The 53,845-nt window shown below is 43.0% G+C and overlaps 2 protein-coding genes across 3 annotated transcripts; both read left to right on the top strand.

Annotated features, from left to right (window-relative positions):
- The first annotated feature begins 13,094 nt into the window (after positions 1–13,094).
- On the top strand, positions 13,095–31,401 carry mrps9 (mitochondrial ribosomal protein S9). Its single transcript, XM_080457810.1, has 11 exons — positions 13,095–13,204; positions 17,794–17,976; positions 22,442–22,504; positions 22,588–22,618; positions 23,261–23,340; positions 26,969–27,054; positions 28,077–28,152; positions 28,397–28,565; positions 29,158–29,266; positions 30,589–30,758; positions 31,135–31,401. Exons 1-11 carry the CDS (start codon positions 13,106–13,108, stop codon positions 31,224–31,226), a joined length of 1,158 nt encoding a protein of 385 aa, XP_080313936.1. The 5' UTR covers positions 13,095–13,105; the 3' UTR covers positions 31,227–31,401.
- A 2,480-nt stretch (positions 31,402–33,881) lies between these two features.
- On the top strand, positions 33,882–53,527 carry LOC308081442 (SLAIN motif-containing protein 1-like). 2 transcript variants are annotated; one of them, XM_080457809.1, is made up of 9 exons: positions 33,882–34,326; positions 35,397–35,536; positions 44,087–44,218; positions 44,854–44,910; positions 45,570–45,722; positions 46,979–47,365; positions 49,609–49,758; positions 50,699–51,068; positions 52,116–53,527. In XM_080457809.1, the coding sequence occupies exons 1-9, from the start codon at positions 33,914–33,916 to the stop codon at positions 52,189–52,191; spliced, it is 1,878 nt and encodes a 625-aa protein (XP_080313935.1). In that variant the 5' UTR covers positions 33,882–33,913; the 3' UTR covers positions 52,192–53,527. The 2 variants fall into 2 exon arrangements, with proteins under 2 accessions (XP_080313935.1, XP_080313934.1); XM_080457808.1 differs by having other exon boundaries at positions 44,854–44,973.
- The last annotated feature ends 318 nt before the right edge of the window (positions 53,528–53,845 follow it).

Here is a 53,845-nt window from a genome sequence, read left to right as displayed (position 1 = left end):
CACTCATGCGCACAGTTATGCTCTCTTTCACGCACGCACGCACGCACGCACGCACGCACGCACGCACGCACGCACGCACGCACGCACGCACGCACGCACGCACGCACGCACGCACGCACGCACGCACGCACGCAATTTTTTTCACAAGGTGGGAGGGGGGCTTCTCCCTACCTCTACTCTCCTTGACCTTCCTGAGGTGTTTCATGCCTTGATGTTGGAAGAAAGTCATTCCAGGACCATTTCACGACAACAACAACCACAACAACAACAGAAAGCACACAGATACGTATTAACACGGGGGCTCCTATTCAAACCACATGAACCCTATAGCATCGATATTCTGGATGGAACATTTGCAGGAAATAGTCGACCGACAAGCTCACAACTCGTCGGTGTAGAGGGAAAGAAGAGCGTACCAAGTACAGAGCCAACCCAGGTCAAGGTTACTAGAGGCTTTAAGTGGCTTATCTGGTAGCACCACAGTCTCCATTTTAAAATAAAGAATGCTTCGGGAGCTAAATGTGCTCCCCTCCCTGTGCCTCGAGGGGCTGTGGTGGGTGGAGGGAACGGGGGGAAACGGTGGGCACGCTGGGGCCCTTGAACATGAGAGTAGAGGGGGTTTAATAAATAAACAGGGGAGGCAGAAAACAGTGGGTCTGTGCAGTGGGCTTATTTGCCCAGTCGAACCCCTCCACTCCACCCCCCCCCACCCCCCCTCCTTACGGTACGCGCTACTAGCTGATTAGCCCTGCCGATTGTACCTTGTAATTGCGATGCTCTGACCCCCTCTAGGCAAATATTAGATTTTTAGTGGTTTAACCTTTCCAGGCTACAGTGCCGGGATAAATTGCCTAAGCAGATGTTAAGGAGCCCAGCGGTGGTCTCACAGTCCTTCTTTCGTGATCAGCGGGGGGAGAAGAAGAAGAAGAAGGAGTAAAGAAAAAAAGACCAGATTGGACGTTTTCTTTATAATACTGTCTCAATTTCCTCCCCCTGGTCTTTCAGGGGCTGATTTTTCACAGCAATTGCTTGCCCGAGAAGCGTTTATGCTTCGATCTTTATCCCCTTTCTCCGATTTCAGATTACATGCGAGACGTATTATTTGAAATCAGTCTGGTCACAGTCATTATGTGGGGGGGGGGGGGGGGGCACAAATTATCTACCATAAGATCAATGGGAGACATTAACCTAGCAATCAGTCACTCATTTCCCTCACTCTGCTGCATGAGGACCCGAGGCCCAACACAACTGACCCAACACTATTTAGACTGTTTTCCTCTAATCTGTTACAGTTCAACCAAGATCTCATCTCACATCGATCACATCCATGTTGAGTGTTTTTGTCTGAGTTGACTTCTTACAACAGGTTTGTATATATACTGGATGGTAACAGGGTAGGTGGGCACTAGGGACATCTGGGCACCTCAATGTAAAATTGGCTATTCTGTCTGTACTGCATAGCCTACAATTTTTTTCATGTGGGTCAACTTTACAGGCCTATGGTGCAAAGAACAGACTACTCTGTAATATCATTTTGAAAATGTGTTATGATGTAGTGAACAATTTTCAAATATTTACAAACGTTTTCAAAAACTTTAAAAAAAATGCATTGCTTTGTGGTGCAACGTGTTGTGAGCTTGTAGATCTGCTTTGTCACAGAGAGTATATTTACATGTGGCACTGTTATACCACTAAGTGGTTAATAAAGAATAAATACAGAGGAGTGCTGGCTGAGGATGCGTTAAGACTGGAAACATATGCCTGCTAGCCTACTTGTGTTTGAAAGTCTATAAAAGCTATAAGCTTGAATAAAAAATACTTGTTTGTCTTGTTTTGTTTTGTTTTTGCACTATAGAGTGATTTCCCTCTTAATTCCCTTTTACATTATACGTCCTCAAATCACCCAGGATTCCTCTGCTAAGCAGAAAGAATGTGAGGCCAAGTGGGCAATGATTGTAAATTCCCATCACTTTGGATGAAAGCGTTATTCTCTCTGAAATAAAAACCATGATTGTTCTCTTGAGACGTCCCATCCAAATGAAATGCAAACAATATGAAGCTGGTTTCTAGAGCCCACAGGATCAATGTCTGGAATTTCCCCTCTCTTCACGAAATTCCGTCTTCGATACTCCAAAAAAAAAATCACCCAGTTATGTAAATCCTCCTTCCAAATCCGACCGCAGGCCGATCAGCCTCGCCTGGTTTTGATCGTTGTCTGAGAACCTGTAGGTGTTGGGGCAGCCAAAACAGAAACATGAGCAGTTCAGATACGTTGTAACCAGGGAAAATCTACATCAACTCCGTCCCCTCCGTCGTTGTGTAACCTTATAATATGTCTATGAATGGGGCTCTGTGTGTGTGTGTGTGTGTGTGTGTGTGTGTGTGTGTGTGTGTGTGTGTGTGTGTGTGTGTGTGCGCGCGCGCGTGCACGTGTGCTGGTGTGTATGTTTGAACGATTGACTGTGTTTTGGTACTCATGCATGCAACGGCATGTGTCTGCATGTGAGTATGTATTTGCACATTAATGAATGTGTAATGAGTGTATATTTATATAATATACTGGATAAACATTGGAAGTGATGAATCAAAACAAATGAGAAAATAAATAAATACATAAATAAATAAATCACTTACACCGCACTTAATCTTAACATAACCAAAAAAAGAAAGTTGTAAATTACCTGAAAATAAACACAACACACAGAAGAGAGAGGTCAATTCCACCCCACTTCACATTCTGAAAATTGTTGAAATTTGTAGAATTTCTGACATTTTTGGAAAATTTCTCCTATAATTACTTAAGGACTTTAGATTGAAAGTTAGAACACAGATTGGAGTATACAGGTATAGAATAAAGTACCGGTATTTAGGTCCGTGATTGGGCGAGATCCTATACTTCTCTCTCTCTCTCACACGCACGCACGCACGCACGCACGCACGCACGCACGCACGCACGCACGCACGCACGCACGCACACATACACACACACACACACACACATACACACACATACCACACACACGCACAGACTGAGGCTATTATGGCAGACCTTGACGGGACGGGGAGAGACGGAAGTTTTTAGGTCCGTGATTGGGCGAGATCCTATACTTCTCTCTCTCTCTCACACGCACGCACGCACGCACGCACGCACGCACGCACGCACGCACGCACGCACGCACGCACGCACACACACATACACACACACACACACACACATACACACACATACCACACACACGCACAGACTGAGGCTATTATGGCAGACCTTGACGGGACGGGGAGAGACGGAAGTTTTTCTTGGGTGATTCTCAGCCATTTCCAGGGATCTCAGGTTTCGTCCCGTCCCGTCTCGGACCCCCCCCCCCCCCCCCCACACCCACACACACACACACACACACACACACACACCCTTTCCTCCCAAACGACCCCGGCTGGCAGCTGTGTCCCCAGGGGCCCTCTGTTCCGCGCACTCCTCTACTCTGCTCCCCTCCTCTTCTCGCAGTGCCGTAATAGTTTCCTTCCTCCTTCCACTACTGGGACTCCCTCACTTCACCTGAAAAAAAAAGAGAAGAAAAAAAGGGGTCGGATGCGGGGAGGAAGAGAGTCATCTTTTCATCCCAGGGATGGACTGAAGCAACCCCTTGAGCTGCGGAGGGGAAACCCAATACTGCCGCTAGCTTGATGTTTGAGACCAGAGAAGAAAGAGTGTGAGGAAGAGAGGGGGGGGGACCAGGGGTGTGGTGTGGTGTTCTTCAAAAGTGCTTCCATGTGAGGAACGGAGGTACGGCCTGCATGGGAGAGGCAGGGACGACCTTCCTCTTCTTCCTCGAGCGCCCACAACCACCTGACCTCTTCTGGACATTTTAATAGTTTCTATTCTATTCAATTCTATTCTATTTCGTTGTATAATGCCTTATCATATAGGCTACTGCATGCATCATAAAACTCTTTAGTTCTTAGTTTTTGTTTTATAGGCTCTGTGCATGATTGTAGTTCCCTTTGCCAGATGGTGGCATTCCCGTTTTCCTGTTCCGGGTCCGTTTCTCATAGCTTCATTTGATTGGCTCAGCAGCAGATTTGAACTGCATGGAAACACATATGAAGGTGTCATGTGTTTCCAGTTTAAATCTGCTGCTGAGCCAGTAGTTTTCTTTTTTTCTACCCTACTTCATTATATAATACCTTATCATCATCTACGCATTATAAAATGTCTTTCTTTGTTTCTATTCTATTCTATTATTTTCTATTCTATTCTATAATACCTTATATGACCTTCTGTGTCATAATAATATCATATGCTATGGGTCATATATGCATCATAAAACGTCTTTGTTTTTGTTCTATTGTATTGTTTCTATTCTACTTAAATACAAAATACCATAGGCTATCATATGTATGCATTATAACTACTTAGTGTTTTGGTCTATTGTTCTATTTTAATTCATTAATAAATACCTTATCATAACTACCATCATAAATATCATAAATACCTATGTATCATAATAGTACACAATTAACATTTCAACATGACACTACAAGTAAAAAGTTATAGTATTTTCTTCTTTACATTATCATATCATTCAACTACTTTCTTTATTTCTATTCTATTCACACAGCTTATGCGCGTGAGACAAAAACGAAATCTTCATTGTGACTGTTAAGAACTCTTTATTTTTGGGTTGGGTGGGCGGGACGGACATTCCTGTCCTGTAGTGTCCTTCCTAGGTGGTCTAATATCTGCAGACATTTATGTCCACAGCCCAATCTGTTGTGTGGTCCGTTCATTTCACGCGCTGCCAGAAGTGCTTTGTAATTAGGCTGATATTGATGAAGGCTGATTCCAGCAGGTAATCGCTGGCGCTTTGGCTTTTTTTTTACACGTCTCAGCGGAATGTCTCTATCCATTACTGGGCCGACTTAATTTTCACTCCTGCGCCGTGTTTCGTTGATAATCTGCCAGTTGAATGGAAGTGCAGCGGAGGTTTTTTTGTGGCTGTCAGTGATGACAGCGCATCTGGTTAAAACAAGTCCTCGCGGAGCATTGACCCATGGTATTGCTGAAGTATTTGTTATCCCATGCAAGGTTCACAGTTGGGAACAGCTGGGTATTAAAGCTGCTATATAATCCCTCCCTGGAGTGGTGACAGTCTACACCTCATTTGGCCAAATGGAAATAGTGATTTTTATAAATGCTTCACCAGTAACACCAAAATTGCTTCACACAAGAACAATGTTGGTGTGTAACTGAGGCCCTGATACACCAAGACGACATGGGACGAAAAGCTGTCCTTTGGGCCACCATGTTTTTAGTGTGCCACTGCCCCACCATGCCCTTAGCGGTAGTTGGCCATTAGCGGTGGCCGTTCACCTGACTGAGCATGTTGGTTCAGCAGCGGAGGTCGTCAGTTATAGGACAGAGCCCTCTGTATGGCTGTTTAGCCTGAGCAAATCAGAGCATGAGAAGAGAAACAGAATTGAGAACCAAGAATGAAATGCTGGTGATGCAGGCCGGGATTAGGGCTGACGGTTACGGGAGGGGTCACTGAGCTGGAGTGGAGGTCGTCACATCATCTCTGGGAATGATCTATCTTTCTGTCTGTCTGGGACAGACAGATAGATAGACAGAGAGACACAGGGAGACAGAGGAAAATGGGTTTCTCTGCCTCGCATAATCTGAATCGCTAGACCAGTGCCCAACAGGTAGCTGTGTCCCTTTATATGCCCATATACAGAGATCCCTGATGTCATCAGTATCGGTTGGAACTGGATCTCCATAATCCATAATATGTCTATATATGGCAATATCTGCCGTTCAGCGGTCCAAACCGCCTAACCGGACGACTTGATGCCAGGCACCGCTAGCCTGGGACCAGACGAATCTGCATACATACATACATGCTGTACATACATACATCTGTACATACATACATACATACATACATACATACATACATACATACATACATACATACATACATACATACATACATACATACATACATACATACATACATACATACATACATACATACATACATACATACATACATACATACATACGTATACATACATACATACATACATACATACATACATACAGTACACACAAACATAAAGACCCTGTTCTAGACAGAGTTAATATTGTTAGTAGTAACAGTATGTGCATGCTGGCAGGTTTTTCTTTGGGTCTGGGTTACAGCGCCCCTGGTCCACCCCCCCCCCCCCCCCACCCCCACCACTGCTCTCCTGCTGGGGTTGGGACGCCACGCGGCCCACTCATATCCCCCGGCTGCCTTTTCCAATCACCGACTCCATTCCCCAAAGATAAGAAGCCAATCAGACTTGTTGGCTTGGGTACATATGCTTGTCCCCTGAATAAAAAAGAAGAATTGGAGTGATGCGTGCGTGTGTGTGTGTGTGTGTGTGTGTGTGTGTGTGTGTGTGTGTGTGTGTGTGTGTGTGTGTGTGTGTGTGTGTGTGTGTGTGTGTGTGTGTGTGTGTGTGTGTGTGTGTGTGTGTGTGTGTGTGTGTGTGTGAGAGAGAGAGAGAGAGAGAGAGGGGGGGGGGGTGTTGATGCCTAGGGGTGTGTAGCTATGGTATGCTATTACCCATAACAAAAAAGCCCTGGGTTTGTATCCACACAAGGGTGGGGTAGTCTTACGGTGGTTGTTGTCCCTCATATTCATGCATGGTTTGTGTTTTGATTGTTCGTTGTTGGTGTTTATTTTTATTTGGACACTCAAGACACTTAAAACATAGCAGGAGTACAGGTTGCCTAACAATATTACACACATCTTGAGATAAGTGTTTGGAATTGTGATTTCGCAAGATTGATTCCACAGTGAATCAAAGAGGTCCATTTAAGACCTAGAAGCACCAGAAGGAGGTGTGAGAAGGGTCCAAGATGCGTTCACATTTTTCGGAGAGAAATTGCCTTACAAGGCCAGCACAGAAACATTCAATATTATGTACTGTACACTACAGTACATAGAAGGCCTTGATGCAAGCCAATACCGCCTTGAATCTGCAATCAGTGTAAATACTGTTGAATAAGCCTTGAGTCTTACGTTACTTTGCGTTCCTGCTTCACAGGCAGTGTTATGGCAGATGAACAGAAAACCAATATTATTACAGAAAAAAGAGAAAAAATTAAAACAGGGTCATTCTAGAGTATGCTAATACAATATAACTATCACATCTGCAGTGGTTGAAGGTGGTCTCCTCTCCCTACTCTTCCATGGACACGACTCACTAACAAGAGTTATTTGATCAGACGGAGCATCAGATTGGACACTAGATGTGCCACCTTCTTTATGTATGTATTTGGGAGAGTGAAACAACAGGAAGCATAATATGTCAATATGCAAAGTAAAATGATCCAAAGGGCGAAAGGAATAATGATGCCTCCCTCTACAGGTTGGGTTCATCCTGCAGAGGCAAGCTGATCTGGTCTTATTATTTCCACTTGGTAATTTGGTTTTCCGCAATCAGTGCTTTGTTTTGGGACAAGATTGTGTTTTAATTAAATCCATTTCTTACCACCAAATATTTTGTTTTTCACTTTGGCACACTCTGACGATAGCTGTTGTTAATTGAAACATCTCACCGCATCCATTACTGCCTACTAAAACACGAGAGACATTATACGCACGGTTAGCCTCACTGTACTGAGAGCCTTCATGATATAATGCGCCCACGATGATTCAAGGGATACATAACCAGCTCTACATGAATATGGCATTTCTCTAAACCCAGCTGTGTGCTGTATTGTGACACATAGGAGATCCCGTCCCACGTGGAGCTAAGGGTAAATAAATAAGCCTTAACAGAGCAAATGAGCTTGAGCAAACCGGCCCTTTGAGCCCCATGTTTTGCTGAGAAGCCATAATGGATTCTTTTCGAGCCGTGAACGGTTTGTGGGCATGACAGCCGGGTTTCGGCACGACAGGCTTATCCCTCGCGCTCGGTGCTAAGGATATTAGGGAATCGGCGTAAAGCACCATGGAAATGATGACTGGAGCGAAGCCTCAGTCAGCTCGCTGGTATTATATAAGCCCCCCAATTCAACGCCACTCCATCCCCTGGAAAGAGGAGAAAGAAGCCTGTTTGGCAAGGCTCCATGGCGAAATACCCCCCCTTCCCCCCCCGTTATTTGTTGCTTCATCTGTGTTGTATCCATACAATTAAGAGATGTCAGTCAATGTGGATCAAATGGACTAGAGGTCAATGTCGCCTATTGTGGTGTTCCTTTTTTCTCCCAAGATGAATGTTTGCTGGAATGCCTAGTGGCCATATGGAGCTCTGGATGAGTGCCAACTCTTTAATGACTGGCAACAAGGTATAGTCCACTGGTTCGCAACGTTGGGTCTGGGGACCACCAGGGTCCGAAATGGACCCTTATGGGTCTGTAACTCCTACGGTTCTCATTATGCGAGGGTTTCTCAACCTGTGGGATGGGGACTCCAAAGCGAGTCATGAGATGCAGGGTTGCGGGGACAAATAGAGGGACATTGTGTTGATTTAATCAAAGGGCTGTTGCAGAACTCCCGATCCCAAAACAGAAAAATAAGAATAGCTGTCATCATTCACAGAAAAAGTCGATCATCTCCTCTTTAAAACCACTTAAACCCTATATATACTTAATTGACTGGGCTCCCCCAGGATTCTATACCTGACCCATTCCTTTTTTTCCCTCTACACCAAATCTCTTTGCTGAAAATAGCCAATACACAAGCTAACAATGCATTGACAGCGTGTTAATGTGAGCTTGTAGATCTGCTATTTTGGCTGAAGGTTTGCCCCAGAATAGGGACGCTATGGGTTAAAGTTTTAAAGGAATGTGTACCCGGGTGGTGCGGCGCGACATTAGAAACAAACTAACATGTATCCTATGTTCTCTGCAGCCATCCCGATGTAGCCTACTGTCACGGTGTTGCATAGCGCATATCGATGTCCACACAGAGCTCACCGAAGGAATATCTCCACCCCACTCCACCTATGGTGGTGGCTCATGGCTGTCAGAGACGGACTATGCCAGAACGATGATTAATGTCCTACCGCTCACCCCCCACTATGAATTAGAGACCGCGGGTCGAAACTATTTTTCTTGGTGAGCCGGAGCACGCTCGTGGCTAAAACACGGGGCAAACACTGTTTATCATCTGCTCGACGACGGTGCTCCTCAGGGCAAATTAACCACATGGCTGTATCGACTGGCACGCGCCCGGAGTCTGTGCCCCTTCACTTTGATTAATTTCCCTCCGTTCCTGCACCAACTCTATCAAAGTAATATAAGTGAAGACACACCGCATTGATCTGTAAGCACAGTTCAATGCTGTACGCCACTGTTTCCCAAACATAGGGATGTGACCCACTTTGGGGCCCGGGCCTGTTTTTATGGGTTTTTGTGTGTTAATTATTTACCTTTCCTACCAAAAAAATTTCCACATTTTTAAATCAACATATTCTCTTTTTTTATTAAGAAAAAAAAAAGTCAATCATTTTCACTAATTAAAAAACTGGAAAAAAAAAAAAAAAAAAGTAAGGTCACAACGCGTTGTATCGCGACATGTTCTGAGCTTGTAGATTGGCTATTTTCACTGACTAAAAACAAGATTGACATAATTAATTATATCTATACTGGGATATAGGCTGTGAATTATTTAATGCATGAACCCTTTGCGATGCTTAACTGGGTTGTTGAGAGTGAGACCTTACCTTACATTCCATGAGATGTAGTTGATTGATTTGATTTGGCCTTGCTAGTCATAACCAAAATCCTCTTTTTTGTACTCGAGGGCGGGAGCAACCGGAACCGGTTAGCCGCTTAGCTTAGCTTTATTTGCTTGCCCAAATAAACGCAGAGCATCTCATTGGCTGTCCTTTGGACCATCGGAGCCAATGATCGAAAAATCTCTGGAAACGCCCACTACCTCTGTCTGTAGACTGGGGACCCCAGGTCCCAGTAAAAAAGAGGGCCACCCCCAAACTTGTGCAGATGGTGGCCTGTGAAATTGTTTGAGAGGACTGTGTTAAAAGAGGTTAGGCAGCTAAATCCTAGCATCAAAGGATAAATATGGACCCAAAACCCCTGGAGTGTAATCATGAAGCCATACCCCTCAGTTAGAGTTAAATTGATATTGATGATTTTGCTGTGTATCATCACATTTTCTGAGGCACAATAAAAAATACATTTGAAGCTATTTTTCTTTTAACAAGATACAATATTCCAAGATTGTTTCAGAACCAGCAGGCTGCAGTACTCTCCAAATGTGCCTTCTGTTGCAGTTTTACACACTTTTCCCAGCTTATTTCCTGTTTTGTTTCTTTCTTTTTCCCCTGTTTTGTTTGTTTTTGTTTTGTTTTGCCAAGAGCAGATGCTGAGGTTTGGACATATTATATGGCATTAGATGGAAGAATGGAGTAAGATTGAATATGACAAGACCTTAGTAGAGAGACTGAATGAACATTTTGCTGACTAACTTTGTTGTTAACAGATCTAACACCGGACAAGAACATCTGGAGAATGTGGTCCTATCAACGCTTGCAACACCCATCACGATACATTTGATTTTGTTCTCCCCCAGAACACCAGAATGGTTTGATCCATTGCCCAACCAAGCAAATATGTTTCATGACAACACGATGAAGAATGTTCAAAAGATCCGCAAACAGTCAAAGGGAGCCACGCTGGGCCCCGGCGTCGGTGTCATTAGAAGCCTTGATGAGGGCCAACACAGATGCTGTCAACAAGACTTCCTGCGTAGTGGGCAAAAGGGACATTTCACAATACACCAGAACTTGCATTTTCTCTGTTCTCTGTTTAATTGACTGTCAAAAGCTGATTTTGACAGTAGTCTGTCATTGATTAAATGCTTGGTTGCAATGCTTTTTGATTTAAATTCTTAAAAACTCAAGCCACAGTAATAAGTAAATAAAACAACTTACTCGTTTGAAATGCAATGAGATAAAGCAATCTTGTGAATTGAAATGTAGAGATTTTAAGCCATTGTAAAAGTGAAGTGTAAAATCATGTACAGAATTATTATCTTATTTTGTGGAATGATGCTCTGAGTCAGCAAGCATCTAACGCTACGTTTCCACATGCCAGTTCCTGCACCGCACCACACCGCCTGCTTGTGCCATCGTTTCCATAATATGTATATTATACAAGGACCCGGGCCAAAGTGGGCTCAGTGGGGCCGAAGAGGTGCCAAAAAGGGTGCCAATTCTGGCCCCACACCAGAGTGGTCTGAGGAAGGCCAAACAGGGCCAAACCGGTGATGCGCAATGCTGCTTGCTACTGCTTGGCCGTGGTCATGATGTTTCGGTAGACTAAAGGGAGGACTGTATTTGTCTCCCCCAGGACTTCAGAACGTATAGTTTGCTGTGATTTTAAAAAAAAAATGTATATACATTTTGCACTGGCTTTGCTGTGATTTGCACTCAGTGTGCTGTGATTTGCACATGTTTTACTGTGCTTTGTTTACATTTGTTGTTAATCCTCATCATCTGTCCAGGACAGGCTTCAGACACGCCTCCTGCAGGAGACTTGGCTCAGATCTGATTCTGAACCCATTTGATTTGGCGTTTGAAACCCATTGCGCAGGCCCTGGCTGACGTCGACCCGAGGCAGGGTTCGCACCCACGACCTTCTGCTTGAAAGGCGTATGCAGTTTTATTAACAACATCCATTTGGTTCCATTTTTATTCTGAGTTTACAGACCTGTAAGGGTCCATTTGGTTATTTTCTTACCGATAGCTGGAGTAGTCGTGCTGTGATTTGCATTGGTGTACAGGACAATTGTCCACTTGTCTATTACATTGTTAGGCAATCGGCAATGATCTCCACCTATACTTACAAAGTAGTGGCAATGACCGTAGTCTGCTTCGCATACCTGTGGATTTGAGAGGGGTATATTGTGCTATATGGAAACAGGAGATATTTTGGGTGCTAGGCCGTGCGAGGCCATAAGGTGCAATGCGGTGCTGGGCTGCTACTGTATGTGGAAACAACATAAGGTGAGTATATTATAAACCATAAAGAACATTTAGAAAATCTGGACTGACAAGAGATATGACTATGCATGGTATGCATGGATGAAACCTATCCACTTTGTCTTTGGCGCAAAAAATCTAAAGGTTGTAACTCTTTTAAATGATCCATAACTGTCGGAAGATTTATTTATTTTCATTCACGAAAATCTATTCGATTCTGTCTAATGCCTGATTTATACTGAAAATGGCAGATCTAAATTACAAGCAGTACTCTGACAGTAATTGTTACGAAGGCTTTCACTCACCCTCACGTATGGGTATTTCCATATATGGAGCCGGCAGAGACATCCAGTGCTGACATCATGCTAAAGTAAAACTCCATATACGGATATGGCTGACTCATCGTGACACCAGTGAGATGTCCCGAGCATCCAGCCAAGTACTACTACTAAAGGGTGACCGACCGTCGCCCTTGAGGTCAGATGCAAGCAGTATTTACTCCACTCCTCGATTATCCCTGAGACACGACCTCTCAAGACTATATTCGCATTCAACCTTCAAGTCCCCAGACCAGCTCTCACCTGGAGAGACTCCAGAACCTTCCGTACAAGTTGTAATTTCTTGTGTGTTAAAATGTAAATGTTTTATTAATTGGTTAATTAAATAATGAAATGAATGAATGAATGAATAAAATGTATTTATTTATTCATTTAATGAATAAATAAATAAATAAATAAACAGACAGACAGACAGACAGACAGACAGACAGACAGACAGACAGACAGACAGACAAATAGATAGATAGATAGACAGATAGACAGATAGACAGATAGACAGATAGACAGATAGATAGATAGATAGATAGATAGATAGATAGATAGATAGATAGATAGATAGATAGATAGATAGATAGATAGATAGATAGATAGATAGATAGATAGATAAATCCGTTGTGTGTGTGTGTGTGTGTGTGTGTGTGTGTGAGAGAGAGTGTGTGTGTGTGTGTGTGCGCGCGCGTGCGTGCGCGCATGTGTGTGCGTGCGTGCGTGTGGCCGAAGGAAGTTCCTGTTATGACGTCACCCCTGTATTCATTTTTTTTCAAACAAAGATGGCTGCCTCCGGTGGTCGCGCTGTGAGCTCTCTGCTGTGGAGATGTGGACATTGTTGCACAAATATTAACGCAGTGTCGTCGCATCTAACCCGACAGGTAAGATGTTCTACAGACTTGGTCTGTTTTACTGTCACAGCAAACAAAGAAATCATGAAATATGATTTGGAAACGTTTAAGTGAAATGTTGACGTCCTTGAACTAGCGTCATCTGGCTTAGCCATGGATCACACGACCGTCATGGATGAACTTCAACCTGGTGTTTGCACTTGCTTCCTTTTTGGCCCATACATTTACATAAACGTTCAGATTTTAAATATAAAGTGCTTAACCCATGGCCACGGATGTTACAATTATGTTCGGCCCCTCAGAAGTACCCGTATCTTCCGTATCGTTCAATAAAGATAATTTTAATCCGATCGGTGGCCATTCTCTCATAGTCATAATGTATCAGAGTGCAATACACCTCCCAACCGATAGGGTCGCGTAGTTGAAAGTGTATGGCGAAAATACGAAGAAAATGGCCACCGATCGGATTAAAATGCTTTTTATTGAACAATACGGAAGATACGGGTACTTATGTGGAGCCGTACATCATTGTAACATCCGTGGCCATGGGCTAAGCAATGTATATTTGAAATCTGAACTTTTATGTAGACATACGGGCCAAAAAGGGAGAAAGTATAAACACCAGGTTGAGGTTTATCCAGGATGTCATGTCATGTTATGACAGTCATGTTTCAGGGCTATGTAATTTCCAGCTATCAGGACAGTAGGACACGCTACCTGGAATGTCTGTTTGATTTTAGTCGCAAATACTGTCTTCTGTAATTTGACAGTTAACATTACCTCTGCTTTAACATGGTTAGATTTCGTGGCTGCAATTTCTACCCTTAGAAACACCTTCTTAGCCTAGCTATTTTCACTAGTACATGGGGACCCCATTTGAAACAAGCCATTAGGGTTTCATGGGCTTTTCAATCCTATTTAGTTGACCTTATATTTAAACTGTACTTTCATGTGCTTTTTGTCTGCAAACTTCTAAATTAAGTAATCTATCTATCTATCTATCTATCTATCTATCTATCTATCTATCTATCTATCTATCTATCTATCTATCTATCTATCTATCTATCTATCTATCTATCTATCTATCTATCTATAGTAGCTTCATAAGTTATGGTTATTATTCCACACGGTACAAGTAGAAGAATTCTCGTATGGGACATGACATGCTGCTGCAAGTCTACATTATTATTTACATGTAGTGTTTGATCCAGTAAAGTACAATATTATGATGTTGTCAATTCTACAATGGTCTTTACATACATAGATCTTTAGGCTGTTCACTACACCTATATTACTAGCCATGATACAAGACTGTCTGTCTTGATCCAAGGCTACTATATTGCAGTCGTTCTCAAACGTTTTAATTTCACGGACCCCTAGCCGCAAGTAACTCTTAGATCCTATTTTTAATGTGTGGTATCTAGAGTTGCAACACCAACCCTGGACAGCCCATTCATCCAAACAGAAAAGTCTGATCTGATTGTATTAAACAACGTTAAACTCACCATTCACCAACATTCTTCTTTGTATCTGCCAAGTCTTTGTTTCATAAAAATCCACATAGACATATTATGAGCTACTTTCTGTCAAGAAATTCTATGCAGGTGATAATAAGTGTTTGAGTTTGGAAGCGCTGGTTGGAAATCACTGAGTTATATATAAAACGAGCGCTTCCAAACTCCAACGCAAAAATGATCACCTGCACGGAATGTATTGACAGAAAGTAGGTCATGTCATGTCTACGGTGGATTTTTATGGAACAAAAACTTGACAGATACAAAGAAGATAATCCAAGCTTTCCATACAGCTGCAATCTTGGTGAGTTTATCGTTGTTTAATACAATCAGATCAGACTTTTCTGTTTGGATGAATAGGCTGTCAAGGATTGGTATTACAACTCTAGATGCCAGATATAAAAAATGGCATCTAAGAGTTGCTTGCGGCTATTTGGGTCCTTTAACTTTGGAACACAGCTATATAGTGTAGTATAGCTAGATGACATGCATGGGCTCTTATATTCACATATATTAGGCATTTAGTACCAGCTGATACTGTTAAAGCCCTAAAATGGCTGATATTCCATACATTCATTGCATGTATTCCATATAGCATATACACAACCATAGAACATGCAATGCATTTCAAAATAAGCATACATTTAATGAAAGTTCATTCTCTATGAAAAGTCACAGTGTTCCCATTACTGCAACGAGTGCAACGTATTGATAATATAGCTGCAAACATGACTTTGGGGCTCATTAGTTACGGTATGTTATTTATATGCAGCATTGCAGATACACTACGAAGTACACAGATGTTGTAGTCAAGTTACTTGACTAAAAGTCTGATTCAAGTCCAAGTCGCCTTTCCTCAAGTCAAAGTCTAAAGTCAAAGTCTAAAGCAGTCAAGTCACTCGATCGCCAGTCCAAAACTCTTGGATGAGACATAGCTTACACAGTATATGATAAAAAACAAACTCCACATTCATATGTCACTTCCCCTCCACTGGTGATCAGATCATACATTTACTGTAAGTCGATTCTAATAATAATACAGTATTTCTAGTATATAATTGCAGAATGTTTAAATGTATTTACATTAATTTGTTGTTTTTGTCTAGAAAATTACAGTAACCTTTTTAGTTTCATTAACATTATCAAGTTCCAACTTAGCTTTGGCTGCTGTCGTGTCGATAAAGCCTTCCAATTTACATCTGATGGGTTATCTTTATGAATTGCTTCCAAATGTTTTACTTGGTTCTCTAGTTGTGTCCTGTTTTTTTGGGAGTCCTTTTTTTAAATGAAGCATATGAAATGATGTTGCCACGAGAAAAAAAAACATGAATCAAACTCAATGTCAGTTAGAAAAGATGTATTACATTTCCAGCTCTCAGCTTGGGGCTTGGGTTGGCTCAACATAATGTCAAGGGAAATCGGGCCATGATCTGAGATAACAATCTATCCTATGTCACATTTTGATACTAAGTGGAGTGGACGATACTACTTGGAATTAAGAAATAATCTAAAATTACTCACTCAATTTATAGAATTGAGTTTGTCTGACTTTTAGGAAGTCCAGGTTCAATTTCAATTCTAGAAACCTCTGAGTCAAGGCCAAAGTCACAGATAGTTGAGTCCAAGTCTAGTCACAAGCCACAAGCTATGGTGATTGAAGTCAGACTGCTATGCAGTATATATGTCACAGGGTGAATGGAGAACCAGGTAGATTGAAGACAGAGCGCTCGTTTTTAGGCACGGGGCTTCGGGGCGAGGCGGGGCTTTTCGAGATAGGGTTTATTAGCGAGGCTCGCGAGGAGGAGGAGGAGAAGGAGGGCGAGGCGGGGGTTTATTACGTGAGGCGAGGAGGAGGAGCTCCTCCTCGCGAAATAAACCGTCCTCCTCCTCCGAGGAGGAGAAGGAGAACGCGGAGAGGCGGGGCTTTGATGTGCCGACGCGGACCTGTCTTTTGTTGTTCCCCCCCACATAGCAACCAGGAAGCTACGCTAGGGGAACGCTGAACACGCGTGCACACGCACACGCTTGTCCACGACGGAGGCGCGCCGACAAGTGGAGCTTGAGGCCGAGGAAGCGCGCCCTCGTGCCTCCAGGCGCGAGTGCCCGCGCTGACCGGCCGATGCTCCACTTGTCGACTCAGCGCCGTTTGAGTTGTAAACCGATAGGGACAGAATAGTTCTTTTCATGGATCACTGTGTGTGTGTGTGTGTGTGTGTGTGTGTGTGTGTGTGTGTGTGTGTGTGTGTGTGTGTGTGTGTGTCAGGGAGAAAGTAAAACAAAAGCCAGAACACAATAAAAGTATCTTAACAGTCCTGCTTTCAATAAACCAAAAAAAGCATGAGCGTGTGTGTGTGTGTGACTGTGTGTGTGTGGTCGCAGCCATATATGTTTGTGCACAAGCCTGGCTTGTGGCTCCCTCTAGTGTTGCTTCTACAGAATTGCTGGGTGGGTGGTAAAAACGAACGCGCCTTCTTCAATCTACCTGGTTCTCCATTCACCCTGTAACATATACATGCAGTATTCTTTACGTCTAGGGTTGTCACGATCATGAAACTGTAGTTGACAATTAATTGTCATACAAATAATTGTGATTAACAGTTTAATTGTGTTTATGGCAATGGAAATTAGAACATATTAATAGAAATTACGTTTCTGTTTGCCTTTAGGCTTTGTAAACAAAAATTGCACAGGGCAGATATGACATAAATAGCCTATTACTGAAATATGCAAAGAAATTACTGACTTTGACTAGTACCAATAAGAAACAATGTACTATGGCATTTTTTATTTTAATTGGCAACAATAGCTGATCGACATTAGCTTGTAGATCTGTTATGTTTGAAAAAAATGTTTTAGAATGTTTTGACCCTAAATGCCCAAAATAGAGACGCTAGGTTGGAAGTGGTTAAAAGAGCATGGACAACAAAGTGAAAATACGACATTTCTGTTCATTTAATCCAGCTGTGTTTATACAGGTGAATGAAAACGATTCTAAAGATTATGCAAAATAATTGCAATTAGCTAAAAAAAATTGCCATCAGACGTGTATGTAATAATTGTGACAGGCTTAATTGCGTCTAAAGTAATGTTATGTATGTGTTTCAGGTCCTGAGCAGGCAGATATGTGTGAGCTCAGCCCTCCACAGGAAGAACCTGGCTGCAGCAGGACCAGAGAAATTCACGGCGGAGTTCGTCCAGAAGCAAGTGGAGGAATTTAACGTCGGGAAACGCCACCTGGCCAACATGATGGGAGAAGATCCAGAGAACTTCACTCAAGAGGACATTGATGTAAGCAGTGCTGTAGTGGTGATTTTGTTAACTAGTGGGATGCTATTTTAATGATGTGTGATTCATTTTACTTAGGTTTACAAGTGCATAAATAGTAGGAAACGTGTTTGATGATTCACCAGGAGCCTGGATGGCTTGATTCTAGGCTTAAAATTATTTATGTAAATATTTTTGGAAATCTCTATGGGAAAAATGAATGGGCTCTGGATCGGTGGAACCACAAAATGGCCACCACTGCTATGCCCTGTAGGAAATGACTAGTTTTTACCCTGCAGACGTCACCTCTGTAATTTAGTTCATGAATCCATGAGCCACTGTTATCCAAACATTCTCTTTGGACTGCTTCAGGTGTGAATGGTTGTTTTTGATCGAAACGCGAGGTAGACGCACTCTCACGGGTCTGCACGTGTCGTGCACATCTGTGCATGCGCGTGCTCCTGCTCAAAACACTGGCGGGACGCCGTGTTACAGCACGCAATGAGCACTGCACCACTGGATGTAAGAGAGTCAGAGACGCACACAAGAGACCTGCAGTGTGTTTTTAAAAGTGTGTTGTTCTTATCATAGAACTAGCATTGAGGTTTTTGCAGTATTAGGTTAATATATCTAAGTTTTCTAAAAATAGTTATAATATATCAAATTAAATATTCAGATACCAAATAACACATTCCTATTTTTTATGTGTCTTTCTACTTCTTCTACTTTCTATGACTTTTGAAGGAATAAAAAAAAGAAATTGAGGCTATGATTTACTATAATGAGTGCACAAAATACTATTTCTTACCTACAATACCATATATAAATTTTGCTCCCATGTTATGGTTAATTAGACTTAATTCCCTCATTTTGTTACTTAGAACGCAGGACATAGCCTTCATTGCACTTTCCCCTGCTCTGTCTACCTGCCCCTCACACACTCTCACTCAGCCAACTCTCCTCCAACCCACACACCCTTTTCTAACCTTGCCACTGCAGACCACAAGAGATGTGGCTTGGATTTGCTGTACTCTCTCTAGAACACCCAGGGACACTCGCAGCAAAACCCAGCCACATCGCAGACGCCGGCCCATTCGGTCATTTGAGTGTCTGCCATATCAACTGCCATGGGGAATCAGGGTTTGATCCCGGAGACTGAGCCTGAGAAACTTCTACCACATCCGGTTGCCTCAATATATAATGTATAAATTATAAAATTCTGGCTAAATTTCCACTCCGGTGTTCGGTAGCTTTCAATATCTCTAGTTCTCTTTTTCTTTTAACCACAGACCCACCCACTCAGGCATGTTCATATTTGGTTCCTATTCTACCGTCGAGCCATCAATGACTATTAACATTTCCATTTAAAATGAGCATCCCTATTTAGTAATGCGTCATTCAGAGGCTTAATGAGGCTATAAAGAAAGCATTTTAAATAATCCATTTGATGTCTTTTCACCAACAGCCAAACTTCTTGCCTCTCTGTTAATCTGCCATTATTCGCCCCTAATGAGACAGAGACTGAATGCCTCGTGCTGTTAAACCATGTTAGACAGCCACTGGACCCCAGATAATTCTCCCAGCATCCAGCTGATGTGCACGCATCAGTGTGCCGGCTGTGTTCCTGGCCTGCCTACGCTGTCAGCTGTTGCCATTAGTCGCTTGCACCGGCACTGGCCAGGAGGGGCCAGCACTGGGTAATGTGCTGTGTCAGGGATATTAGTGACGCCCTTCGCAAGGGCTTGATGTACCTCATTGCGCGTGGCGTTGTGCACCAAAAATACCCGATCTACAAGCTCATAAAGCGTCGCAGCACGATGCGTTGTGAGCTTGTATATCGGGTATTTTGGGTGCGCGTCACTGCTGCGCAATTAAAAGAAGCAGTCCGGCGGCTACACATGCGCACACCCACAAACTCACACACACATACATAACTATTTCAGTTTTCAGCAATAAATTAACCCCCATTTCTCCAATTATTTAGCTTGATTTTCCCCACTCCCCGCTCTGGCCCGTTCCCCGCAGACGTAATGAAAAGAGTTGTTAGCGGCAGGCTGTGTAAGCCGAACTGACGGCCGCGGCGGCTAGCGCCCCCATCCTCAGATGTTTGGACAAGACGAGTAGAAATTGGGGAGGGCTTGGAGGGGTGCAGAACAGGGCACATGATGCCCCATGCCCAGTGCCACCTGGTTGGAGTCCAAGCTCCTCAGCCATGACAGGCCCAATTAACTGGCTGATGAAGAACTCCCAGGAACCTATTGAATTATTTAATTTTTTTAAATTTTTTTTTATTTTATTTTTACGACTAATCTGTCAAAGTTGAACCGGTGGTTATAAGTAAAGATTAATCAAACACAGAAGTGCTGTGGGTTGGGAACATATTCTGTCACACAAAGCTTAGGATTGTGAATCACAATTGTTGGAAGGTAGGTAGGTAGGTACTAGATAGATGGATGGATGGATAGATAGATAATGTGTAGATAGATTGATGTCTGACCATTTGCACTCAAATGTGCATTATTGTATTTTAATTACTACCAATTCGGAATGTCAGAACCGTCAAAAGAAAATGTCCAGGTAATGTCAGCATGCACACATCTACAGTATGTCATGCTACAGGTTCTAAGACCTGTATGTTCTGCTCTCGGTTCTTTAATCAAGGTTAATTATCCACTTATTTTATACTTCATTGTGCGATGGTGTTGCGGGTCGAAAAGGGCAGATCTGCTATGTGAGCTTGTAGATTGGCTCTTTTCACTTCTAATAACATGCCCAAAATAGCGACGCCATGGGTTGAAAGTGGTCAAGAATAGAACAGGTTTGCATCAATTGCAATTTACATCAAGCATCTTTATTGTTTTTTTCCCTTTTTTATAATTGCTTTCTCCTGCACTTTTTGTTGTGCTTTCCAGGCGTTCAGTAATGTCTGTGAGGTTGAGATGTGTAAGCATTGAAGTGAGCGTCCGCGTTGGTTCTTTGGCTGTGCGATCGATTTTAATTGTGTCCTCTTTTCCTCAGACTCTTTCCATCCCTGTGTTGTTGTCTCTGTTCCTCTTCTGCTGTCTCTTTACTCTTTTTTTCATTTTGTATACAATGTATCCCTCTCTTTGTCACTTTGTCCCCTGGGCCTCTCTACCAGATTGTGCAAAGGAACAGGTGTTCCCTCATCTGTTCACCTCTTTGCCGTCGTCTTCTCAACTAATTTTCTCTCTCTCGCTCTTGCTCTCTCTCGCTCTCTCTCTCTCTCTCTCTCTCTCTCTCTCTCTCTCTCTCTCTCTCTCTCTCATATATTTATATATATATTTATTCAATGTTGTTCTGTCTCTCGCTGTCTCACTTATTGACATGCCTGTACACAAGTTACACACACCTCCCTCATCCTGTCACCTCCACCCTTCCCCACTCCTTGCTGTCTTGACAAACTTAAAAGTTGAAACCTGCTCCGTCCATGAAGCACCTGCTTCCTCACTAATGAGAGAGTTCACGTCTCTCTCTCGCTCGCACGCACACACACACACACCTAAAGTACCATCTGTAGTGGTGCCTCTAATGACCTGCGCGTGCACACACACGCGTGCACATGCAGTTGAGTTGAGTCGCTGTCAGGCAGAAACCTTGTATCTCCATATTTTGACTTTTTATAGTTTTTCGTAAATTAATGTCCTACTTCGTTGTACAAGAGTATAAAAGTTGCCAAAAAAAGTCAATCTATAAGCTGTGAGCTTGTACATCAGCTTTTTTCCGGCTATTTCTGAAACATTTTGAAAGTGTTTAAGTGTGTCTGAGTTTTATAAGTATTCCACCAAAGAAAAGCATTAACAACAGCTTTCATTGGATTTTTTTTTTCCATTTCCTGAAAAGTAACAGTTTTGGACATACAAGGTTTCCACTTGACAGCGACGGTCTGTTGAACTCGGAGTGAACCGGTGGATGCAGCGTGTCCTCTGTTCAGTGTCATGGCTGCCAGAAGCCTGCATGCTGTTCACTGTGCCATCTCTCCTCTAACTCTGCCCACTATGGGAGCATCTCCATCCTGCCCGCTGCGTGAACTCCGCACGTAGCTTTGTGTTGCTCACCGTGTCAGCGCGCCGTAACTGGTGTTCGCTGTCGTCTTGTGCGCGTAGGTTTTGCATGACCTCTTGTCACTGGCGGAGTTTGTCATCGCCGCCGTGACCTGACAGTGAATCTCCTCACCAAACGGCGTTTCATCTGTTATGTTTTGTGTGTGTTTTTGTCAGGGGTTGGGGGGGGGTCATGTCATGTCATAGTAGGTGAACATTCTGCGAAAATAGCAGATCGGCAGGCTCGAGCTTGCAGATCTGCTGTTTTCAGCAACGGGAAAAAAGGAGGGGAGCAAGTACAGAAACCTGGGGGACCACATTAAAGTCCCTGAAAGAAAAGAAAAAACGTTTTGTGCAGTCTACTTTGAGATGTTCTTTTCTCTTTTTTTTTGTGTGGATAATAATCTGTAATTCTCCCCACTCCCCAGAGGTCCATCACCTACCTCTTCCCGTCCAGCTTGTTTCAAAAGAAGGCCAGGCCTGTAATGAAGGTAAGAGTACACACCAAGTCACATACATTATGTATTGATCTTGACTTGTAGAGACGTTTACTGTTGTTTTCTGTCCTTCTCAGCATCCAGATGAGATATTTCCAAAGCAGAGAGGTACGTGATCTTTGCACAAGTTTTTATTCAGAAAATAAATCATATACATGAACATGTACTTGTACATATGTGCCAAAAGGCTTATGTCCATTTGAGTGCCACATATTGGGGCACTCAAATGAGAACATTCTGAGTTGGGGGAACTCAGAAGTTTGAGAACGTGCTTGATTATGAATAAAGTGCAGGGAAATGCTTTAATTTATCGAACTTGGTGTAGGTAACGATTCTAATCCATGAGACCTGCTCTCAAAAAAAGAAACAAATAGTAAATAGTAAAATATATAGTAAATACCGTATGTCTTGAGAGGTGCAGCCTCCGAATGTCTGCATCTTTGTGATGTAATGTGTAAAGTTTTTATGTAAAATATTGATCTATATAATGTACTACACTATATACAACTTGAGGTTTATTTTTTCTATGAGACTTCCTTGTTTATTTAAAATTTCAAATCACATTTACAAATCACGTAATTTACTGAAACTGAGATGCTGACAAAGCTCTGACTGTGCTTAAAACCTGCCTCAGTTTGGCTTCTGTAAACCAATTCGAACACTGTGTTGAACATTGAAGAGTTAATAACAAAAATGCGTGCAATCCATTAGCTCAGCTCGTTTGTGGTTCTTCTCTTTGTTGCATTCCAGCTGTGCAGTGGGGAGCAGACGGTCGGCCCTTCCACTTCCTCTTCTATACGGGCAAGCAGTCCTACTTCTCTCTGATGCATGTGAGTACACACACACCTTACAAAAAAGTCCTACTACTCTGCATGTGAGTACACACACACCATACAAAAAGTCCTACTACTCTGATGCATGCGAGTACACAACACCATGAAAACAGTATCAAAGAAAGAAAGGCGAGGAGGTTAGGGTGAAGCGTCTTTCAGGCCCAAGTCATCCCCCTTCCCTCCCACAAACCCCCCATGCCCAAAGCATTGTACCTTGCTCCTGGCCCCCTTTCATGGCCAAAGTGACTGACAGAATGCAAGTGGCCCGCGTTGTCCCAAAGGGACGGTATGCTGTCACATCCTGTTCTTCACGCACAGGGCTACAGCTGAATACAGCCCGGGTGTAGGAGAGGTTGCTACAGGGAGAAAGTGGGCACGGGGGGGGGGGGGGTCTATGGAAGATAGGTTAAGATGCCGCCTCTGAAAGCCACGCCACCCCACCCCCCACCCCAGCTGGACTGAGAATGAAATCCCATGAGAGCTTCCTCTTGTGTATCCTGTCTCCCTCTGCTTTCTTACTGTCTGTTGGAATAAAGGCAAAAGATGCAAATAATCAAATAAATCTATGATTATATAGCGAGATGCAAAAAAGAAAGAAAGAAAGAAAGAAAGAAAAACTTATAATAGAAATAAAAATAATCAACACCTAAAATAGAAGGAGAAATCTCAACCCAGAAGAAATCTCACCTCTTGCACTTGAGCGCAGGTGCATAGGGAGAGTGGGGGGTGGGGGAGGGGGCTGTATGTGCATGAGTGAGCGACGCAGACAGTTTATTATTTTTTTCTATTTGGCGGTTTGGAAATCGTGTTTGAGGCGTGGCACGCCTGGCCCTTTGGACATTAATCCGACCTCGCGGATCGCATGCACCCTTGTCGGGGAATTGGGAACCCCCCACCAACCCCCCACCAACCCTCCAACCCTCCCTCACAGAGAGATGGAGCGCTTCACCACCACGCAGTCCTCCTGACAGCTGACAACGGCTCTCACACACTCCCTCTGCCATCCTGCATTTACCACTGTTGACCCTGTCCAAAGACCCATTTTGTCCAACACCGTTTAGCTCGAGTGTCTCTGTGTGTTTGTGTAGGTGGTATCAAACGGAGTCTTGGTCCAAGCCCACACACTCGTGTCATTCTGTGTCTGCAGCGCGCACACACACACACATACACACACACACACATACACACACACGCACTCTATTGTGCCCTGCAGCAGCCTGCTCTCACCCCCTGCTGTTGGTTTAAATAGGTATGTCAGACATGTCTGGGACGCCGTGCTGCCTGTCTGTCTGTCTGTCTGTCTGTCTGTCTGACTGCAGGCCCTCTTCTCTTCCTGCCTGCACTCTTTGCTCCCCGTCTGTTCCCCCCCCGTCTTTCCTCTCATCCTCGCTTTTCACCTCCTCCGAGTCCTCCCCTTACGTTTCTCGCTCCTTGCGTGCGTATGTTTTGTTTTCCGCATAGAATGCTATCACAGACTAACGTGTGTGTGTGCACCATTGCACAATGCAGACTCCAATACAGATACACCAACACACTCACTTATATACTGCATCCACACACACACACACGCGCACCACAGGAGTCCTGCCAGGAGAGGGCAGTGGTGTGTAAAGTGGACCAGCGGTTCACTGATCTCCTCTGGTCGTTGTGGGTCCCAGCCAGCGTTGCTTCATTAACCTCCCTCACCGCACCGAGTCCTTTATAGACGGAGCCCCTTGGGAGCCACACGTATAACCCCCAGCCCTGCCCACACGCTCCCACCACCACCCTCCGTTTTTTTAAATAGGGGTTGTTGTTTTTTTTGTGTGGGTTCGGGCGTTTGATTTCTTTTTATATATTTCACCCAGGAGGGAGACATTGATGTAAGAGACAATAGAGGTTGATTTAGGCCTTATTGGAGTTATACTCATACGGTGGGGCACTCTGAAAATAGCACATCTACAAGCTCACAAGCTTGTAGATAGGCAATGTCCGGTACGCGACACCGGTGATCAACTACGTATAAATCAAGCTTTAGGAAGCAGTGTGTGACTGACTGGTGGTATTTGATTACAGGCCAGCATGATTATAGTTGTGTTCCCGAGGCAAGCGGCTGTAACTTATTATGCCATTGATAGGCATCCAACCCTGCGCTTTTACCATACTAGTGACATGCGTGATACATTAACCACTTACGCCCTATTTTATACTTCATACACCACAGTGAAAATAGCAGATCTACAAGCTCAAAAAAGTGTTTCCTTCCTGATACATTGTGCGCTTGTAGATCTGCTATTCATGATATTTTTGCAAACTTTTGAAAAAATTGCCCAAAAGGGAGAGGCCAGGTTGAAAGTGTTGGCCAAGGACGTTACACCTCACGATCACAAATCCATATAGTTGGATAACTTTTATAACATATTACACATAATACTCTACATGGATGACACAGGCTTTCAAACCAAGACGGTTTCCCCATAATGATGTGCAAATCCTGGAAACTGAATACAGTGAAATACTAACCCAAGTAATGCTATGGCTTTTTGCACAGTAGGGCACGCATACGCCATTTAAATTGGCGCAGTTGAGTTCCAAATGCCTCAATATATTCCATTCCTTTTCCTAGTGAGAGCCCTGGACACCGAGGCTCTGCTGTGTATCTGGAGAGCCCAGGCTTTTATTAAATAGAATAGAATGAGTTAAGCTGTAGTCGTCTCTGTAACAGACTCGGTCCCTTTCCCTCTGCTCAGCCTTTCATCTAACCAGCCATTTGTATCATTCTCCGCCATTGTGGGGGCCTTGTGTTTGCAAACGTGTACCGCAAGCAACCCCCCCACCCTCCCTCATCCCCATTTCTTTTTTTTCTGGTTTTCTATTACTCTCTCTTTTTTTTACAGGAAAATTGGTTTTAGCTTGAGGTTTGCTTTTTTCTTCCAACCGCCTCTCTCTCTCTCTCTCTCTCTCTCTCTCTCTCTCTTCCCCCCCCATCTCTGTTGTCAGTCTGGGTGGAGGAGGATTAGGCGCACTCTATCAAGGAGAAATTAAACAAACATCTGGGTGAATAATTGACAGGGAAATGAGTTCTCAGCCAGGCGCTAGTCAAGGAGTGTGTATGTGTGTGTGTTGGGTGGGGTGGGGGGGGGACCGCTGCCTCTGGGACGTGACCGGCATGCCCGCTTTAATACCCGTCTTGTCTGTCTACCATTGTCGGATTACTTGTCTGTCTACTGTATATCTGTCCGTCCATCCGGCTGTCTCACTGTCTTGAGCTTATCACTTTCATCTGGCGGTGGCACAAACAGTGTGTGGACAATGAGATGCATACAGAGACGCATTCATTGCGTCTATCTGTCCCAGTCCCCCCACACACACACACACACACACACACACACACACACACACACACACACACACACACACACACACACACACACACACACACACACACACACACACACACCACTCCTGCCCAGGTCAGACCTGTCCTCCTAAATGTGCAGTTTGTGGGCTAAGTTTATATAATGCCTTTCCTTTTATTTTTTTTATTAAAATGTATTTTATTTATTTTTTAAATGTATATGATTTCCTGTGAGAGAGCCTTGGTCTTAATGTTATTGTATGGCTCTTTTATATCGTTGGTGTTTAGGAGATGTACAGTAAGGTCTTGAACCTCGAGAAGCACCAAGAACGTCTCAGGGCAAAGGGACTTTTCTCTCTGGATACCAAGCAGATGTAAGTTAATGCATATACACTCACTGTGATGTTTTATCCATTATAAAACACATGGGTCTCCAACTGTTTCACACTGCGACTCTGTGGAGTTTCCTCAGAACTTCATAGGTCCCGATATATAAGCTGTCGAGCACAATATTCCTTTGTTGAAATTGTCACAGATTCTGTCTGATCCTCTCACAACTCATTTTCGGTGCCTTGAGCGACTGGTCAAGAAATGCTGACCCAGTGCAGTAATGCATAATTCTTTTTTCACCTGATGCAGTCTTAATACATTATAGATCTATTTCATCCACTTAAACCATATACAGCATACTTCATTCACCCAAGTTTCCAAGGGGTCCATACTTAGCCTGGTAAACCCTCCCTCCAGAAATCTCATTTGTATTTTATTTCATGAGCGAGGACGCTGATTGGCTCGGTTATTTGGTAATGCACTAGAAACGCCCATACAAGCCTTCATGCCAGACTCACTCCTGGAATCAAATGGAAATGAGATTTCCGGAGGGAGGGTTTACCAGGCTAGTCCATACTAGGCTCCCTCCTTTTTTCCCTTGAAATCTTTTTGCCAAAATTAGCCGATCTACAAGCTCACAACGTGACCAAAGTGACCACCAAATTGCACCACATGTCAGATATTTAGTTGGAGAGTTTTAATGAAGTTTTATGGTCTTGTGTTGGGGTTAGGTGTATTGAGTCGTTACGGACAAAGTGACTTACTTTACTCACAGGGTTTCACATGGTCGGTTGTTTTTTTTTCCCCCCCAAGCCGTGGGCATATTCACTATTCAGGACACTTGAATTAGCAGAAAATCTGTGTTGTTGGGCATGTAATATAAGTCTGAATGACCTCACCACTGCACTGTGGGTTTCAGCGTATTCATCTGATCTTATCACTCAATTATTGTTATAAATTATTATTTTAACTAATGCCTGTTTTCTTGACTGTACTGAGCAAAAACTAAAGTCTACTGTGTGTGTGTGTGTGTGTGTGTGTGTGTGTGTGTGTGTGTGTGTCACAGTGCTCTAGGAGGCAGCAGATGGTTGATAAAGGAAGAGCTAGGCGACCTGATAGTGGAGTCCATCTCTGACCATGATGTAAGCATCTCCTCCTATCATCTCATCTCCTTCTCTTGTCTCCTCCTCTCGTCTCTTATCATCTCCTCCTCTCATCATCTCATTTCGTCTCCTCCACTTGTCTCCTCTCGTTTCCTCTTATCTCCTCCTCTCATCTCCTATCATCTCCTCCTCTCGTCACCTCCTCTCATCTCCTCTCATTTCCTCCTCTTTAATGGGTTAACCGTGTGTGTGTGTGTGTGTGTGTGTGTGTGTGTGTGTCCAGTATGCGCGCTTCATCCAGCTGATGGAGCGGATGCTGTCCATGCCCTACTGCGCCAACGAAGAAGAGTTCATCCTGCGCTATCGGCGGCAACTGGAGGTCCAGGCCAGCAAGCAGGTCATCCCGCCCCTGGAGAGGGACGACAGGGGCGTGGCCTACAGTACGGCAGAAGGTAGATAACAGCAGTGAACTTTGTTTTTTATTACACCTCTCATGCAGGGTCCCACACAAAAAAAATTGGGAAAAAATATACAAAAGAAAGAGTGGGCAAAATATATCATTGCTGTCGAGCAGAAACCTCTTATCTCCATATTTTGACTTTTTTTGTTTTTTCGTAATTTAACGCCCTACTTGATCATACTACAGCGTCACACAAAAGCATCAAAAGTAGTAGATCTACAAGCTCGACATGCGGTGCGACACGTTTTGAGCTTGTTGATCTGCTACTTTTTTTACTTTTGAATTTGAATCCTGAAAAGTAACAGTTTTGTTACTGAGTGGCCAAAATATATGTTAACATTTATTCTGGGGAGACCTTCTTTCCAGAATGTACAAGGAACATCATGAACACGCATTTAGCAATACCTAATTTTCCCCGGGGCAATTTTAGGATCAGGGCAAATGGGTAGAGTGGTACGATTGAACAATTAAGCGTGTAGTTAGGGTTAATTAAGGTTAAGGGGCTAGGGAATTAATCTAGACATTGAGAAAGGTGGTCTTCAGAAGCATTCTGTAGCAATAAAGGTGTGTCTGTGCACCTTCAGGGAGGAGGAAGTCGTCCAACAGCTCAGTGGTGATGAGAGACAGCGGCTCTGGATGCGTCACGGTCAACGGTCAAGAATACCTCCGTTACTTCTCTGTTCTGCAGGACAGGTAGGTCAAGTAGAGCTGGGCGATATGGACAAAATCTAATATCACCGTATTTTTGACCAAATACCTTGATATAGATAATAATATTGTATTGTGGTAATATAGTATTTTGATGATAATGTCATATTGTAACAACGTTTTTTCCCCAAACATAAACAAATACAAAAATAAAATGAGAAGCTCACAACGTGTTGCATCCTGGGCGTTACATACGCACAGATTGATTTGCATGCACACTCACTGTATCTCTCTCTCCCTCTGCCTCTCTCTGAAACATGCAGACACATGCATTATGTCTCTGTTTCTTTCTCTACCTCTCTCTCTCACACACACACACTTAACCACATGAACCCTATCGTCCCTATTCTGGGGTGAACATTTATTCAGTGAATATTGCAGATCTACAAGCTCTGTAGATCGTCTATTTTCGATGAAGAGATTCGGTGTAAAGGGAAAGCCCGTACATATGGGCGTATATAGGGTTTAAGTGGTTAAAAGGCAAGTTAGCCTCATTTTACCTAAACAAAACAAAAGTTTCTAGAAACATCAGGTTTTTCCACTTTTCATGACATAAGTTACGTTTATTACACAGTTGTGTGTGTGTGTGTGTGTGTGTGTGTGTGTGTGTGTGTGTGTGTGTGTGTTCTCATTCTCAGTGATTACAAGTCTAATTGGAGTAGAGGGGTTGCGATTGGTTGTCAGCACTCACTGACTGTTGAGTTTGACACGCCCTCATTCTGTCTCTCACTCACTCACTCACAAGCTCCTTGTGTGTGATTGTATAAATCACTACAGTGCTGTTGTTTTCTGACATTAAATTACCTGAGCCACCAGCCAGCATTGACACTGCTGTCCATTAAAGCTTAACCACTTAGTCCCTATATACTTTGTTGTAGAGCCCTGTATCAGAATCCCGTCGCACCAGACCCAAATCTTGTGGGTGCGGGTGATTTTGAAATACCCACAAAAAGTTTGGTGCCGGTTTGGAGTGGTTGGCTCTGTGAACGAAAAGTACAAGCAAAATGACTGCCAAGTGGGGTCAACAACGGCACTTCTTTCCTACTGGTTGATGTGCGGGCAAAGTTCACCAATGTTTAACTCCACGCTTCAGACACGTTGGACTTCACATGATGCGGCCGCCAACCATCACTTCTATATCCCATAGAATAGAAGTGATGGGGAAGCTGGTGCATATGAGCAAGGCACATTTGACCACCCCCTTAACGGCTTATTTCTCTCTCTTACCCTCCCTCCTCTCTCCTTCCATTCCTCCCCCTTCTCCTCCTATTCCTCTATCTTTTACCATCCCTCGTCTCTTATTCCAGGGAGCAGCTGATGTTTCCTCTGCAGTTCATGGGCATGCTGGGCCGCTTTGACCTGGACTGCACGGTGAGCGGAGGCGGCCGCTCCAGCCAGGCGGGGGCGGTGCGTCTGGCCATCTCCCGCTGTCTGCTCAGCTTCCAGTCCGAGGGGGACATGGAGATCATGAGACAAGGTATGCATGTTTGTCTTTTAGTTTGTTTATTTTTTCAAGTTCATTTTTGTATGACCACAAATGTGTTTTTGTAGTTTCCTTAACCACTTTTTCAACCTGGCGCCCCTATTTTGTCCATGTCATTATAGGCAAATATAACCCCCCCCCCCCCCCCCCCCTCAACTTTTCACAAATAGCGAAAATAGCTGATCTACATGCTCACAGATCCACAAGTTTGTGAGGTTGTAGATTAGCTACTTTTCGTATTTCTGCACAACGATATAAAATAGGGCTTAAGTGGTTATGGTTAATTTATGCATCACTCAACTTCCCCTCACTCATTAAAAATGACATGTTTTAAACTGACAAGTGTTTTTCTCACTCTCTCTCACTCCAGCTGGGCTGTTGACTCCGGACCCCAGGGTAAGAGAGAGGAAGAAGCCTGGGCAGGTTGGAGCACGCAAGAAGTTCACCTGGAAGAAACGATGAAGAAGAGGAAGAATAAATGTCACAAGAACAGATAGACATTCATTATGGACTGTGAAATTACAGAAACCTTGTATGTCCACAAATGTTATTTTTCAGGAAATGGAAACCTGTGTTCCAATGTAGTTATTATTTAGTCACAGCAATATAAACCATACAGGTTGACTGCTGACACCAACATGCATAAAGGCTCTTATTTAAATGTCATAATAACATTATTTTTGTTTCCATGTATGGTTCACTTCAACCATTTAAGCTATATCAATTTTAATGTATTTGAACTAAGGGAGCATCAGATAGTTGAATTATTTTGTACTACGTGCCTGTATTATTACAGGGAACATTCTCTGGGGCCCTGGACCATGAGGGGCCACGAAGGCCCTGGGTTCGCATTGGCTAATCTGTCGCTGCGTTTCCACTGCATGGTACCGGCTCAATTGAACCATACTGGCTTTTGGTACCAGGTACATTGTTTTCCACTGCCCTTCAGGGGCTTCAGTGCTCTCCATGGCTAACGCAGACCTGCCGTCCTGGACGACATGAACGGAAAAGAGGGTGTGGTGGGGTGTGCGTACGTTAGGTCAGAAGAGAGTGCAAGTGCTTCTCAACACGCTCCTTCCTTGGGTAGAACGGCATTGAAAAGAATCTTGGGCTGGGGAAGCTGTCCTCCTTTTGAGGAGAGGCAGGTGGCCGGTGTCATTGACCAGCTTAACCCATTAAGACCTGAGACGATTCTTAAAAAAAATCTAAATCCTAATAGTTTTTTGAAAAAAATCTATAAAAAGAATGTTCAAGATTTAAAAAAAAATAGCAGATATACAAGCTCGTAGCGGCACTCGGTGCCGCGCTATGAGCTTGTATATCTGCTATTTTTGAATAGCCAAAGAAATCTAAAGTGACACAGATGCGTTCCAGGTCATAATAATTTTTGGTATCACCTCAGCTCGCTTGAACCCTTAACACAGGTGATGGCAAAAAGGTATCCGATACTATTTACAACTTTTCCCTATGGAAAGGAAAAAAAGACAAGTAGAGTTGCGTCAAGTTAAGTCGGTACCATAGAGTGGAAGAGCACCATAATTATCCATGATATCAATTGGAATATGTAGTCATGTAGGCAAAATAATCTGTTGCAAATGGGGGGCCACAGTTTCAGGGGCAAACAACTACTGTATGTACACTGTATTATGTACAGGCAGTAGTTATACTGTAGTAATGTACGTGCCTTCCTGTACTGCAGGCAGACATGACCATGCATTCAATATACATGGACAAAAACCATGCGTTCAATACATGAACACAGTCTCAAATGTCAGCATACATCCTTTTTCATGTAATAACTGTAGTTTACTTCAACAGCCACTGGAGGTCAGTGTATGTCAAGGAATGAAAACAAACCCGTTTCATCACTGCTTGGTTATCAATGTGTTGACCATTAAATTAAGTTTTTCATATGGAAGATGCATTGTTATTTATCAATACAAACATTTAAGTCTCATTAGTGCAAATACAAATTGCACCAGGAATGTTTTTTTTCTTTAATACCTGCATTCTGCGTTTTTTGAACAACCAGTGAGTCGTTTCCTATGGGTGCAATTACACGTTTCAAACACAGAGTGGCGCCAATGTTTCAAATGAATCTCTCCAATCAAGCTGATTCTCTTCATAAATTTGAACTGATGTTGATTTAAAATACATGCTTCAATAAGACTATGTAGTGCGTTTCTTAATGAAAGGATGTGTCATTTAATATGGTGTTCGTAGATGGGCATAACCTAACAAATATGTTTGGGGTTTTGGAAACAGTCGAAAACAATTTACAGCCTTAGTTAACAATACATTCCCACAACAAGGATGTTTTTCATTATTTGTCTAATTGGAGCAGGACTGGACAGGTGTGCAGTGGTGGAAAAGGTACTCTTAATTTTTTTTTTGAATAGAAGTATCAATATGCCATGTAGAAATACTCTGTTACAAGTAAAAGTCCGGTATTAAAAATGTACTTGAGTAAAAGTACATAAGTATTTGCATTAAAATATACTTAAGTACTGAAAGTAAAAGTACTAATTTTGCAGAATGTCCCATTTCAAAAGTTTAAAATTTATAAAAATGCTTTGAAAATAGCAGATCTACAAGCTCACAACTCGGCTATTTTCAAATAGCCTAAGTATGCATAGGGCTGAAGTGGTTAATGCATGTTTTGTAATAATAATCAAAATCTACTAGTAAAGTAAAAGTAACTAGTAAAGTTTTCATATTCAATATCTGACTCTGTGATGTAGCGGAGTAAAGGTTTTTTTAATTACTCCAGTAAAGTAAAAAATACCTTGTATTGTACTTAAGTACGGTACTTGAGTAAATGTACTCAGTCACTTTACACCACTGAGGACAGGTGCGCTCACCTTACAATCAATCAGAGAAGGGCATGTGTGGCTGGACGGGAGGGGGCGGGGCTGGTGGGTGTAGCAGCTCATTGGCTGATGCGGGTGTTACAGCAGGAGGAGACGGATTACAACACCGGTACCAAAGCTCACACACTACAGCACCGCCAAACACACACGAAATCACGGCGAGGGCATCGGGTAACAAGCGCGTTGTTGCAGCCTGCCCCCGCCTTAATAATAGGCTTTATTTATGCACAATTTTTTTCTCCCATCAAACCAACAATTAAAAAAAAACGTGTTAAAATCATGGAGGCACTGATGGCAGCGGCTCTGATGAAGAACCATCCGAATATCATCATGACGGACTGCAACGCCAACACGCTGAACAACGCGGAGCTGGAGGTGAAGAAGCTGCAGGCGCTCATCAGGAAGCTGGAGAAGCAGAACGAGCAGCTGAGGAGCCGGGCCAGCCCGCACAGACTGTCCCCTTCACCGCCTTGCATTGGTGGTGGTGGCTGCTGCCTGCCCACGCCGCTACCGGCCCTGCTGTGCCAGTCATCCTCCTTGTTGGGGTCGTACTGCCTGCATTCTGATGGTTCTGATGAGGAGGAGGAGCAGGATGAGGAGGAGGACGATGGAGAGCCCACGGTCCTGGACGAGGTGGACCTGCTGGACCTGGACTCCCTATTCCCCTCGGATGAGGAGGATGCTGAGACGTGGTAACTATTTGTTTTCTCCTCTGCACTGTAACTGTATCCATTATTGTTTTACTTTTGTTTAATGTCATTTTTATAATTGTAGTATTGTGTTCCCTTTTGCTTGCATGCTTTGTGTATAGCACCTTGAATTGCCTTGTTGTTGAAATGTGCTACACAAATACAATTGCCTTGCCTAATAAATATCCAACCATGTGTTGCTTGCTTCCCCAGGCGAAGAAATGATCACTTGTTTTAAGAAACCTTTAACCATATGGCACCGACTCAATGTGTGTTCTCGATCTATTTGATTAAATATTTATAACTAAAACACAGCCACACCTTGCTAATTACCAAAATTGTTTATTTGTCTCCAATATATTAATGTTCAAGTCAGAGGGGAAATTATAACAAAAATCGTAGCAGCTAAATATTATCTATTTATATTGAGCTGGAGGAGCCAAAATTGTGAAGTCTGGGGAGACGGGGTTCCATGTTAACCATCGCTGCAGCTCTTTGTTTTCAACGAAGTGTTGCACACTGCAGATTAAAAGTCAATTTGATTAGGCGGGCTAAGCTGCTCAAGTGTCCAGTAATGTGCTGTCCTGTCCCTCCCGTGTGTGTGTGTGTGTGTGTGTGTGTGTGTGTGTGTGTGTTGTCCTCTGTGCCCTCCATTGCTTCTTCCTCCATGTCCTGCCATAAGAGCAGTGCCACCTCACATCAGGGTGCAGGGGTAAATGCATCTATAATTCAGCGTCCTCTGTGCTTCCTGTCAAAGCCAATCAAGGTGAAAAGAGCTGAAAATGTGCTGTCAAAATAACCTGCTGCTTCGTGGGAACGGACAGGACAGCTTGGCCTGATGACCTGAAATCTGTCATCACATTACAAAGAGTTTATTCCTTGGCACAACGGTGGGCCTGGGCTGCTGGACAGTAGCAGACCAGAATTCCCATTAATTTGTGTTCTAAGGATCATACTGTGTTCTCACTTGTCAGTCACACACCGGCATTGTCCACTCTTGTGAGGATTGTCCTTTTTGTTTTTCTTCTGCCATGCTCTTTTCAACTTATTTCCCTCTCTCTCTCACTTTGCAGGTTATATGTGTCTTCCAAAGCCAGGATGTCGTGTGTGGACAGCCCCCTCACACCCGTGCAGTGGTGCAGAATGGTGCTGGACAGGCCCAAGTCCGAGGTGGAGGCCGTCAGACGCTCACTCTCACTCAAACTGGACCAAGGTACAGAATCGTTTCATTACCGACTAGTTTAGCCATACTGTACATGGAGTCTGATTGGTCACATTAAACTAGCAAAGACTGCAAAATTCACATGAAGGCAAAGAGTGATAAAAAGTAGAATAACAGTAAAAGGTGATCATCATGTTTGTAAACACCTGCGTGATGCTGAAAAGACTATACAAATAGATCACAAAAGGATCGTCATTTGCTAGACACTTTTATCCAGAACGTGCTTCTATGTGTTGAAAGCTTTCACTTTTCTCTTGGTATCCCTGCGTGCTCTATATTATGGATTATTTTAGAGTAAGTATTGTACTGTCATTTTAAACGGTGATCACACCTCTGCCCTTTTAACCACTGTGGGTGTACAGAGGACTACAGCGCTTTAGAAAGCTCCCTTTATGGGATTATGTCTCCTGTATAAACAACCAAACAAAACGATAAGGTTGTTGACCGTGACATAACACTATCAACTACGGTACCCTCCGTCATGATGGATTGATTGTCTCTGAGGTGCGAGTCCCTCGATTTCTGCTGACTGTTGCATAAAATCCATGCGAAGAGTCGTATATTATTTTTATTTCTGGCCGTGCAGGATCACAAACAGTAGAGTGGTTTACTGCAAAACAAACCTCAAAAGCCTTATTACATATGTAACCCGCATATTGGAGGTATTATTTATTTTGGTTGCATGTCAGATTTCTCACCAGTGTGATTGGTTTAGTGTTTTGGCTGAAGAGATGGCCAACAAATCCTCAAGCAGTTGATATTGGGCCAAATGTATACGTCAACACATGAACATGTTGCTCAACATAAAGTACGCGTTTTCAGCGGAGGAAATTGTAGAGGAGCACAATCATGCAACAGAGTATCAATAGTCTGTTTACTTTGACTGACCTGGTTACCTGAAACTTGTAGTTTAGCTTTTGTTGATGTCTAACCATCTACTGGGCGGCAGTGGCTCAAGAGGTAACACGGCCGTCCTGAAACCAGTTTGATCCCCAGTTCCTCCTGGCTGTGTGTGGAAGGGTCCTTGAGCAAGACTCTTAACCCCTAACCTCTCCCGATTAGCTGGTTGGTACAGTACCCTGCATGGTTGCCTCCACCGCCGGGGTGTGAATATGTGTGTGTGTGTGAATGGGTTGTGATTAACAAGTCTACTTTGGCTTCTAATTTAACTTTGAGCTTGCCTTTTAATAGACTTTCTAAGCAACACCAAATAAGTATTTCTGCAACCCTACTTATCAGCCAATGCTACTAATTCGTAGACATTTATTTGAATGTTGCAGAGAAATGGTTTTGTGGATTGAGTTGGCTGATGCGAACGGATAAGGGGGCACTGGAAGGCCAATCTCAAATAGGAGCTTTGTATAGGAGCTACAACAGGTAAAAACATCCTTTTAATTTGTTTAATTTCCCTAAAGGAATATCAGACCACTGACATGGCCTCCTTCAGCTTTCATCACATTTCATAAATAGATGCCTATAAGCACAAGTACATTTCAGACCTGTGGGAAACACTGGTGTTTCCCACAGGTCTGAAATGTACTGTGCGTGGTGAGGGGGGGGGCTTCACCTGCAACGTCAGCAGTTTCTGACAACATCAGGGATCCCTGTATCTTCTCCACCTTTAGTCTATTAGTCATAGGGTAGAGGGTACCGCACTGGGTACTCTGATAAAGGGTGCAACTGGTCTCGTACAACGGCTAATTTCAACGTCTTGCATAGTTCACAAGTAGGTCGGTGCCTGTTTATAAATAACCCCTTGATTGTAATTATCTATTCTAACGGGTAGCGCACTGGGTACTCTAACAACGGGTACAGCGAGTACTCTAGGAACGGGTACAACGGGAATTGCATAACCGGGTTGTGCATGCATTCCCAACTAGCATCGTTCTTTACTTGCATAATTTCCGACTTGCGTGGTGGACTTGAGTGTGGGCGAGTAGGCCATTCGGGCACCGGTCTAGTAGAATATAAAGGTGATCACTCAGACTTAACTTCGTATTGATTTTCAGTGACTCTATCCTAATGCTGCGTTCACACTGACGGCAACAAAAGCAACAAAACAACCAAGCATGACAAACCACATGGCTACTAAGTTGCTTAAGCCACACTGTGATGTGAAGGTTAGGGTTAAATAGCACAGGGTTGGGGTTAACGGCAATAATTAGTTTTTATTCCTCTTAGGGAGCAGGTTTTATGGGCAGAGTGAAGGGCTGTGCAACTGGTGAAACAAAAACGTATGATCACACTAAACTTTGTGAAACAAAAACATGATTCACACTGAACTGCGTCATTGGAGCTCTGAAAAAAGTTGGAAGCCAGCTCGACTTCTTTTCTTGTAGCGTGTCACGCAGACTACAACTGACAATAAAGCTTTGTCAGACTACCAATGGTAGTGCCAGAGTGCTGGAAGTGTGATGGAGGTGACGGCTCCCACAGTCTCGGCTACATGTTTGGAATGAATGAAGACAGCTTAACAACCTGAAGATCTTAATGAGAGGAGATGGAGCATGACTCACCTGTGAGAGCAAGTGTGTTTGTGCACACATGTGTTTGTGTGCACCAGTGGTGGAGAAAGTACTCTGATGCTTTCCTTAAGTAAACCACAATGTAGAAATACTTTTAAAAGTCCTGTATTCAGAATTTTGCTTGGGTAAAAGTACAAAAGTATTGTTGTTAGAATATACTTCATATATATATATATATATATATATATATATATATATATATATATTATGTGCAAACGTGAAAGTATTCTAATTTTTCGAAAATAGCAAATCTACACACTCTAGCATGTAGATCTGCTATTTTGGAATAGACTACAAAATAGGGCTAAATTGGTTAATGTAATCTAAATGTACAACTTTAGTAACTTGCAGCAAAAGTTTTCAAACATTTGTAGTGGAGTAAAAAGTAAAATTTTACCTCTGAGTGGAGCAGAATTATAAAGTATTGAAAAACGTAAATGCTAAAGTAGAAGTACCTAAAGATTTTACTCAAGTACTTGACTAAATCTACTTAGTTACTTTCCACCACTGATGTGCTACCCCACATCACTGTTGATAGTTTGTATTACACTGTTGATCATGTGTATTTAGTAGCCTACCAACGCATGTGCTGATTAATGTGAGATTGATGCAGGCAAAACTAAACCCATTGCTTTATTTCCTGTGCTTTTTCAGTTTAATATAGCTGTCATGCTTTGGTTCAAAAAAGAAAAACATGATTGACTTTGCTGCATAAAGTGGAATTGTGAGTGGTTGATGGATTTCAGCTTCACTTGAGTTAACAAGTCTAACAATCTGTATTTGACAATGTTTTCCCCTTGCTATCGGTATTGGCCAATCTTTTTCTGTTATAGGTACAACCATAGTTTTTACTTCCCTCATTATGTTGCAAAGGAAGTTAAAAAAAGGGTCACAGTTGTCAGAATTCATTCAAGGGAACTTGAAAATTGCCTCTGCTGAGAGGCGTGTTGCATCAGAGGAGCTGTGTGTGTGTGTGTGTCTGGCTCTCCTACCATACACCACCCTCCAAATCTTAGAAGAGACTGCTTCTCCAAATGTTGCTGGAGCTAACGATGTGTTATTTCTTATTGATCTTAATGTTAGAGGAGGATGTTATGACAACAGTAGGTGGGGGACCTACTGTTGTCATAACATCCTCCTCTAACATTAGGATCACAGCCTTCATCCCTGACTTCAAGTCATAAAGAAGGAGCAACTTGTTTCAATCAATCAATGGAACTTTATTGTCACGTCACACAGTTACAAGGTAAATTAGGGAAGAGACCATAGAATAGAGAGGAAAGAACACATCAAAATGGCATAAGAAATAGCAGGTTAAGGTTTATAAAATCATAAAAAAGAGCATTGAATGTTAAATCACATTCATTAACCACTTGACCCCTAGCGTCCTTATTCTGAGCATGTCATAATAGGCGAACATTCGTCAAAAATAGCGTAGCAAACTGTGGGCTTGTAGACTATTTTTGCCTATTATGAAATGCCGGTTGGTGTTAGGATTTGGTGTAGAGGGGAAAAAGGAGGGTGGGGAGTGTAGACTCATGTGTGAAAGAGATGTTTTGCTGCATAAACATGTAAATCATGTGTGACCATTCTACCGTACAGAGTACATCACTTCTAGAAGAGCCCTGTTCCCCAGCGTTGTTGAATAACAGCTTGTGTACCTGCCGTTTTAATCCGCTCTCTATTGCTCAGAGACGTTCCTTTTTAAATATTCGGGTCAGGAGACATCAGTGTCGACTTGGTTACACCGGCAGAGCAGCTTGTTGCATCAAAGGAGGCGAGCATGCACTGATCCCAGTGCATCGGCTGGCTGCAGTCATGTACCTTTTTAACCCATTAAGACCTGAGGCCCATTCTACAAATGTCTTCTATCCTAACAGTTTTCTGAAAAACCTATGTGCTCAAACTCGAGGACCCCCAAAATTATATGTATTTGGCTGCCGACCCCCCATCTCAAAATTATTGTTCCAGGGACCCCCAGAAGCAAAGATATGAGTAAAAAATGTTTGCTTTAAAAGAATATTTTTCAAAAATAGCAGATCTACAAGCTCGTAGTGCGACACGAAGTGACGTGCTATGAGCTTGTAAATCTGCTATTTTTGAATTGCCAAAGTATAATAACGGCTAAAGTGGTTAATATCTAAAGTGACACAGATGCTTTGCCGGATTTAATGGGTTAATTGCGGGCTCAGAACCAGCCTCCCACCAGCTCGGCCTAGTATCTGTGCGCCCCGCGGTAAGACTCTTGCGAAGCCCATCAGACCCAGTGAGCCGTTGCCATGGAAACCATGCTTACATGAAAGGCATGCACCCCTCTTTCGATTGCTGAGTGGCTTATATTCACATCGACGGGTACCGGAGAGGCATCTTCCTCTGCCGTCTGCAGACGGGTGTGGGTTGAACAAAACGCGCGTGCGTGCATGCTTGGCTGCACCCCGCATACATACAGGCACGCATGCATTGTATGTGCACATTATTTTGCATTGCACGCACGTACTCGCACATAAATATAAAGAGATATGTGATAGGATTAGCAATGCGGTACATTTTTTAAAAATTCATCCTTTCCCTTCACTAGTAGAGGTCTGTTTTTTCAATGTTTATTAATAGTTATCCACTTGAACCCTAGCATTCCTAATTTTGTGGACTATTAGCTGAAAATGGCCGATCTACAAGTCCACAATGATTCGCAATGCATTGTGAGCATGTGGGTCGTCTATTTGCAGAGATTTGGTGTAGAGGGAACTAGGAAAAGTGCTCCTCAGAGCACAGGTCTCCGCCAGGTCAGGTAGGTTATTGTTGGCCAGCAATGTTTGGAATGGCCAATCAGGATGGAATATAAAAAATTGGATGGATCCTTCTTGATCATTGACTAGAGATGATGTGTATCGATTTGCGTGATGTTTGGACAAAATTTGTAGGATAGATGGATATATATATATATATATATATATATATATATATATATATATATATATATATATATATATATATTATTATATATGGTGGCGCTATAATAGGGCAATGTTAAAAGGGTGGCATTTGTTCCTCAACATAGTGCAACTGTGCGTGCAAAGTTTCACCGCACTCAGAAGCTGTGTTCATGATTTGCGGCATTTTTGTCTCTGCCAGGCCGAAGGCATGGCAAGAATATGTTTTGCACCCTGTCCGTCCGTCCTTCTGTCTGTGAACAGCTAATCTCGGGCACCGTTGGCCTGATCGCAGCGACTCTTTGCGCACACACTCCCTGGATGCCAATTCTGAACCTCTGCCCCAAATTGTTTACATTTTTCACATGGGCCTGTTATAGCGCCACCAGGTGGCCAATTCTACCTGACCTGGCGGAGACCTGTGCTCCAAGGAGCACTTTTATCTAGTGTTCAAAATGGGCCACTCCTGCAAACTTTAGATGTCAATCTTAGCCACTCAGGATAGAATATGAAAAATCAAACGGATCCGTCTTGATCACATGACTATAGAGATCATGTGTACCATTTGCGTGAAATATTGATAAAATCTGAAGGAGTAACATCCAAAAAAAGGCAGATGTTAAAAATGCAGGGCAAATGTTTTTCCTTATCCTCTAAGTGTGAGTGCAGATACAAAGTTACAGATTGGTGCAGTTATAGGTAAAAACACAAATCGGCCTGTTATAGCGCCACCATGAGGCTGATTTGAAAGATTTCATTTCTTCCTCTGCCTAGTGAGACTGTGCATGCAACATTTCACGGAAATCGCACGCTGTGTTCATGAGGCATTTTGTTCAAAACAGAGCGCTCCTGCAAACTTTGGAAGCCAATCTTAGCCAATCAGAATGGAATATGAAACATTTGTAAAATGGTGCATTTATATAGATTGTGCATTACATTCACCCATTCACACACGCATTCATACACCGATTGCGGAGGAAACCATGCAAGGCACCAACCTGCTCATCGGGAGCAATTAGGGGTTCAGCGCAGTGGTGTGGTCTAGGTTTTTTTTCGGAGGTATACGATAATCATTCCCTGCACGAGATGCGCATGGTCGTATACGCTAGCACGTTTTCAATGGATGAAATGGTTAGTAGACTGTATACGCTTTTTCCCCAAAAAATCTACACTGTATACGGCGTATACAGCAGGACACGGTAGAACACACCACTGGTTCAGCGTCTTGCTCAAGGACACTTCGTTTTGCAAAAAGCGGCCTCCTGGTGGTGCTATAACGGGCCCATGTGAAAAATGTGTGGCAGAGAGTTCTGCTCTGGCATCCAGGGAGTGTGCACAGTTTCGCTGCGAACAAGCAAACAGTGCTGGAGATTAGCTGTTCACGGACGGACGGACGGGGTGCAAAACATAGTTTCGGCCATGCCTTTAGGCCTGGCTGAGACAAAGAGTGGACCAAGTATAGAGTCGACCCAGGGCACGTTTAGAGGGTGGTTAAATATTATATTTAAACTATTGTAAGTTTATATCGGCTTGTGTGCGTGTAGCAGTATATGTCCATTACATTACTTATGTTAAGTGTGTGTGTATACATACCATAGACTGTAAAAAATTAATTGAGAGTGACGCCATTGGTTTCTAATGGACTGTAAATGAAGCCCATTTGTCAACGATTTCAAATCCGCCATCTTTCTATATCGCGTCATATCTAAGCAACCGGAAATTAATGCTTGAGTCTAAAGTTCGTCAACAACCCACCCACTTGAATAGGGAAATTCTTTCTGACACCAGCAGGGGTAAAACGGCGAAACTACAGGCCATTCATATGAACCGTCACTTCCTATATAGACTCAATTTCAAAGCCGGATGCTGGGACTTTTATACACACACACACACACACACACAGTACTATGTGTACACAGTCACCTGCACTGTCATTGTCCTACATCTTGTAAAATGTCATCGCCCTTGTTTCACGTGGCACCTTAACCCAGAACCAGTTCTTGTCTACACACTGGTACTAATGGCTTGATTCTGAGTGATGTACAGGCAGCAGTACTCTGCCACCTCACATAACAGTGAGTACTGTTTGTACTGTACCTGGCACTGAGTGTCTCTGACAGACTCTTGTCTTTGCCTGGCTGAACGGGGCTTTGTCCTCTGTGCCGAGCAGAGCAGATGTGCTGCTGTGACAGGAGCGGATGAATGGGGCTGATTTGTGGCAGTTGCGCTACTGTGACACCATGAGGTTATGAGGGAACTGCTGCCTGCCGCACTCTGTGTGTGAGTGTGTGTGTGTGTGTGTGTGTGTACACAGTACTTGTGTTACTATACTTGTGAGAGGCAAATTACCCCACAGGTATTTGTAGTAGAGTTTGAGAAATAAGGCATTGTGACGATATTTCCTGGTCCTCACAAGAGAAATGGATATTTTTATGGTTAAATCTTTTTTGAGTTAAGCTTACAGTTTAGAAATGATCCAGGTTGGCGTTAGGATTAGGCATTTAGATGTTAGGTTTAGGGGTCAGGGTTAGCGTTGGAGTTATGCCAAACCTAAATGTGTCACGCTGTGACACACTGTGAGCTTGTAAGTATAACTCAGGCTTTGGTGTTAGGTTTGAAAATGGCAAAAATAAAAGGCATTATTTATGAAATAAAACTTTTTGATGTACTCACACAACGTGTGTGTGTGTGTGTGTGTGTGTGTGTGTGTGGAAAACAAACATGTTGTGAGGACATTTGTTTGTTCTTTACTTTTCAATTCACACAGGTTTAGTTTTTTCTAATGAAATGGACTGCATTTTTATTAGTATTTTATATATACTTTCTCCAAAGCACTTTACAATTTATTTCACACTACAGGGGCAGAGGAAACCATGGAAAGCACCAACCTTGCTCATCGGAACTATTTGGGGCTTGCGCAAGGACACTTCAACCCACAGCCAGTAGCAGACATGTAGAGCTCGTTGTTGGGCATTATTGATATAAATAAGGGAATTGACCCTGGCCAGTGGCCAGCAATGGGTTTGCTTGGTGTTATTCCTTATTCTGGCTCTTTGTTCTATTTCGCTCTCTCTCTCTCTCTCCAGTCTCCAGGTGGCGTTCAATGTTTTCCAGTCCTCCTGCTGCCCCACCCTTTAATCGAGTAGCTGGCGTGCCTCTGCTCAGTTCATCCCCGTTGGCAAGAGCCTGCTCCACACCTCAGTTGTCAGAAAGACACGGTAAACCTTGTTGATTTGTGAAGGGAAAAAAATGAACCATATGACCTGACTGTTATGACAGTGGGAGTGCTGAACATTGTGCTGGGATGTGACGGTCGGGGACCACCTTTTCTAGGGCTGGGTGATGTGTGACATCAATATCATGATATCTTTTTTATCTCTTGTATCACAACATGGTGTATGTTGGCAAAATCACACGGTATCAAATTGATGTTCACTACGAATTGCATGGTGCTGCTATTTGTGTTGCCAAACAAAACTGTTTATCATGCTAAATTGGCACCAATTAATATACTGTACTATTCCTAATTTGGTCATTTTGAGTAAAATTATGTTCATCACAATCATCTCTTGGGCAACTAATTTGACATCAGAATATTGTCATGTCACATTACGATTCCACTGAAGTGTTCATGTCGAATTCTTTCCAAGCCTTCCTTTCTTACTGTCAGCCTCTGCATCAGATCAGAGGTGTCAAGGTCAAGTGTATCTCTGTCTAGCTCATTTATACACCCATTAATCCCGCCACTCCGTAGCAATATCAGAGCTTTATGGGTCCTTCGTGGTAAATGTCGCTATCAAAGTGTCGACTGTGATCTGCTGTGTATTATGACCCGTCACCTCTGTCTTCTCAGCCCCACCCCTCTCCTCCCCCGTCCATCCCATCCTCCAGAGGGCTGTGAGTCCCATGGGTAAGGAGACCGCTGCTCTGTCTGACAGGACGCCCACCTTCTTCCCTCACCTAGGCAACCGCAGTAAGCCTCGCCCCCTCCAAGCCTCAGTTTCATGTTGTGTGTGTTTGTTTGTTCTATGCGGTCTGTGGGGAGGGCTCTAGCTTAATGGGGTGCATTTAGAAGATGCTGTTAACCAAGTGACTTAGAATAAGTTAGGTAAATGCATACATCAAATGCAGAGAGACTCTAGTGCCTCAGTAAACCAGGATCATGAGTAAACCAAGAATCTAGCGTAAGTCTAAACGATGCACTATCAAAATAATAATCTATATTCTATACATTGAAACTATAGGATACCAGGTAAAGGATGAACCTAGCATCTGTCTAAATAACGTGCTATCTAAATTGAAACTAGAAAAAACTAAACAAAAGCCTAAGTAACAACATTTAGAACAAATGACCACAGTCTGCATGGTCGTAGATTTAGTACAGAATTCTATAACGGTCTATAGTCTATACTGTAGGTGGGGAGAGAGAAATTTATGGACTCTGGACTCCCCTCAATGACCTCCTGAAGGTCCCCAAACCCCATTTTGATAACGACTGCTCTAGTGCTTCAATCACCAGCATGGCAAGCAACTGTCAAAATGTGATTTATTTCTCTTTTTTTTTTAAAGACCGCAGTCTGCAGCGTTCGTCGTCCAGCCCCCAGTCGTCTATGGACAGCGAGCTGATGGCCTCCATGATGGAGGATGACTCCCTGGTCCTACAGGGATACAAGCTGAATGACCTCACTGACGTCCAGGTCATGGCTCGCCTGCAGGAGGAGAGTACGTACCCCCCTCCCCACCTCCCCCACCCTTCAGGTTCCTGTAGGCAGTGGTGGAAGAAGTACTCAGATATTTTACTTAAGTAAAAGTAGCAATACCACAGTATAAAAATATTCTGTTACACGTAAAAGGCCTGTGTTCAAAATGTTACTTGAGTAAAAGTTCAAAAGTATTGGAGCACTTATTTTAGATTATTTTTAATTATTTTAGATTTCTTGTCCACATTTGGAGTTACATCATGGCAAGGTAACTACACAACCCAAACTTCTACCAAAGTGGTCTTGCCCTTTAAGACTTTTTAACAATCCTATATTGAAATTGGCTTAAGGGAGGACCGGCGGGCCGGCATAGGCTTAAGGGAGGACCGGCGGGCCGGCCGACCACCCACGTCGTCACGCTCGTTCCCAATGTAGTGTGGTGTCTAACCTCAATGTGTAGATGTGAGGGCCGCATAGTGGCCCAACCTCTAGATGTCTCTAGTTTTTCAAAAATAGCTCAAATAGCCAGTCTACAAGCTCACTTTGTGAGCCATATCGCCCAACCCTAGGTTAGGGTTTTTTTGGGCGGTGAAACCGCCCCTATAAGTGAGATTTGGAAAATGTACATTTTCCTGCGCTGTGATCTGGGCCCAGGAAATTAGTAGAATTATCCTGCGCTGTGATTGGCCAATCACAGCCTATTCAGGACCGTGATTGGCCAGTGTCACATGACACATGTGCATAGCCCTATATAAGCAACCATAACTTGAAAAAAACCAAATTTTGGTTTTTTTCAAGTTATGGTTTTGTCCATCATAAAGAGTGTTTCAATAAATGTATTTATCCTTTGTACATGATTGATCGACTCCATTCAGTATTGTGATTAGCTAGCAAGACACCGCCCACTTCACACAGGGTGTGATTTTTTTAATGTAATTTATTTTTATATCTTTTTCAGTTTCTTAATGTGTTTCCTGTTCTTCTACCTCTCTCCTTCCTAATACATTAACATGTACTAGATCTCAGAGCTCATCGCTACTTTAGCTTCATTAACGTCAAAAGGTGATTGTGTGTGTGTGTGTGTGTGTGTGCACATGTGCCTGTCTATGTATGCTTGTCATTCTGTCTGTGTGTGCTTGTGACACTGCCTCCTGCCTACGTGTTGTGTCTGTGTGCTTGGCCTTTCTGGCTGTGTCTTCCTCTGTGTGTGTGTGTGTGTGTGTGTGTGTGTGTGTGTGTGTGTGTGCGCGCGCTGGTCCTCATGTCTGCCCCCCTCAGGTCTAAGGCAGGACTACGCCAGCAGCAGCAGGTCGTCGTCAGCCCTCCTCCCCCCCCGCCGCAGCCACAGCCTGTCCCTGCACCTGAGCGGCCTCAGCGCCGCTGTGTCCGGCCTGGACGAGGAAGACGAGGAAGAGGAGGAGGAAGACTACGCCCTCCTGCCGCCTCCGCAGCCGCGCCTCACCCGCCTCTCCCACTCCCACACCTTCTCCAGTATCCGAGACTGGCGAAGAAGCACCAGCTCCCTCGTCACCCCTCCCTCCACCCCTCCTTCTCCTTCCGCAGGCTTGGCCTTCCAGCACCACCACGCCCTGGGTATGGGTATGGGTCTGGGTATGGCCAGCTCCTACGCAGCCGACCTGCAGCAGTCCTTCAGACCCGGATCAGGTGAGCAGCAAGGTCCTCATATAGCTGTGTGTGTGTGTGTGTACTTATATTTGGTACTTGCAAGGATCAAATATCTATAAGTGTATAGGAGAAATAGTGAGTTAAGTTTTCCTGGTCCACTCCTCAGAAGAGAGATTGTTGATTTTAATAATACATTTTATTTGTATTGCACTTTACATTTGAACAAACCTCAAAGTGCTACAGTACAGAATAAAAAACATTTGAATAGAACAATCTAAAAAAGGAGGCTCTTAAAAAAACTATTAAAAACAAGCAAGCAAAAACCTAGGGGTTAAAAACTAAAAACCTTTTTTTTTTAAAGAGCTAGGCTTACATTTAGGAAAAGATTCAGATTAGGGGGTTAGGTTTGGAGTTGATGCCGAATTACTGTATACTTGGTTGCACCGGTTGGATTAGGCATTTAGGGGTTAGCGTTAGTATTAGGGTAAGGGATAGGGATTTGAGGTTGGGGTTAGGCTGAGTGTGAACTAAATTGTTTTTTTTTCCCCAACTGAAAACGAAGCACAGAATAGACGCTCAGTGCTTTGTCACACTGCTGGCATTTCCAGCACAGCGTAAATACGCCACGTTCCTATTAAACTATTCAAAACATACACTGGGCTCAAGAAAGAATTACTTGGTGGACAACCCCCTTAGGTTGGGCCAGCAGGGCAAGTAAAATGTAAATGGTTTTTGACGTCCCCACTAATTGGTTTTGACATCCCCACTAAAGATAGTAAGACAAAATGTGTGTGTTTGTGGCAACTTGCTTGACTCTGTCTTGTGTAAGATCATTTCCAGTGAAGTCCATCTCCTCTGCTCCACTCTTGGCTAACATGTACGTACAGTCTATCCATTTTGGCTAGCATACTGTGTACAGTAAATCAGGTTCAGCTTAGTTTATAGCTCTGTTGGCTATAACAAATGACAGTTTGCTTGGGACTAGATTAATTAATCTTCTAATGAGATCTTTCTCTCTGTGTTTAAATGTTCTTGTACATGTAACATTTTTGTTTATTTACCGTATGTGTATCCACGTATGTTGTTGGCCATATTGTTTTGGGGAAACGTCCATTGGAAATCCAGCCGAATATGAGTGTAAGTTTATCTTAGTGTTTTTTGCTTGTGCTCAATTCATATTTAAATCAGTTATTAAACACTTACAAACACTGACCAGCTATAAGGGAACGTTGTGTGATTCTCTATAATGGTGGCCATTAGGGGTGGGACGATATGGGTACTTCACGATACGATAAATATCACGATATTAGGCCCACGATAACAATATATATCACGATATTCGACGATATTCGATATATTGCGATATCTTGCGATATTCAATATATATTGCAAGAAATTTCACCAACGATGTATCACGATATCTGAAAATATCGATATATTTCGGCAGTATATCGATTAGTTATCGCGGGAGAAAGTATCGCGATATCGATATATCGTCCCACCCCTAGTGGCCATGCATACTGTAGTTTTGACATTTTGAGTTCAACATATTTTGTATTCAAAATGCTTCCATCGTGGTCAGACGCGCCGCACTATTGGGCAGTCTATTACCCTGACTGACCTGCACTGATGTACTAACTGCTTGCTAATAGTGACTGTTAAAGGGATACTTCACTTTCGGGCCGGGGACACATTTAAAAAAAATATTAAAAATAAATGAAAAAAGTTATGGAAAATTCATGGCCCCCTCACGACACGCAGTGTCCTACTAATGTGTGAGGGGGCCATGAATTTTCCATAACTTTTTTCATTTATTTTTAATATATTTTTTAAATGTGTCCCCCGGCGGAAAGTGAAGTATCCCTTTAAGCTTTATGTAGCTGCACTCCTTAAACTCTCAGACCACAGACGGTTGACGTTCTAAAGGTTCAAGGTTCTTTGTTGTTATGTCTTGTGTACAGGTAAGGGTAACAATAACTTTGGTTCGACTCCTCAGAATAAGAAAAGCATACACACTTAATGAGCATCCTGGTTCCCAGCGATGACACATAGACCGTTCTAATCTTTTACACATTATTAACATTTGTTTGGGGGGAAAACATAATTATTCAAAATTCGGATGAAAAAAAGGCAGATGTACAAGCCCACAACAACGTGTCCGTGATGCTTTGTGAAGTTGTAAGTTCAGGTTGTCTATTTTTGCTATTTGTCGTACGATAACGTGTAAATAGGACTCAAGTGGTTAACCTTGGTGTTGTACGTGTGCTTTTCTCTCTTGTTAGATAAGCTACGGAGGAGCATGCCTAACCTGGTGAAGGCCAGCATGACTTGTGTGCCCAGCATTCCAGCCCATCACATCATTTCTTCCCCTTTGCTTCGTAACAGCCAGAGCTTTGATTCGTCCAGTGGGTTGGCTCGCCTGCAGTCCTCCAGTAAGATACCACCATCATTTTACTTTACATTTCTTAAGAGTTTTTTCAAACTTAAAAAAAAGTTCCATACCGCTTCAGTTCATGCTATGGTCCTTTTTAAAGTTTCCTATTTGAGTATTTCTATGTATAGTATAGTATTCCAAAACACCTGTCGATGCCTCAAATCGGCTTACTGTACTGGTTCTCAATGCAGGCTCCAGGGACCCTCAGGGTTTGTTGGACTCTTACAGTCCATTTACTCAAACACTGGCTTAAACTGGGCTCAGAACAGTTTAATCTTATAATGTTCTCTTATCAGATTATCTTAAACATGCACACGCTACAAGATGAAAATAATGGGCATCACACACTACAGGATTGTATTAAGATTATCGGGCTTGACCAAATGCAGCACGTCATTTCATCTCACATGATCACACACAGCAGCAGCAGTGGTAGCAGACGTAAACATTTACCAGAGCTGGTTAAACTTGCAGTGTTACAAACGGTTGTATTACTGTGTCTGGGAAGACACTTTACAGACTTCTTGGCGCATATCAAAAAGCCTCAGCTGTCTAACGCACCACAGGTTGTTTCAACTGGTCGCAGTGCCAAAAGTCCTCTCAGTTCACATCTGTCTCCTCTAGACTCTCTCAGTCACGCATGACTCCTACCGTACCGGTCCACTCTGGCAATACTGATCATCCAGATCCAATATCAAACATGTTTGAAAATGATCAGGATCATGTCCTGTGAGCAAATCGGGACGCTCAAGGTTGGATCATTGAACCACTCACACGAGAGGATAATCTTGCCAGATAATTGCTCCCAATCTAAACTGGGGTAAGGAAAGCTCACCCCAATTGCCCGAAGGGTTGTTCTCTACCCGTGTGTGTGTGTGTGTGTGTGTGTGCGTGTGCGCACACCTTAACTCTGTCTGTCTTCACATCCTCTCCACCAGTTCCCTCCCCGGGCCAGCTGCAAAACAGAGTCCAGAGCGTGGGAAACTTCGTCCCCTTGTCGCGGCAGCCGCTTAAAGCCACCGCTTACGTCAGCCCCACCATCAAGGGCTCAGCTTCCATGTCGACCGCCACTAGCCTCCAGTCCCTAAACAACAGCAGCTGTGGTGGGGTTGGTGCTGGTAGTGGTACTGGTGGGGTTGGTGGGGTCAGCAGTGGGATCCCAATGCTTAGCAAAGTAGCTGGAGGTGGAGGCGGCACACCCACATCAAACCCTGCCCCCCCACCGCGCAGCAGTCTGCCACGCCCCGCCTCCTTCATCGGTGCCACGAGCTCCACCCCCCGCAGCAAGATCAACCAACCAGCACGCAGGTACGCTAACGAGTGACCACAGTAATGTGGTTACTGTGAGCCTTTGTGTTTGTAGTATGGGTACAGTATAATCACTTAAAGTGCAAGTGATCATTTTTGAAGCATATGAAGCTTCAACTGATGAAAAAGTACTAATTTATCCCCCCAAAAATTATCTCCAAACACAGACGTTAGAGATGCGCGGATGGCCTCTCACGTCACCCGAATCCGCACGTACAAATTAATTATCCGCCCGTTATCCAACCGCAATAATTATATTATCCAATTTAAATATCCGCACCAACCGTTTTTCCCGTATGTCAATATATTATTATTTTCTGGTATTCCCTGTTAGTTTCAGTATTAGTTGTGCGATGCGATCACAAAATGCATTGATTTAGCCTATGGAATGTCGGTGCGTCTTTTTTCTTTTTTTAAAACCGGTGCTGCGCTGAACATACAGAGCGCACTGCTCTGCTGCGCTGAACATACAGACTCTGTGCGGCATCCAACATACAGGCATCCAACATACATGCGGCATCCAACATACAGAGCGCACTGCTCTGCTGCCAGCGCAGCAGAGCAGCACCGGTTTAAAAAAAAGAAAAAAGACGCACCGACATTCCATAGGCTAAATCAATGCATTTTGTGATCGCATCGCACAGAGGCTGCTCTACACGCTCACACAGACACAAGCACGCAGAGATTTAGATATATTAGATGTCATTAATTTATTTACCGCAATATTTCACCCGCGGTTTATCCGATAATAATTAATAATTATTATCTAATTATATAATAATTATATAATAATAATTATATTTGATTGACCCGAATCCACCCAAACCGCGGCTAAAACCGCGATCCGCGCATCTCTAACAGACGTTGATTCATAGGTTTTTCCCCAGTTCAGGTTGAAAAACTATAGACATCCTAGTAAGCAACGCAGCTGCAGCTAATAAAGTTAATGATGGGTGTTGTTACTGTAGATTTAGGTGTGAATATGCATGCATTGATCAGTGGCACACCCACACCTATCATAATTTTCTTTTCTCTCTTTTTACGCAGTTTATTGACACCCCCAAAGAGCCTGTCCACCTTCAGTGCCCTTCGAGACACCAGCTGGAAAGATGGCTGTTATTGATGAATGGATGAGTAGAGGATAAATGGATTAAAGATGGCGAGTAGACTGACTGAGTAGAAGTGCCCTGCTGGCTGGGGTCCCTCGCCACACTGTAAGGAAAGTGATTTTGTGAATGAGTGAGCGAGGCCAACCAACATAGCTGTTAAGATTACATAAATGAAAGTGAGCTCTGACGACAAGAGCTGTAGATGTAGAGATCCTGCTCATAATCATTGGGAACAAAGTGATGAAGATGCTCTTTAAATTGCTGTGCAGAATTTAATCAACAATGGGGTCTCATTTATAAAAGGGCACTTCAGTTCTGTGCTTACAATCAAATCAAATCTAAAACCAACTAAGATTTTGGCATTAGAATAGCCAAATCCATTTTTTTTTTAGATTTATGAAAAGCAAAAAAAAGAGCTATGAGCCAAAGTCTAGATAGTGCAAACGTTTTTGATTTGTGTTTAAAATTACGCAATGATGCTTAAAAACATATATATTTGAGGCCCCTAATCAATTTTCAGGGAGGCTATTGGGAATCTTGACTGACCTATGCATCTCGGAACATTTGATCATATTGACGGGTCACAATAGGCCGCTTAAATGAGGTCTGTGCCAAGCGGCTGTGGTTCCCTGTTGCTCTTGTGCAATAAATCACTGGGCTCTGGGCTAAAGCACGCTAACCTGCTGCATCGTCTTAACGAATGAAGCCTCAGATTCTTTTAATTGCTTTGTTTTTACTTAACATTTCTACTAAAAATATCAGGGGTGTTTTCCTGTGATGAGGAATGCCAATTATGCTGCTAAAACTGAATCGGCCCCGGTAGTTCGGGCATATTTGGTCAAATTTTTAATCTTCACAAGCCAGGAAATGATATTATTTATTGGTGTACAAAGTTAACTCTGGAGTGGGCGTTGTACTTAAATTATGTTATATATTGATGCAATATTACTGACGTGTCAGTAAATATTTCGACCAAACTGAAGAAAATGTCTTAAAATGTGTTTACACCACTGTCTCACCTTGGAACCAGCATTGCAAAATGTTGTGCATATTAACTAATAATTTATAATAATTTAATGATATAAAGGGTATTTGTTCATGTTGCACTTTGTATATGTACTGTATCTGAACTGAATGAAATCTTTTTTCTTTTATTTATTGCACATTGTTTTCTCTGGGCTGAGCACTGAATATTGTAGATGTGTTTTCAAAGTTTTTTTTTTGGTGATGAAGTTATCTTTTCACTCACGGCATAATGTAGCACTGTTTGTAATATTGGAGTTTTGTTTTTAAATGACACACTTTAACACACATTTCACAACATCTAAACTCTTTTGCTACTGTACTTGATTGAAGGAGACATTTTAATAAAACGAATGATTTTACAGTAGGCTACTTGTCTTTGTTTTTATTAACATTTTTCTTCAGATCAACTCAAGACTACTTTTACTAAGGGGTAATAATGTACTGTGCCCATGATCAGGATGATGGGTACTGTATATGAGGCAAGTCTTTTTGTAGGTCAACCCAGAAGTTACTCTGACAATGGGTTCCCCACTGCAGATTTCTAGTGGAATCTCCCAATTTTCATTTTCTCATTTTAGAAGTTTAGTTAAAATAAGTTTAGTTGCTGCTTTGATATAGGCTAATTTTGCAAAGTCTCAAATA

This window comes from Gymnoscopelus braueri (genome assembly GCF_963280865.1).
Source record: "Gymnoscopelus braueri genome assembly, contig: SCAFFOLD_115, whole genome shotgun sequence".
Taxonomy (NCBI): Eukaryota; Metazoa; Chordata; class Actinopteri; order Myctophiformes; family Myctophidae; genus Gymnoscopelus; species Gymnoscopelus braueri.
Note: the sequence above shows the minus strand (reverse complement) of the source record. Positions and strands in the feature narration are given on the sequence as shown.

Excerpts from the sequence above, each read along its gene's own strand:
- mrps9 (XM_080457810.1), top strand. The coding sequence starts at position 13,106 with ATGGCTGCCTCCGGTGGTCGCGCTGTGAGCTCTCTGCTGTGGAGATGT. Across the intron at positions 13,205-17,793 it reads CGTCGCATCTAACCCGACAG|GTCCTGAGCAGGCAGATATG; the intron begins GTAAGATGTTCT and ends TATGTGTTTCAG. Across the intron at positions 28,153-28,396 it reads AGTCCATCTCTGACCATGAT|TATGCGCGCTTCATCCAGCT; the intron begins GTAAGCATCTCC and ends GTGTGTGTCCAG.
- LOC308081442 (XM_080457808.1), top strand. The coding sequence starts at position 33,914 with ATGGAGGCACTGATGGCAGCGGCTCTGATGAAGAACCATCCGAATATC. Across the intron at positions 44,974-45,569 it reads CCCTCACCTAGGCAACCGCA|ACCGCAGTCTGCAGCGTTCG; the intron begins GTAAGCCTCGCC and ends TTTTTTTTAAAG. Across the intron at positions 51,069-52,115 it reads ATCAACCAACCAGCACGCAG|TTTATTGACACCCCCAAAGA; the intron begins GTACGCTAACGA and ends CTTTTTACGCAG.